The following is a 68,592-nucleotide window of genomic DNA, read 5'->3' as shown; positions in this document are numbered from 1 at the left end:
TACGTTCTGTCTCCCTTTCTGATATTTCCCACACATTTCTTCTCCCTTCCCTTATATTCCCTTTCACTATTATTTATATTCCCCAAATGAATGAGAACATATAATGTTTGTCCTTCTCCGACTGACTTACTTCACTCAGCATAATACCCTCCAGTTCCATCCACATTGAAGCAAATGGTGGGTATTTGTCATTTCTAATAGCTGAGTAATATTCCATTGTATACATAAACCACATCTTCTTTATCCATTCATCTTTCGTTGGACACCGAGGCTCCTTCCACAGTTTGGCTATCGTGGCCATTGCTGCTATAAACATCGGGGTGCAGGTGTCCCGGCGTTTCACTGCCATCTGTATCTTTGGGGTAAATCCCCAATAGTGCAATTGCTGGGTCGTAGGGCAGGTCTATTTTTAACTCTTTGAGGAACCTCCACACAGTTTTCCAGAGTGGCTGCACCAGTTCACATTCCCACCAACAGTGTAAGAGGGTTCCCTTTTCTCCGCATCCTCTCCAACATTTGTTGTTTCCTGCCTTGTTAATTTGCCCCATTCTCACCGGTGTGAGGTGGTATCTCATTGTGGTTTTGATTGGTATTTCCCTGATGGCAAGTGATGCAGAGCATTTTCTCATGTGCATGTTGGCCATGTCTATGTCTTCCTCTGTGAGATTTCTCTTCATGTCTTTTGCCCATTTCATGACTGGATTGTTTGTTTCTTTGGTGTTGAGTTTAATAAGTTCTTTATAGATCTTGGAAACTAGCCCTTTATCTGATATGTCATTTGCAAATATCTTCTCCCATTATGTCGGTTGTCTTTTAGTTTTGTTGACTGTATCCTTTGCTGTGCAAAAGCTTCTTATCTTGATGAAGTCCCAATAGTTCATTTTTGCTTTTGTTTCTTTTGCCTTCGTGGATGTATCTTGCAAGAAGTTACTGTGGCCGAGTTCAAAAAGGGTGTTGCCTGTGTTCTTCTCTAGGATTTTGATGGAATCTTGTCTGACATTTAGATCTTTCATCCATTTTGAGTTTATCTTTGTGTATGGTGAAAGAGAGTGGTCTAGTTTCATTCTTCTGCATGTGGATGTCCAATTTTCCCAGCACCATTTATTGAAGAGACTGTCTTTCTTCCAATGGATAGTCTTTCCTCCTTTATCGAATATTAGTTGACCATAAAGTTCAGGGTCCACTTCTGGGTTCTCTATTCTGTTCCACTGATCTATGTTCAACACGGGTCTTGATCCCATAACCGAGATCACAATCAGAGCCAAAACCGAGAATTGGATGCTTAGCAAGCATACTGAGTCATCCAGGCATCCCTATTTTATTTATTTTTTTAGATAAGGTCTAGCCCCCCCCCCCCAAAAAAAAGAACTTTAATTTGTTAATCTAGAAAATGTAGGTACCTCATCACCTCTCATACTAAGGTATTTGTTTCCTTTTTTTTTTTCCTTAAAGATTTTATTTATTTATTCATGAAAGACAGAGAGAGAGAGAGGCAGAGACATATGTAGAGGGAGAAGCAGGCTCCATGCAGAAAGCCTGATGTGAGACTTGATCCCGGGACTCCGGGATCAGGACCTGAGCCAAAGGCAGGCACTCAACTGCTGAACCAGCCAGGTGTCCCGGTATTTGTGTTTCTGGGAAAGCAAATCAGTGTCCATTGTGTGGGGAATATGGAACCAAAGAGGTGAAAGAGTGGCGCAGCGGTTTGGCGCCTGCCTTTGGCCCAGGGCACGATCCTGGAGACCCGGGATCGAATCCCACGTCGGGCTCCCGGTGCATGGAGCCTGCTTCTCCCTCTGCCTGTGTCTCTGCCTCTCTCTCTCTCTCTGTGACTATCATAAATAAATAAAAATTTAAAAAACAAACAAATAAATAAATAATGTCCTTTTGGCAACAATGCACCCCTTTCATAAATTCCCTCTTCCCTTCCAGGGCAGTTAGTTTTTAAGTAATCTTGGGCATACTCAAGTATGCCTGTGTGGCATACTCAATTGGGCATCTGAGTCTTGGTTTCGGCTCAGGCCTGCTCTCAGGGTCCTGGGATTAAGCCCCCAATTGGGCTCCACTCTCAGCGAGGAGTCTACTTGTCCACCTCCCTCTCTCTCTTTCTTAAATAAATAAAATCACTAAAGTAAGCTCTATGCCCAGCATGGGGCTGAAATGTACAACTCCAAGATCAAGAGCTGCATACTCTACCAACGGAGATAGTGAGGTGCCTTTCGGGCAATTAATTTTTTGGTGTTTCACTCAACAAGTTGTCCATGATCTCTAATCTGTTCTACATAGATACTACTAATTTTTTTCTCTAATTCAAATCATTCTTTCATCCTTAAAATTAGACAATTTCACTTTTATCTATTCCAGACTTAAACCACCTAAATTTTGATCCCATACCTTGATGGTTACCACCTAAGGAGCTCTGGGTTTGATGGGAAAATTTGCTAGGTCTTAGGAGCAAAAGTGCTTTCTGCTATCTGCATATTCATGCCATAGGTATTTAGAACCTACCAGATAATCTATTGAGCATTATATAGATGGCACCCCATCACACAAGGTGTTCCTATAAACTACATTCCAAGGACTACTGTGAAGCAGGTCTTATACAAAATTTTTCCTACGCAAAATTAAACAGTAATTCAGAGTCATATTCATAATATTAAACACCAAATTACAGTATCTTGTCTTAAAATAAGTATAGAATACCATAGCACCTGGGATCTGAATTGTATTAGAAAGGAAATCTGTAATACACAAAACCACAAGTTTATCTGAGGTGCCTGGGTGGCTTAGTCAGTTAAGTGTCTGACCCTTTATTTCAACTCAGGTTATGATCTCAGGGTCATGAGATTGAGCCCCACATCAGGCTCTGCACTCGTGTGGAATCTACTTGATATTTTCTCCCTTTCCCTCTCCCCATTCATTCCCCTACTTATGCTCCTTCTCTCTCTTTAAAATAAAATAATAAAATAAAATAAAAAAATAAATAAAATAAAATAAAATAAAAAAATAAAATATCCAAACAGCTTTAATAATAGTACATTGCTTTCTTAAGATATGACAAGGTTCTGGGAGGAAGTAACTTAAAATGATGACTCTTGGGACACCTGGATGGCTCAGCGATTAAGCATCTGCCTTCAGCTTAGGGTGTGATCCCCAGTTCAGGGATCAAGTCCCATAATCAGGCTTCCTGGGGAAGAGCCTGCTTCTCTTTCTGCCTATGTCTCTGCCTCCCTCTCTCTGTCTTATGAATAAATAAATCTTTAACAACAACAACAACAACAAAAAAGAGGACTCTTGAGGTGCCCAGGTGGCTTGGTTGGTTAAGTGCCTGCCTTTACCCTAGTCATGATCTCAGGGTCCTGGGATGGAGCCCTGCATCCAGCTCCCTGCTCAGCAGGAAATCTGCTTCTCCTTCTCCCTCTGCTGTCCCCCTACTTGTGCTCTCTCTCTCTCCTTCTCGTTGTCAAATAAATAAAATCTTTAAAAATAAGTAAGTAAATAAAATGATGACTCTTCAGAAAAGTTATCCAGAATTTTTAACATGTACTTAAATTTGTCTATAGCAAACAGAATTCAAAATATTCTGCTAATTTGGGTATGCTTTTAAGTGTCCCAAAATTATAATGATGATGATTTAAAGAAGTGGAATGGTATAATCTAAAGTCACACGTCAGTTTTGCTAAGTACAAAGCTGTGGGAACTGCACGAGACACAACATTTAGGAATAAATTACTGGTAATCCTTTTCAGGCATAGAGTTTTCTGAGTCTGAAAACTTTTAAAGAATTGAAATATATTAACTATGTAAAAATGTTTTTATGAAAATATTAAATGAAAAAAATAGGGACACCTGGGTGGCTCAGCAGTTGAGTGTATGCCTTCAGCTCAGGGGGTGATCTTGGGGCCTGGGGATTGAGTCCTGCATCGTCCTCCCTGCAGGAAGCCTACTTCTCCCTCTTCCTATGTCTCTGCCTCTCTTTCTGTGTCTCTCATGAATAAATAAATAAAATCTTAAAAAAAAAAAAAAGAAAGAGGAAAAAATAGATCACGCAGTACATGTTCAAATATAATAGCTATTTAAATTTGTGAAACAACTCTATCCATGTATTTGGCCATCCATCTACAGATTAGAAAGCAGACAGCAGAGATGAGAATTGTGGCTATACAGCACAGCGTTCAGTTTTAAAGTGAACTTTATGCCAAAACAATTTCACAATTTCCAATCACAACCACCTAAGTAAAAAAAAGAAAACTGATTCAGGGAAAAATTATCAATAGATCTAAAGCCACTGTTGGAGAATATTCCACAATAAGATAATCACTAAGTCTCAAAGATATATACAGGTTACTTCTGGGGTTACAAAAGGGAAAGGCAGAGGCAATCTGGTAAACCCTACCTTAACTAAGTGATCCAATTTAACATCACCTATGATGGGACAAGTCACATCAATGGCTCCTGATGCTGTGCCTTCTCTGTAGCATTCCCTGTCAAAAACATTTAATCTGAATCTAATCGCGAAAACAAGATAAATCCAAATTGTCATGGGAGGTGGGTGGGGGTGGGGGTGACTGGGTGGCAGGCACTGAGGTGGGCACTTGACGGGATGAGCACTGGGTGTTATTCTGTATGTTGACAAATTGAACACCAATAAAAAATAAATTTATTTAAAAAAATAAATCCAAATTGACAGACATCAGCAAAATGATTTCTCAAAATACAATATGTAGGGAGATTAAGGAAACATGAAAAATAATTACAAGGCAAGCTCCTTGAATGGATTTTAGCAGGAAAAAGTCCAGGTATAGGAGACATTGCTGAGAAAATTGTAGAAATCTGAAAAAAGACTCTAATCATTCCAAACAGTACTGTATTAATACTAATTTCCTGAATTTGGGACGCCTGGGTGGCTCGGTGGTTTATTTATTTATTTATTTATTTATTTTTAAAGATTTTATTTATTCATTCATAGACACAGAGAGAGAGAGGCAGAGACACAGGCAGAGGGAGAGGGAAAAGCAGGCTCCATGCAGGGAGCCTGACATGGGACTCGATTCCAGGTCTCCAGGATCACACCCCAGGCTGCAGGCGGCGCCAAACTGCTGCGCCACTGGGGCTGCCCTTTTTTTATTTTTTAAAGATTGATTTATCTATTTATGATGTACACAGAGAGAAAGAGGGGCAGAGACACAGGCAGAGGGAGAAGTAGGCTCCATGACGGGAGCCCAACGTGGGACTCGATCCCAGGACCCCAGGATCTCGCCCTGGGCCAAAGGCAGGTGCCAAACCGCTGAGCCATCCAGGGACCCCCTGGCTTGGTGGTTTAGCGCCTGCCTTCGGGCCTAGAGCGTGATCCTGGAATCCTAGGATCAAGTCCCACATTGGGCTCCCTGCATGGAGCCTGCTTCTCTCTGCCTGTGTCTCTGCCTCTCTCTCTCTATGTCTCTCATGAATAAATAAATAAAATCTTTAAAAAAAAAATATTTTTCCTGAATTTTATAACTGCATTGTGGTCATGTAAAATAACAATCTTGTTTTAGAGGATTAAAATGATGTACTTATGGGACTAAACTGAATTATGGGATTAATCTGGATGTTTGCAAATAACCCTCAAATGATTCATTAGAGAAAGAGAAAATATATAGAGCGGTAAAAACAACATGGCAAAATGTTACCAACAGGTAAGTTTAGGTCAAGAATAAATGGGTCTTCATTCTTTTATCTTAAAACTGATTTGGTAAAAAAAAAAAAAAAAAGTTTTGGGACTAATTTTTTAATTTAATTTTAATTTTTTAAAATAAGATTTTATTTATTTATTCATGAGATACACAGAGAGAGGCAGAGACATAGGCAGAGGGAGAAGCAGGCTCCTGCAAGGAGCCTGATGTGGGACTCAATCCTGGGTCCTAGGATCATGCCCTGAGCCAAAGGCAGACTCTCAATTGCTGAGCCACCCAAGCCATCCATGGACTAAAAACTTTTTAAAGGAGTTAGGGCAAAAAGTCCATCTTTGTTTTAAAAGTTCTATACATGAAAAAAAAAAAAGTTATTATACATGATCCAAGGGCACCTGGCTGGCTCAATCAGAAGAGCATGTAACAGGAGCCTGGGTGGCTCCTGTAACAGCTGAGCCTGGGTGGCTCAGCAGTAAAGTGTCTGCCTTGGGCTCAGGATGTGATCCTGGAGTCCCGGGATTGAGTCCCACATTGGGCTCCCTGCATGGAGCCTGCTTCTCCCTCTGCCTATGACTCCGCCTCTCTCTCTGTCTCTCATGAATAAACAAATAAAATCTTTTTTTTTTAATGTAAACAAATAAAATCTTCAAAAATAAATAGAAATAAAAAACGACTCTTTGGGGACGCCTGGGTGGCTCAGCAGTTGAGCATCTATCTACCTTTGGCTCAGGACGTGATCCCAGAGTTCTGGGATCAAGTCCCACATCAGGCTCCTATATGGAGCCTGATTCTCCTCCCTATGCCTGTGTCTCTGCCTCTCTCTCAGTGTCTCTCATAAATAAATAAAATCTTAAAAGTAAAATAAAAAATAAAATAATAAGATAAACAAACTTTATTTTTATAGACGTAATATGTCATAAGACACAAATGAGATATAGTTTGGTGTTACAAGAAATAAGAGGCAAAATGTACGCTGACTATATGTAGTGAACACCAGATGGACTTACTTTCCAGAAAAATTACTGCAAACCCTCAGAATTATTACTCTATAGTATAGCTGGACAGGTAAGATCAATTATTTAATAATTGTATTCAATAACCATTTACAGGGATGCCTCAGCGATTGAGTGTCTGCCTTCAGCTCAGGGCATGATCCCGGGGTCCTGGGACGCAGTCCAGCATCAAGCTCCCTGTGGGGAGCGTGCTTCTCCCTATGCCCATGTCTCTGCCTCTCTATATCTCTCATGAATAAACAAAGAAAATCTTAAAAAAAAAAAATATTGAACACTATGTGTCAGTGGTCTTGTGTTTAATATGCAGAAAGGGTAAGACACAATCCTTGGCTTAAGAATTCATCCTACAAGAGTCTATTTTCAACTCTACTTCAATTTAAAAAAAAGTTTTTATATGTCCTTATAAAATCCTTATTTGTAAATTTAGTGACTCAGAGTGTAGGCAACCTCAGTCTGCACTTACATTGAGTATCAGAAATGTTTCCATAATAATCACAACCTAATTATTAAGCTTTACAACAAAGGTTTTTAAAAAATCAGTATTTTATTCACTTATAAGGACCATATACAGAAACTGCACTACTATGAAAACCTACATTTTTATTTCTGCTGAGAAGTACAGTATCACTTTAAATTGAGCAAGAAGTCCTATTATATAAAGTAAGCAGGACAGTTAATATATGGGGTTACCCTTGTGTTTCTTTCCTCTTGGGATTAAGAAGAGATTAAGCAGACTGAGAAGCTGTCTGCTAATTGCCATAATTGTAACTAAAGTTTATAGAAAGTAAATGACCTAAAAATGAAGGCTTTTTCCAATGCAAATTAACTGAAGCAATTGGGATTCTGTAACTCTGGGCCTCACAATCACATCTGAATCTATATTTCTGCACTAGAATTTACAGAAATTTTTAACGTATTACAACCCTTCAAATTAAAACAGGTTTCAAAATTATTTACTCAACAGAGACCTGCATAGCTGAGAAATGTTTCAAGTTATGTATAGGGATCTTAATTCACTACCTGAAAGAATGATTTCATTTTTAACAAATATAAACTTGAGTTTATTTTCAAGAAACAAAACACCCATTTTGTCTACATAAAATCTCTCAATGGTCCTAAATCCAAAGAGTTAAAATGGGAAATTCTATGGTCAATCAACTCATAAAACTGTGTTGAGAGTTTTTTTTTTTTTTTTTTTTTACTATTTAGTAATACAAAAACCTAAATTACCAACTAATTATGAAGATAATATGAGATAAATAAATAGAGGTACTGTTAAACTTCTGAGCATGTAAAGCTAAGTGGAAGCAGGGAAAGGACATAAGTGGTAGAAGACAAGAATATGCCTGTACAAAGACCTTTCCCTACTCAGCTTATGGAATCGGCCTCCTCAGTCTCCTGTGAGCACAGGTGAGCTGAGACAGGTTCTCTGATAAAACTACCTTCTTCTTAGAATCACTGTTTCAATGGTAACTTTTTTTTTTTTTTTTACTAAAAGAACTAATCAAAACACACGTAAGAAATTAGATTTTTATCAATACACAAAAAAGTTTACTTAAAATCAGCTCAGTTACATATTTAAAAAAAGTTTCAGAACCTCTCCCCCCCAACTCCCATAAACTAAAATAGGTTCATGTGCAACCTACAGTCCAACCTAGGAGCATCTCTAGGTGATGGTCCGGGTTCTAGCTGACACACTTCTCTTGTCACTGAGAGACACTCACAAACAAAACACATCTCTTGCCTGCATGAGTAGGAAGGATTCACATAAAAGAGCTTCATAAAATATCGATGAAGGACAACTGGTGACATCAGAAGAGTTCCAGCACTTCAATCGAATATAATTCTCTATTATTCTTTTCTTGATTTAGTTTCTGCAGTTCACGAAAACTTACTTCAATCTTGTTGAGCTCGGAACAAATGCATATCTAAAGGAAAAAGTTTCAGAGTGACTTTTACCGTGACTCCTATAAGAACAAATCTTTCATGATTACTTATAGTTATTCCAAGATAAAAATTTTAAGGCTTAATTATAATTTAAGTGATACTTGGGTACAAAAGAGACTCGTATATATCAAATAATCACACACCTGGGATTTCACAAATTTGTAAAGACTTAATAGTAGCCTTTTTGCTTCTGGTATCATTACCACAACAGTAAAATTAGCATCCAGAAGTAGACATATCCAATCCATAATCTGAAGAGAAACAGGAAAAGGAGTTAAGATTTTAGATTTAATTTTGGGTTAATTCATTTTACAAAGTCCACAATTATATCAAACAGCTATAAGAGAAATTAGTCACCTTTATAAAAATCTAAACATTTAAGTTTAGAAATGGAGTAATTTCTAATCAATATAAAAATACTCTTCTTGGGCAGCCCCAGTGGTGCAGCGGTTTGGCGCCGCCTGCAGCCCAGGGCGTGATCCTGGGGACCCTGGATCGAGTCCCACGTCAGGCTCTCTGTATGATGCCTGCTTCTCCCTCTGCCTGTGTCTCTGCCTCTCTCTGTGTCTCTCATGAATGAATAAATAAAATCTTAAAAAAAACAAAACAAAACTCTTCTTGGGTACCTGGGTGGCTCAGTGGTTGAGTATCTGCCTTTGGCTCAGGTCGTGATCTCGGGGTCCTGGGATCGAGTCCCACATCAGGTTCCTTGCAAGGAGCCTGCTTCTCCCTATGCCTATGTCTCTGCCTCTCTCTGTGTGTCTCTCATGAATAAATAAATATAATCTTAAAAAAAAAAAAACCCAAATACTCTTTGATTTATACTTGTTATTTTACAAGCATAACTGAATTTTTTTCATAGCATTAACAAGTAAAAAGAAAGCCAGAGTGATATTTATTACAAAGAAGAGTGAGTACTGGTCTCTTCTTTTAAAAGTTTTTTAAATTGCGGCACCTGGTTCGTTCAGTTGGTGAATCATGGGCCTCTTGATCTTGGGGTTGTGGGTTAGAGCCCCATGTTGGGTGTAGAGATTACTTAAAAAATAAATTTTTTTTTAAAGATTTTACTTATTTATCCATGAAAGACAGAGAGAGAGAGAGAGAGGCGGAGACACAGGCAGAGGGAGAAGCAGGCTCCCTGCATGGAGTCCAACATGGGACTTGATCCCAAGTCTTCAGGATCAGGTCCTGGGCTGAAAGCGGTGCTAAACCGCTGAGCCACCCGGTCTGCCCTTAAAAATAAAATCTTGGAAAAAATAAAAAATAAAAATTAAATAAATAAATAAATAAATAAATAAAATGAAAAATAAAATAAATAAAATAAAATAACAAAATAAAATTAAAATAAAATAAAAAATAAAGTAAAAGTAAATAAAAAATAAAATAAAATAAAATAAAATAAAATAAATAAAATAAAATAAATAAAATAAAATAAAATAAAATAAAATAAAATAAAATAAAATAAATCTTGGGCAGCTCGGGTGGCTCAGCGGTTTAGTGCCGCCTTCAGCCCAGGGTGTGATCCTGGAGACCTGGGATCGAGTCCCACATTGGGCTCCCTGCATGGAGCCTGTTTCTCCCTCTGCTTGTGTCCCTGCCTCTCTCTCTCTGATGAATAAATAAATAAAATCTTTAAAAAAAATAAAAATAAAAATAAAATCTTAAAAAAAAATCATTGGCAGTTACAGAAAAAGCAACCCACTCATCTCCTACTCTGAAACAGCACTATGCCCCAAGAATAGGGTGTTGTGTATATATATATTTTTTAAGATTTTATGTATCCATTTAAAAAAGAGAGCACACATAAGCAAGGGAGAGTAGCAGGGAGAGGAAAAAGCTAACTTCCTGTTGAGAAGGGAGCCTGACGTGGTGCTTGATGTCAGGACCCCACATTCTGACCTCTGAGCCGAAGATAGATGCCCAACCAACTGAGCCACCCAGGTGCCCCAGGGTGTGTGTATTAAAGATGAACTACCATGAACTAAAATACACTTTAATACTCTACATTTATTAAAGTAATCTACACAATTCTACATCTTCAGATGATGCAGTTAACATGCAAGTATCAGTTATAAAAAAGCATTAAAGAAACTAGTTATCCATCTAGGTGGAGAGGGGAAGGCTGATTTCTATCAAACTCCTTACAGCAAAATAAATTTTCTATGTATCAAGAAATTAAAGATGGAAAAAGAAACCATGAACATAGCAGGGAAAGAAAGGGTGGTTATTTTCATATTCTCAGAGTGGGAATGGCCTTAATCATGACATAACCATAAAGAAGCAAAACAGAAAAAGCTTAATAATTTTAAGAATTAAAAAATTTAAATAAAATTAAAAATTAAAAACCTTATCTATGGCAAAGATAACACTGAAAAAAGTAGAAGGTGATAGGAAAGAAGTACTTATAGTATACTCCACAAAAAAAAAAAAAGGCTAATTTCCTAAAACACAATTCTCATAAGCCAAAATGAAAAAGAAAATGTAATCGAAAAATGAACAAAGAACTTAACATGGCAGTTTACAAAAGGGAATATAAATAGGCAAGAAAAGATGCTTTCAATCCTTCAGAAAGGTACTGGAATTTTTAAAACTAAAAATGTAGAGTGCACCTGGGTGGCTCAGTCAGAAAAGCACAGGACTCTTGATCTCTGGGTTGTGTGTTCAAGCCCCACGCTGGGTGTAGAAAATACTTAATAAGAAGGAAAAAGTGTGTGTGGGTGATTATTTTTAAAAAAAATTTTTAAACTAAAAAATGTATGTACCCTTTATCCAGTAATTTCACTTGTGGGAATTTACCCCACAGGTGTTTTCTCATAATTTCACAAAAGTATCTATATAAAGATGATCACTGAAGGTTTGCTTATAATAGTAAAAACACTGTGAACAACTTAAATGCCAAATGGGACTGATAAATTATAACTCTCCATAAAATGAATAGCATTCATGGTTAAAAGTAATTAGGTAGGGGGGTACCTGGCTGGCTGAGAAGGAAGAGACTGTTAACTCTTGATCTCAGAGTTTTGAGTTGGAGCCTAATGTTGGGTGTAAAGACTACTTAAGGGCAGCCCAGGTGGCTCAGCGGTTTAGCGCCACCTTCAGTCCAGGGTGTGATCCTGGAGACCTGGAATCGAGTCCTGCATCGGGCTCCCTGCATGGAGCCTGCTTCTCCCTCTCCCTCTGCCTGTGTCTCTGCCTTTCTCTCTGTGTCTCTCATGAATAAATAAATAAAATCTTAAAAAAATAAAAAAAGACTACTTAAAAAAATTAAATTAAAAAAAAGGACTGAGGCAGATATATGTTAATTCCTTCAGAAGATGTTCCAAAACACAATACAGAATGAGAAAAGCAAACTGCAAATGGCATGCATACTATGATCTAATTTGTGTTAGAAAGACAAGAGGAAGATATGTTAGGGTAAAGAAAGAAAATTTCCAGACCAAAAAAAAAAAAAAAAAAAAACACTTTTTCTTTTAAAGGTTTTATTTAAAAAGTAAAATAAAATAAAGGTTTTATTTTTAAGGAATCTCTATACCTAAGGTGGGGCTTGAACTCATAACTCCAAGATCTGAGAGTTGCATGCTCTACAGAATGAGCCATACATGAGTCCCAAAAGAAACTCTTAACACTGGTTATCCCTTAGAGGGACTATGGGAGTGGAGATGCAACCTTTAGTATTATTGGAATATTTTAGTACAAAAATTAACTACTTAACAAAATTTTAAGTAGTCAAACTAAGTGCTTCAAGCACTTAATTAGAATAACATTCTTAGAACACAATGAATTCTTTAAAAAAATTTAAGTAATCTGTACACCCAATGTGGGGCTCTAACTCACAACCCCAAGATCAAGAGTCACATGTTCTCCTGACTGAGCCAAGCAGCCAGGTGATTCTAAACACAATAAACTTTTTAATGTTCTAAACTGGTTCTCAAATAAATATTATTTAAAGAATATCAGGAATTTCTCTGAAAACATTTTTTTCGTTAATCTTCTTTTAAGATTAGGACACTTATTATCACCTTCTCCCAAAGAGGCTAAGAAAATCCTTGAAAAGGGTCACAATAAAGAATCAATAATTTTTAAAAAGATTTTATTTATTTATTCATTTATTTATAGAACGTGCACATATGCGTGCATCAGCGGAGGAAGAGGGAGAGAGAATCTCAAGCTGACCCCATAATCAGCATAAAGCCCCATGGGGGTCTCACAACCCTGAGATCATGACTCAGACAGAAATCAAAAGTTGGATGCTTAACCAATTGAGCCACCCAGGAGGCCCAAAGAATCAGGAGTTTAAGATGTATTTAAGTTCTCTAAGTACAGAATTATGGCTCTAAATCTATCTTACTCCAGTGAGGGAGGAGGTTCCTATGAACTAGAAGACAAAGAGAAATCAGTCACTGAATTCAAGTTCTGACATTATATATAACCTTATTATTATTTTTTTTTACAGATTTTTCCCAGTACCAAATTCAATTAAGGATTATCTCACCCCTTTGTTTATTGCAGCATTATTCACAATAGCCAAATTATAAAATCACTCGAAGTGTCCATCGACAGAGAAAGGAATAGAGGCTGTACATAATATACAGTAGAAGACTACTCAGCCATCAAAAAGAATGAAATCTTGCTATTTGCAGTAACACGGTTGCATCTAGAGGATATTATGTTAAGCAAATTAAGTCAGAGAAAGAGAAATACCATGATTTCACTCATATGTGTAATTTATAAAACAAATGAACAAAGAAAAAAGAGACAAACCAAAAAAAAAACCAAAAACCTCTTAACTAGAGAAAACAAAACTGTTGATTTCCAGAGAGCAGGTGGATGGAAGGATAGGGTAAATAAGTGAAGAGGATTAAGAGTTCATTAATCATGATGAACCCTGGGTGATGTATGGAAGTGTTTGAATCACAATACTGTACACCTGAAACTACTATAATACTGTATATTAGCTATACTCGAATCAAAATAAAAAGTAAAAAATTAAATTAGAAAAAAAACTAGCTTACCTGGTTCAGGGTTGGAGGGTGTAGCCCAGGAAGAGTCATGGTAGCATTTTCACTACACTTCAGATAAAGGAAATACAAATACTGGAGAAATAGCTGGGTAGGAAGAAAAAGGACAATTTATCACCTTGATAGAAAAATGTTCTCTCTGTATAAAGCTAACAAAGAGACTAAAGAATTTTAAGAAGCTACCGATTTTTTTTTTAAATTCATGATAGTCATAGAGAGAGGAGAGAGAGGCAGAGACACAGGCAGAGGGAGAAGCAGGCTCCATGCCGGGAGCCCGACACGGGACTCGATCCCGAGATTCCGGGATCGTGCCCTGGGCCAAAGGCAGGCGTGCTAAACCACTGAGCCACCCAGGGATCCGAAGCTACCAAATTTAATTATACATCAGGCAAATATACTAGAATCTGGGGACACAAAAAATGAGTAAAACGCAGTCTTTGCCATCAATGAAGAGTTCATTTGGTTTGGGAGGGGTGGCTGGGGAGCTTAATCTGTTTGCAAATAATAAGTAGAAGAGAGAAAATCCATCTCACAGCTATTTTTAATTTCTATTTTAAAAACAAAAGCACGGGCAGCATGGGTGGCTCAGCGGTTTAGCACAGCCTTCAGCCTGGGGTGTGATCCTGGAGACCCAGGATCGAGTCCCACGTCGGGCTCCCTGCATGGAGCCTGCCTCTCTCTCTATCATAAATAAATAAATAAATAAATAAATAAATAAATAAATAAATAAATAAATAAATAAATCAATCTTTAAAAAATAATAAAAACAAAAACACACACCAAAAACATACATACATATATACATTAATTCACTTATTTACTAAAAAAAAAATCTCTACACCCAACATGGGACTGGAACTCACAAGCCTGAGATCAAATGTCACATGCTCTACCAACTGAGCCAGCCAGGCACTTTTTTTTTTTTTTTTAAGATTTTATTCATTTATTCATGAGAGACGCAGAAGGAGAAGCAGGCTCCCCAAAGAGCAGGGTCCTGATGAGGGACTTGATCCCTGAAATTGGGGACTAAGACCTGAGCCAAAGGCAGATGCCCAACTGACTGGGCCACCCAGGTGCCCCAGGCATTTTTTTTTTTTAAAGATTTTATTTATTTATTTGAGAGAAAGCATGTACACTGAGAGGGAGAAGCAGATTCCCTGCTGAGCAGGGAGCCCAATGCAGGGCTCGATCCCAGGACCCTGAGATCATGACCTGAGCCGAAGGCAGACACTTAACCAACTGAGCCAGGCATTTGTTTTTTAACTTAGATTAACCTGGCTTTCAGACTTGGCATCAGGAACATGCTAAGATCTGCCAAACAGAAGTCACTTGAATCCTAGGCACAATTTTTCAGCATAGGGACTGGGAAACAGTCCCTCTTACCGACCTGAAAGAACCTGATAACCTTTCAAATGCCCTAAAGCTGGTTAGGGTTAAGCAGTAAAATTTGAACTAGAAATAGGGGACACCTGGGTGGTTCAGTCAAGTGTCTGCCTTCAGCTCAGGTCATGATCCTGGAATCCTAGGATCAAGCCCCACTCAGGTTCCTGCTCAGCTGGGGGTCTGCTTCTTCCTCTGACCTTCCCTATCTTGTGCTTTCTCTCTAATAACTAAATAAAATCTTAAGAAATAAACCAGAAATAAAATTCTATAGGATGTCTAAGAATACTTACAGTGACATGTTGTGCTGGGATGTCTTTCAAGTGAGGCAGAAGAAACATTTCACTGTAAGCTGAATGAAGAATTGCATTTCTACTTATGACTAAAGGAAAACTTGTTTCAATAAAGTCTTTTCTACTGAAATTATGAGTAACTCCCTTCCCCAATGATATATTTTCTAAATTTATAGAAAGTTATACTTTTCTCAAAGAACTCTATCACTGAACTTCCTCATAATCACTAGAGGTCACCTGAAAACTTCACTCTTATAAGTGGTATTTATCAAGAATACTATTTTTTAGAATTGAGAGAGCTTCTGCCTTCACAAAGCTTCTTAAATCAGGTGTCATTAAGTTGTTTGCATATAGAATTGACTGTACTCCATTTTCTAGCAGAAACTGAAAAGAAAACTGGAAAATAGAAAAGAAAGCTTCTGAGATGATCCAATTATGCCTTAGTTACTGCTCAGCACTTGACTGTATGGAAAGAGACAATGTAGGGGAAACTGTTTCAAAGGATACAGCAGAGCTGCTCTCTTTGGTATCACAGGGCACGAAGTGGTCTCTTCTGCTGTGTCCTGAGGCTTTTTGTTTAACTCCCGATCACAGTTATCACAGTTTTCTTCTTCAGGATTGAAGCCATTGTGAAGAATTTCCGTTTGCTCTTCCATTTTCTCCTCTTGCACAGAATCAATATAGTCAGAAACTGATTCCATATTGATTTCTGCTTCTTGAAGACTGTCATCACTAATGCTATCATCACGTTAATTGGAAGAGAAATGAATTCTTATCACTGCATGAACTCACTGGAAAAATGTTCATTTTATAAGCATCAAAGTTTCAGAAATTGAGTAATGTAAAATATTAAAAATGCAGAAAAAGGACCATCAGCTTCTAACTTACCTTAAGAAAATTTTTAAGCAAGCACAGGTGACTGATTCAGGAATGTCAGGGAACTGTTGTAGACAGAGCTGTAACATCTGTACATCTGTCTTTTCTAAGGCAACTTCCATTAAGCCAGGGCACAAGCTAAGAGAAACAACCATGAATCATTTTTGTATATTAAGAAAAATCTCAAAAAAAAAAAAAAAAGAAAAATCTCAACTGCAAATAATGTATAAGCTTTTACAGAATATGAATATTAGAATTGTAAAAAAGTCAAAAGAGTTATGCATAGAGAGTTTGGTATACAAAAACATTTACCTGTAAGAAAGCACATGTGTTCGGATAAGCTGCATCAGAGCGTTCCGGGGATAAAATGATGGTTCTACTTTATGTCTTCCCAGAAGTTCTAATACTATGTCCCCAATAATAGTATGAAAATCAGGGGTCTGCTTACTAGCCAAAAATTTACATAGTTCTTCTACAATGCGTTTTTCTGAATCTTTCTGAAAGGGCAGAAATAACAAGAGTTCAGTTTGGTACAATAATAAATGTCACTCTGAACTTAGCAGTTCCTTGCTCAACATTTTCTTCAATTGTCAACAGTATTTATGCATTCCTATGAAACTAGAGTTGATACTACAATTTGCTGCACAAAGATAAACTACAAAACATAAAACACAACAAAAAACAAGGCCAAGGTTTAGAAATCAAATTAAGAGGGTAAGTTACAAATATATTCAATGCAAAGGTGAAAGAGATAGTGATGAGGCCACCATCATTACAGTAACCTCCCAAAATGCTTAGTAAGAGACAACGAGCCAAAGTACTGGATGTCTCTGACAACCTTAACACACTAAACAAATGTTAGCTAGAGATATAAAGGTAGCTCATCATAATTAGAATGAAAACTAGATGAGATTTCTTTCAACCACTTGAGTTGATTTTTCTTATTTCTAGTATTGTATTTACCTTTATAGTTGACAAAAGTTGTTTGGATGGTGGAGGCTGTACACTCACTTCAATTTTTCTTCTCCTTAACTGCAATTAAATAAATTGATTAAGATCTTAAAACAATGCAAAAGATCCAAAATACACTTAGAAGAATACAAAATGTCCTAAACAGACTAGAATAGTACACATGCTCTAATCAAACACTTTTAAAAACATTTAAGTTTGTTACAATGAAAAGTGGGTTTATTTCAACTAACTTAAATACCTTTAAGACTTCTAAGGTTTTTGTTTTTTTAAACACAAAACAAAATCTCTATGTTCAGGAAGGTATTATTACTAATTGTGAACTGTCCATTTTCACACCTGTGTCTTACACACACCTATAAAAACTGGACTACCTGTGTAGTCCAGGTGTCAGTAACCTGATAAAAGATGTCAGGTTACTGGGTTCAAGATTCAAGTTGCCCTGTCATTAAGATCAAAGCTACAGGGCTCCCTGGGTGGCTCAGCAGTTTGGTGCCTGCCTTTGGCCCAGGGCATGATCCTGGAGTCCTGGGATCAAGTCCCATATCGGGCTCCCTGCATGGAGCCCGCGTCTCCCTCTGCCTATGTTTCTGCCCCCCCCCCCCCACCCATGTCTCTCATGAATAAATAAATAAAATTAAAAAAAAAAAAGAAAGAAGGATCAAAGCTACAGGGATGCCTGAGTGGCTCAGTCCATTGAGTGCCTGCCTTAAACTCAAGCCATGATCTTGGGATCCTGGGATGAAGCTCATGTCAGGCTCCCCGCCCCTCTCCCTCTACCCCTCCCACCAGTCACATGTACACACGCTCTCTCAAATAAATAAAATCTAAAATATAATCAAAGCTATAAGAGTTGTACAGATATGAATCATTAAGATACCTTTTCCTTTCCTTTTTTTTTTTTTTTGATATCTGCATTAACATTTCTATCTCAACCACCAAACTTACAATTCTCTTCGACTGCTCTGAGTTCTGGGATCCAAATCCATACCCCCGAGATGTTTCCCAGTTTACAAAATGAGGCACAGTCTGAGTGCCTAAGAAAACACAAAGTATACAATTTCTTGAATTTTTTGACCTACTGTATTTAGCCAACCAAAGAACAACAAAAACAACCATTTGTGCATAATTCAAGAGAAGCTTTCAAGACCACAGAATTCTCCTGATAAACCCAGATCAATATGTCACAATACAGTATAAGAGGGCACTCTGAGGGACGCCTGGGTGGCTCAGCAGTTAAGTGCCTGTCTTTGGCCCAGGGCGTGATCCTGGAGTTCTGGGATCGAGTCCCACATCGGGCTCCCTGTATGGAGCCTGCCTCTCTCTCTCTGTGTCTCTCATAAATAAATAAGTCTCAAAAAAAAAAAAAAAAAAAGAGGACACTTTGAGGTCTTATTTGCTTAAGCATCGTCCTTTGGCTCAGGTCAAGATCCCAGGGACCTGGAATCCAGCCCTATATCAGGCTCCCTGCTCAGTGGAAAATCTGGTTTTTCCTTTCTTTCTCCCTCCGCCTCCCCCCTTCTCGTGCTCACTTTCTAATAAATAAAATCTTAAAACAAAAACAAACCACAACCAATACAGTGTATGGCTGTGACCAGCAATGCTAAGCCAACATCTGAGACCACTAGTAAACCCAGGAGGGTAAAAGTATTAATGAGTTTGTCTGGGGGACTCTCCCATTGCCCCTGAAGTCAGAACCCTGATGTTCAAAACAGTGTAGCTCTTCAGCCTGCAGCAATACCTACAATGTAACTGTTCCCAAGGTAGATACCTGGGTCAAGGAAACATCAAAGAACAGCAGCAAATTTCAACATCAAAATTAAGCTCTGTAAACTGATGGTTGTAGAAATCTATGTCAAACTGGAACTTAATAAAATGGTTTATATTAATAAAAAATCAGAAGGTTCTGGGGCACATGGCTGTCTCAGTAGGTAGAGCTTGTGACTCTTGATCTCAGGGTCATGAGTTCAAACTCTACAATGGACACAGAAGTTACTTGAAAAAAACAAACAGGGGTGCCTAGGTGGCTCAGTCAGTTGAGCATCTGCCTTCAGCTCAAGTCACAATCCCAGGGTTCCCTGCTCAGCAAAGAACCTGTCTCTCCTTCTTCATTTACCACCTCCCACTCACACTCTTTCACTGTAATAAATAAAATCTTAACAAACAAACAAAGTTCCTACCTGGATCTTGACTATGCTTGAGTTTTCCAAGAGCACCTGCTAATGAAGATACTTCACACTTGTATGGAATCACAGTAAGAAATTTTCCATGTAGCATAAATAAATTTTCCCCATAATACCAGAGCTATAAAAAATGTTATAAAAAATAAGCAGTTTTTTTCTCTTCTAAGATCTGAGTTTCATTTATAAAAATAACTTGTAACCCCCTCCAAAAAATAAATAACTTGTAGTATGAGCAATCTTAATATAACAAAAAACAAGACAAAGTTAAGTTTCCAGAATAATCTTACATGTACAGCTTATTAAGTGAGTAGGTTTACAAAACTCTTATTTTTGCTCACATCTAAATGAAGCATAATTAAAAAAAAAAACAACACAATTTATTTATTCATGAGAGACAGAGAAAGAGAGAGAGAGAAAAGCAGGCTCCATGCAGGGAGTGTGATGTGGGACTCAATCCCGGATCCTGGGATCACATCCTGAGCCAAAGGCAGACGCTTAACTGCTGAGCCACCCAGGCATCCCAGGAATGAAGCATAATTATTTTTTTAAATTTTATTTACTTATGATAGTCATATATATAGAGAGAGGCAGAGACATAGGCAGAGGGAGAAGCAGGCTCCATGCACCAGGAGCCCGATGTGGGATTTGATCCCGGGTCTCGAGGATCGCGCCCTGGGCCAAAGGCAGGAGCCAAACCGCTGCGCCACCCAGGGATCCCTGAAGCATAATTTAAAGAATACTCTTTACTTCTAAAAATCTGACCAATATATGGCATTTCATTATTTAAAATTAATATTGCCACTGTCACACATCTATTAACGTAATAATTACCAAGGCTACTGTAACAGGGCGCTCTGTTAAAAATGTGGTAGATGAAAAAAGCAGAATTTAACATTCTATCTTATCATTCAAATTTAAAAAATAATAAAATATAAGATGGATATATGAACAAAAAGCTTTAAAGAACATGGAAATCAAACAAGTTTGTTAGAGTGGTAGAACTGTGAGTGGTTAATTTTGTTATTATTTGTTTAAATACAAGTAAGAATATTCTATGCTGTGGAATCTAGTCTCCTTCTTTAATCCCAATGATCTATAACACTGTATTATCTTGACTACATTTTATTTGTATACAAATATGCATTCACTAAAGAACCAATCCTTACTGAGCACCTTTGACAGACACTGAAGATAAAATGTATAACAAAATAGACAAGGACTCCTGCCTCAAGAAGTTTAGTCTTAAATTTTAACTCTTCAATAATTCTTATGCAAGGGGCACTAGGGGGCTCAGTTAAACATCTGACCCAATTTCAGCTCAGATCATGATCTAAGGGTGGTGAGATTGAGCCCTTTTCTCTTTCTCCTCTCCCTCTGTCCCTCTCCTCCTACTCATGCCAGCCCTCCCTCTTTTTTAGCTCTCTCAAACAAATCTTAAAAATTATTCTTATGTAACTCCATTATGTTTACCATATAATCTAAAAGATTAATTTATTAGGAAAAGTAATAGCCCTGGCTTATGGTTCAAAATACAGAAGTAGAGAAGACACCTGCCTTCGGCTCAGGGTGTGATCGTGTGGTACCAGGATCGAGTCCCGCATCGGGCTCCTTGCATGGAGCCTGCTTCTCCTCCCTCTGCCTGTGTCTCTGCCTCTCTCTCTCTGTGTCTCTCATGAATAAATAAATAAAATCTTTAAAACACACAAACAAAATACAAAGATAGAGGCTCCTGGCAGGCTTCGTAGAGCATATGACTCTTAGTCTTGAATTCAAGCCCCACATTGGATGTAGAGAATAGTTTAAAAAAAATAATAAAAAATAAAGATATTTAAAAAGAAATACAAAAGTAAAAACATCAAACCAAGGAGTAGCTATGTTTTATTTATTATTCTTCCTTGATCTAAAATTACCTATAGTGTTTTCAAGGTGACAAACTTAATAAAAATTTAAATACCAAATTAAATATCTCATAGGTAAAGAATATTTTTCAATTTTTTTAATCAAAAACTGCCAAATCATTGAAATCTGGAGTCTCTCCCCTTATACTACATTTATCATGCATAAGATTATCTAAATTTGAAAATCTCCAAAGACAGAAACTTACTTGACCACTGGTCCCCTGTGGTAGCTCTTTGGAAGTCTGTAGTGTTTGAAATTTTGTGTTCCATATGGAGACGCATTCTGTAAAATAAGACATGCAAATTCAGATGTCATGCCACATATAAACATGAGGCTGACTGTGGTGGTGAAGGAAATGGGGAGATTAGGAAGAGTCCTAAGTACATACTTAAGTCTTGCTTTATTAGTATAAAACTGAGTAATGAAGACAGTGATTGGGTGCCTGGGTGGCTCAGTCAGTTAAGCATCTGCCTTTGGCTCAGGTCATGATCCCAGCTCCTAGGTTCAAGTCCCACGTCAGGTTCCCTGTTCACTGAAGAGTCTGCTTCTCCCTCTTCCTCTCCCTCTGCCCCTATCCCCTCACTCATGTTCTCTGTCTCAAATAAATAAATAATCTTAAAAAAAAAAAAAAAGACTGTGATTGCCACAGAACCTCAAGGAAATGAGATCTTATAACAAGAAATGGGTATGTGTGGGAATAGGGGCATATAGGATATCTTATATACTTTCCCCTCAATTTTGTTGTGAACCTTAAACTGCTCTAAAAGAATAAAGTGTTAATAATAGTAATAATAATAAATTAGTAATAAATGTTGATATGGAGAGGGCTCTATGATCTCTCAGGTAAGTGAACAAATAAGGTGCCCAACAGTATGAATGGTATACTACCATTCACATAAAAAAAGGAAAGAAAAATAAGTAGTAATACTTGTTTGTATACATGTGAAAACACTCTATAAAGAGACACTGAAAGCTCTAACAGTACTTACTGGGTTTTGGGGGTTAGAGTAGGAAGCAGAAACAGGGATGATGGTGGGGGGACAGAGGGGCAGCACAGCATAGTAAAAAGTGCCAGGACTTAAGAACAGTAAGGTATGTGGCCTAAGAAAAAGAATCATTCTATTTAGTTTAGTTATCTGATTTGTAAAATATAACTATTAAAGTTATTAAAGAGAGTATTAAAGTGATAATTACTTTCTCCCCCTAGTGGTGGTGTTGGAAGATTGATACAAACAATAAGCTAATAATATACATAAAATGCCTGGCACAGGATAGCTATGCTTTAACTAGTAGCTCCTATCTTAATAAGAGGGGAGAAACACAGGAAAAAAGTACACAAATAAGGATGGGTAAATTAAGTGTATAGTCAGTAGGGAGCCTGGACGGAATAAATTAAAGGATTCTTGCTCCGAAATTAGAGATTGGAGATGGTGGATGGAGTCTAGGCCACAGAGAGACCTGAACACTAGGCAGATTTCTTAGTTCTGTAGCATGGCCTGAAGATCCCAATCTTGTACTGGCTAGCAACAAATGTATTCTTCATGACAGACAAGTCTGTGTGTGTGGAGGGGTATTTGGGGGTGAGGTGAGATGAAAATGAGAATTATGCTCTGAAATCAGAGATGAAAAAGCATACTACTGGTCCCTGAAGTTTAAGCTGTCCAAGTCTAGTGGATTTCCATTCTTGTAATCTAGTCACTAAGCGATTTCCATTTCTTATAGTCTAGTCATCAGGCTATGAATTCAATTCTCTACTGCTAGGCTTACCAATGATCAAATGTCTATAGTTGACACAGATACTTGCAGTTTTTATTCCTTTAAGACATTAGTCATGAATAAGGTAGTGATACAAGGAAATGTCTCAAAAAGATGGGGCACCTGGCTGGCTCAGTCCGTACGACATGTGACTCTTGATCTCGAGACTGTGTGTTTGAGTGTTCAGTACAGAGAAACTAAAGTTAATAAAGTTAAAAAAGATTAACTAATGTAAGATGAAATCAAAGACCTATTCAAGAAGAGTTAGGAAGCTATAAAAACAATTTCAGTATAATGCTAAAGAAAATGAATGGGTGATAATAAAAAAGAAAATGAAGACTAAAAGGTACACTTTGAAGGGAAAATCCATAGAACATCTTAATTGAAAAAAAAAATTGATCAGATTTCAAGTCACCCTTGGAAGCTGGCAGTGGTGGTCCAAGGACTGCTATATGATCTTGATCCAGGACAGTGAGTGCAACACCATTTCGAACATTACCAGACACCACAGTCTTCAGCAACAGTGATCTAACCACTCTCTGATTTTTTTCTGGGTCATTCGGATGTATTGGTATCAAGCTTTTATATATACACCCATCAGAGCCTGTTGGAAACAAGTATTTCTTCTTCATTATCAGTTAAAAGACAGTTCTATATCTGTTAAAATTAAAGATACTAGAGGCTGTTTATAAGTTTTACCAATATGATACAGGATACAATCAGAAAAATAAACAAATTTAATAATCATATCACTCTATGCTTTCCCTTAAACTGTACCACAGGGGATCCCTGGGTGGCTCAGCGGTTTAGCGCCTGCCTTTGGCCCAGGGCGTGATCCTGGAGTCCTGGGATCAAGTCCCACGTTGGGCTCCCAGCATGGAGCCTGCTTCATGGAGCCTGCTTCTCTGCCTCTCTCTCTCTGTCTATCATGAATAAATAAATAAATAAATCTTAAAAAAAAAAAAAAAACTGTACCACAAACCTAAAACTGAGGGATAAATATTATTAATAAAACTCTCTGAGGCAGGCAGCCCAGGTGGCTCAGCGGTTTAGCGCTGCCTTCGGCCCAGGGTCTGATCCTGGAGACCCCGGATCAAGTCCCATGTCAGGCTCCCAGCATGGAGCCTGCTTCCCCCTCTGCCTGTGTTTCTGCTTCTATGTCTCTCATGAATAAATAAAATCTAAAAAAACAAAAACAAAAACAAAAAAAAACCCTCTCTGAGGCGCTTGAGTGGCTCAATTGGCTAAACATCTGCTTCAGCTCAGGTCATGATCGTGGGGTCCTGGAATGAAGCCCCACTTCGGGCTCCCTGCTTGGTGGGGAGTCTGCTTCTCCCTCTCCCTCTGCTCCTGCTAATAGTCATAAAAAAAACCAAACCTCTCATAAGAAATGTCACAATAGCTAAATACTTGTAATAACCTAAAATATGAGAGTAAATTCAGGAATGCAATCTATAGTCACTAAAAGGATATATCTCACATTCAAAATTAATCAGCATTCTGGCCTATATATGACATTTCTCTTGACTCCATCATCCGGAAAACCATATGAAATTGCTCTCTTTTGGTACCTCAATGGAATATTGGCAATTTTATTGTGGTTTTATTTTATTTTATTTTTTTAAAGATTTTATTTATTTATTCATAGACACAGAGAGAGAGAGAGAGGCAGAGACACAGGGAGAGGGGGAAGCAGACTCCATGCAGGGAGCCTGATGTGGGACTCAATCCCGAGTCTCCAGGATCACACCCAAGGCTGCAGGCGGCGCCAAACCGCTGCGCCACCAGGGCTGCCCTTATTGTGGTTTTAGATACATCATGAAGATTCTATGATCTTTTGGTTCAGGCTTCCTTATTTCAATATTCATTCAATAAGCTAAAACATAACTCATAAACTTTCATCTAACAATAAGTATATCTGGGGCATCTGGTTGGCACAGTTGGTAGAGCATACAACTCTTAATCTCAGGGTCATGAGTTCAATCCCCATGTTGGGCATGAAGGCTACTTAAACCAAACCAAACCAAACCAAACCAAACCAAACCAAACCAAACCAGTACGTGTATCTTATACACTAATCTATAAGAAAACCAGTCCATCTTAAAGAAAGCCATTAAGTGGATTTCAAAGACCTTCTAGAGATGCCTGGGTGGTTGTTGGTTAAGTGTCTGCCTTCGATCAGGTCATGATCCCAGGGTCCTGGCATCAAGCCATGAGTCAGGCTCCTGCTCAGTAGGGAGTCTGCTTCTGCTTCTCTCTCTCTTCCTTGCCTGTGCTCTTTCTCTCAAATAAATAAAATTTTTTAAAAGAAGAAAAAACTGGGGATCCCTGGTGGCGCAGCGGTTTGGCGCCTGCCTTTGGCCCAGGGCATGATCCTGGAGACCCGGGATCGAATCCCACATCGGGCTCCCGGTGCATGGAGCCTGCTTCTCCCTCTGCCTGTATCTCTGCCTCTCTCTCTCTCTCTCTGTAACTATCATAAATAAATAAAAAAATTAAAAAAAAAAAAAAAGAAGAAAAAACTTTAATATGATAAATGATGGGAACTTTTCAATAACCATTGTAAACATTTGTAAAAATCATCACAAAAACTTTTTAAAGATTTTATTTATAAAAAAAAAAAAAGATTTTATTTATTTGAGGGTTATCTGGGTGGCTCAGCGGTTGAGCATCTGCCTTTGGCCCGGGGTGTAATCCTGGAGTCCTGGGATCAAGTCCCATATCGGGCTCCCTGTATGGAGCCTGTTTCTCTCTCTGCCTGTCTCTGCCCCCCCTCTCTGTGCCTCTCATGAATAAATAAAATCTTACAAAAAAAAAAAAAAAAAGATTTTATTTATTTGAGAGAGAGAACACGAGTGTGAACAGAGGGAGAGGGAGCCCAATGTGGGGCTCAATGATCTGAGCCAAAGGCAGACAGACACTTAACCAACTGAGCCACCCAGATACCCCCCACAGAAGATTTTTTTAATTTGGGTGGAGGGGATAATTCAGTGATAGGCATTAAGGAGGCCACCTGATGTAATAACATTGGGTGTTATATGCAACTGATGAACCACTAAATTCTACCTCTGAAACTTTTTTTTTTTTTGAAAGATTTTATTTATTTATTCATGAGAGACACACAGAGAGAGAGGCAGGCTCCACATAGGGAGCCTGACGTAGGACTTGATCCCAGGATTCCAGGATCACGCCCTGGGCCGAAGGCAGGCGCCAAACCACTGAGCCACCTAGGAATTCCCAAAAAGACTTTTTAATTGGGATCCCTGGGTGGCGCAGCGGTTTGGCGCCTGCCTTTGGCCCGGGGCGCGATCCTGGAGACCCGGGATCGAATCCCACATCGGGCTCCTGGTGCACGGAGCCTGCTTCTCCCTCTGCCTGTGTCTCTGCCTCTCTCTCTCTATCATAAATAAATAAAAATTAAAAAAAATTTAAAAAAAAAGACTTTTTAATTGTGATAATATGAAAATAATGTTCTTGCTTTTTCCTTAATTCTCTCAAAACAACTTTAAGAAGAGCCATAAAAGATAGGAGGAAGAAGGTATCCACAACGGCTTTCTTTATCCTAGTTAGATAACATTGTAAGATTAGGGTTTTACTTTAGACCATTAGATAAACTCCAAGGCATCAACAAATCTATAAAATGCTGGTTGGCATAGGCCATGAATGCCTTGTTAGTTTCCTTTAGCCCACTTGCCTCCAACAATGTTCAAAGAGGGTACCCTAAAGCTTAAGGCTAGAAAAGAGGACTAAAGGGGCCACTCAATACCAACCTTAGGTATTTTATACTAATTGCAATATCTAAGAGCCTGGACTTATGATAATAAAAATAAAAGATAATTTCCCCCTTTTTATTGGTATTATATTATTATTTATTGCCTATGATAAACCTTAAGACATAAAAAAAGTTACCTGCAGAGAACCAGTGACTTAATGCATGACCAGATAGGGCAAACTGCATAAAGTAAAGGCAGACATGCTTTTATGGAAGCATGTGAAGGGAAGTGCTATAATAGAAAACTGCAAAAAACTAAGATTTTTTTTTTTAAATCTAAGATTCTAACTCAGAAAACCCACTATCCTGTGATAACCCTTTTACTACAATCTCAAAAACGTTACATAAAAACACTTACTTAACGACATCAAAGAGATGACTTTCCGATCCACAGATGCAGTGAACCTCTGTATGACAGATTTTTCTTCATGCCCAAGTAAGAGTGTGTATTTGCTTAAGGTACATGAGTTAAACATTTGTACATAAGCAAAGTAATTCCTGTGCTGTACAAAAAAAGGTTATTTTATTTAAAAATATTGCCATTTCAAGCAACTATATTTAAAGCCAGTTGTTGCTCTCTTCTAATTGTTTCAACGGGTGCTTTAAAAATATCTCTTATCCAATTAAAGTAAAAATGTTCTAAACAATATATCTTTGTAACTAGCAGGTTTTTTAGTACTTAAAAAAATACACAATAAAATAAAATCTTCTGAGAGAAATACTAAATCCCAATTTAGTTTAAACAGTAATGTATGTGAATTTGAAATGTCACAAAATAGGCCAGGAATTAAAGATACCACTTACTTTTTCTGTAATAAAGATTAAAACAGGATGCCTAAATACCATGAAAAATTTTGTCCACCTAAAAAAATAGAAAGAAAAATTATAAAATGCCAAATCACTGGCTGAGAGAAACCTATCAATCTTAATCTAAGAGAGTGTCTTTTATTAAATAATTTTTAGAGTCAAAGAGCCATCAGAGAACTTAATTCAGTGTTTTAAAATATACATCACAGAGAATTAGGAGGCATTTCTTTGTCAAAAGCATTTCTGGATTAAACACAAATTGCTTAACTTCCCAGAGGTTTAAAGACAATGTGAATTGTAAAGTTCCAAAAGGGTGGGCATGTCTCAGTATGCAATGACTTCCCCCTCCCTCTTTAAGTCACTTTTGAAACTAGTGCTCTAAAGAAAACATTACAATCTCACCTGCCTTCTTTAAGTGACAGAGGGATATGAGGCAGAAGAAGGTAAAGGGCTTGTAACCAAGGCTATATAGTCAGATTCTGGCAAAGTGGCCATTAAAACTCAGATCCTGGGATCCCTGGGTGGCGCAGCGGTTTAGCGCCTGCCTTTGGCCCAGGGCGCGATCCTGGAGACCCGGGATCGAATCCCACGTCAGGCTCCTGGTGCATGGGGCCTGCTTCTCCCTCTGCATATGTCTCTGCCTCTCTCTCTCTCTCTCTGTGTGTGTGACTATCATAAATAAATAAATTAAATAAATCTTTAAAAAAATAAAAAATAAAACTCAGATCCTCTACCTATATCCACCTTTCCTAAATATTTACTCCAAACAGTTGCTCACACATTAGAGACATTCTACAGGGCTAAGGAACACCTGGTCATTGTCCACATTGTTCATTAAGTACAAGCCTTCCCTTTGACTTTTAGAAATTTAGTTTGCATCGAGTGGCCAGGAGGGGCAGCAAGTTAACTCAACAGGACATGTGACAAAATAATGAGGACCGGAGAAGTGTGAGATCATGAAATTTCCTTCTATCATTTGAGTGAGTCATTTCCCCAGTTTTATTCCAGAATCTGGGAAAGCAGGGAGCTCAAAGCACTATCATGATTTCACTAACAACAAACTCTACTTCTCAGGAGTAAGCGTTCTGATCTTGGCAGTCAGGGCAATATAACAGAAACAGAGATTTTGGTCTCATGGCATTACCCACTTTATCTTCAAATAGCTGATTATCCAGTTTTCTGTCATTAAAACAGGACTCACATGACCCTACAGTTTTCCCAATCACTGATCACTAAGAGGCTTTTGGAGGATGTTAATTTGGCCAATGGCATATAAATGGCTTTTAATTAAGGCTTTATTATATTTATAGCCAAAATACTTTTGAACAAGGCAAAGAATGTCCTAAAAAACATGCACAGTACATTTGTATTATGGAAAAAATTCACTCACAAGTATTGGAACTTACTTTATCACTTCTTCATCAGAGATAACAGTTTCAATTTTCTGCTGGGGCTCTGCAAGCAAGGCCTCTAAACCTCGAACAGCACCTTCCTTAAATAGCACTAAGGGTTCTGTCCCTTGTATTGAATGTATCCTATATACCTCAGCTGACAACTAGAAGAACATAAGAATGCATTAGTTTTTATTCTAAAATAATTCATATCTAAGAGAATAAGAACATTTATAGAAAGCTTATTTTTAAGAACTGATTTGTTTTTGTTTTCATTCTGCTTTATATGTTCCAAAGTCAAATACACAACATAAAATACATACAGAAGCCTTTTGCTCCTTTTCTGTCTATCCTATTCCTTGCTCTCCTCTTAAGTTATCATTTTTTAAAGATTTTATTTATTTTTTTAGAAGATTTTATTTATTTAGAGAGACAGAATGGGAAAATAAGGGAAGGGGAAGAGGGAGATAGAGAGAGAGAGAGTCTCAAGCAGGCTCTGTGTTGAGTGGAGAGCCCAATGTAGGACTTGATCCCACAACGAGTTCATGACCTGAGCCAAAATCAAGAGTCAGACGATTAACCAACTGAGCCATCCAGGTGCCCCCCTTAAGTCATGATTTTTATGAATTTTTGGTTTATCCTTCCATTTTGTGTACTGAAGGTTACGTACAATCTGGCTCTCCAAAATCGGAAGGTAGGGAAAGATATAAATGAAGACACCAATGTAGTTTTAAGCAGTTCAGTGCTTAGACTGATGCCATAATCACAACTACAGCCAGTGACTCTAAGAAAAGAAGTTAACCCCACTGTAAAATAAAGGATCACATTATTGCATTATTGCAAGGTAAATGAAGAGACTGGAAGGAACACCTGGGTGGCTCAGCAGTTGACCGTCTGCCTTTGGCTCAGGGCGTGATCCTGAGGTCCTGGGATGGAGTCCCACAACTGGCTTCCCATAGGGAGCCTGCTTCTCCCTCTGCCTATGTCCTGCCTCTCTCTGTGTGTCTCTCATGAATAAATAAATAAAACCTTTAAAAAAAAAAAAAGAAGGGCAGCCTGGGTGGCTCAGCAGTTTAGCGCCTGCCTTTGGCCCAGGGCGTGATCCTGGAGTCCTGGGATCGAGTCCCACATCAGGCTTCCTGCATGGAGTCTGCTTCGCCCTCTGCCTGTGTCTCTGCCTCTCTCTCTCTGCATCTCTTGTGAGTAAATAAATAAAATCTTTTTAAAAAAGAAGAAGAAGAAAAGATTGGGGTCAGGTGACAGTACAGTTAGCTAGCTAGAAGTTTCAAGAGTCCAAGTCATAACTGCCATTATATCTCAATCAGTTCTAAAGTTTGCCAATTATACTTAGAGTTAGACATTTAGAACTGGAAGCAACTTTCAAGGTTATCCTAGTTTGAGACCCTCAATTTATAAGTTAAAAAAAGTTAATTAACAAACTTTAGGTCAGGGGGACCTGGGTGGCTGAAGACCTTGATTTGGGCTTATGTCACGATCTCAAGGTTGTAAGAACAAACCCTGCATCTGACTCCTGGCTCACAGGGGAATCTGCTTGAGATTCTCTCTCACCTTCTCCTTCACACCACCCCACTTCGCCACTCACAAGCACACTCTCTCAAATAAATAAATAAATCTTTAAAAAACACACACAGGGACACCTTGGTGGCTCAGTGGTTGAGCATCTGTCTTTGGCTCAGGGAGTGATCCCATCCCAGGATCAGGTCCCACATCGGGCTCCTGCAGGGAGCCTGCTTCTCCCCTTCTCCCTCTGTCTATGGCTCTGCCTCTGTGTCTTTCATGAAATAAATAAATAAAATCTTAAAAGAAAAAACCCACACACACTTTAGGTCACTAGAAGAAAAGGCACAGTTACTCTAACTTCTTTTTTACTGTATTCTGTGCACTCCTAAAAGACATAATGCAGGGGCGCCTGGGTGGCTCAGTTGGTTAAGCATCTGCCTTCGGCTCAGGTCATGAGGCATCAGAACCTGGGACTGAGAACCACATCAGGTTCCCTGCTCAGTGGGCAGTCTGTTTCTCCCTCTCCATCTGATCCTCCTTCATGCTTGTGCTCACCTGCTCTGTCTTAAATAAATAAAATCTTAAAAAAAAAAAAAAAAAACCCACATAATGCATAAAATTAGCAGGTTCTGGTCCACCTATTTTAAGAAAGGGCACAGTGAAGTTCTCACAAAGGACACACCATAAACATCTAAGCTCATGGAAATCACTGCAAATTTATCATTCAGGAATTATTTAAATCCTTTTCCTTTTTTTTTTTTTAAGATTTTATTTATTCATTCATGAGAGACACAGAGAGAGAGAGAGGCAGAGACACAGGCAGAGGGAGAAGTAGGCTCCATGCAGGGAGCCCAACATGGGACTCGATCCCAGGTCTCCAGGATCACGCCCTGGGCTGAAGACGGCGCTAAACCACTGAGCCACCCGGGCTGCCCAATCCTTTTCCTTTTTAAAAAAGATTTTATTTATTCATGAGAGACACAGAGAGAGAGAGGCAGAGACATAAGCAGAGGGAGAAGCAGGCTCCATACAAGGAGCCCGAAGCAGGACTCGATCCCAGGTCTCCAGGATCATGCCCTGGGCCGAAGGCAGGTGCCCAATGGCTGAACCACCCAGGCATCCCGAATTATTTAAATCCTTAATCTCGAGGATCCCTGGGTGGATCAGTGGTTTGGCGCCTGCCTTTGGCCCAGGGCACAATCCTGGAGTCCTGGGACTAAGTCCCGCATCGGGCTCCGAGCATGGAGCATGCTTCTCCCTCTGCCTGTGTCTCTGCCTCTCTCTCTCTCTCTCTCTGTGTGTGTCTAACATGAATAAATAAATAAATAAATAAATCTTAAAAAAAAAAATCCTTAATCTCAGGTAATTAAAGTTTTTATTTGCTAACATATTAACTCATGAACTAAGATGTGTTCCAAGACACACTTTAAGAAAACTACAATGAAAAGCTGATATAACTTTTATGCTTACTTTCACAGATGTATTAAGATAAATGAAATACTACATTATAAACTATTCTATCTCACCAATAAGCTAATAAATACATTAGAAAATCCAAAGACTTACTGTAGCTTTAAATACTTTATCCAGGTTTACATCTTCATTACTCCATATTCTCAAAACCTTAAATGAAAACACAGAAGTTAAAAAAGCATTCCACCTTCCACTTATACCTAAAATAGTTAATCAACATTTGATTTGTTGTGTATATTATTATATAAAAAGTTTTAAAACTCACCTTATTATCATGTACAACAATATACTCTCCGGTTTGAAAGTTGCACACAGCTGGACATGTTATAACTTGACCTTGTTTCACTGACCAGCTTCCCAAGGGTTTCTGATCAGAAACCTAGTGAAATCAAAATAACATACAACATTTGAAAATTCAATTTCAGACATCACAAGCAATTAAATTTACAATCAAGACAAAAGAAATCATTTAAATAATAACATTTAATAAGTTTCCTCAACTACAAAAGTAAGTATGGGTTGCCTGGGTGGCTCAGTGGTTGAATGTCTGCCTTCGGCTCAGGGTGTGATCCCCGTCTGGAGACTGAGTCCCACATCGGGCTCCCTGTGAGGAACCTGCTTCTCCCTGTCTATGTCTCTGCTTCTCTCTGTGTCTCTCAGGAATAAATAAGTAAAATCTTAAAAAAAAAAAAAAAAAGTAGTCACTAAAAGACAAACACTGTATGATTCCACTTAAGAAAGAAAATATTCTCCAAGCATATTTAAAAAAGAAAGAAAGAAAGAAAGAAAGAAAGAAAGAAAGAAAGAAAGAAAGAAAATAGAATGGTGGTTGTCAGGGACTTGGGGAATAGGGAATTATTGTTTAATGGTATAGGATTTCAGTTTTCCAAGATGAAAGTAGTTTGGGAGATGGAGGGTGGTAATGGCTGCACAACATAAACATACTTAATACCCTATATGGTACACTCAAAAAAATGGTTAACATAGTAGTTTTATGTTGTATCTTACTACAATTAAAAATATAAAAAACGGGGGGCTCCTGGGTGGCTCGATCAGTTAAGCAGCTGCCTTGGGCTGGGGTCACGATCTCGGGGTCCTGTGAGGCTCCTAGCTGGCTCCCTGCTCAGGGGGGAGTCTGCTTGTCCTTCTTCCTTTGTCCCTCCTCTCTGATCATGTACTCTCACTCTCTCTAATAAATAAATACTTAAAGATATAAAAAATGTAGGGATGCCTGGGTGGTTCAGTCGGTTAAGTGTCTGCCTTTGGCTCAGGTACTGATCCTGCAGTCCTGGGATGGAGCCTGCCTCCAGTTCTCTGCTCAGCGGTTAGCCTGCTTCTCCCTCTCCCTCTGCTGCTCCCCCCGCTTGCGCTCTCTTGCTCTGTCAAATAAATAATCTTAAAACAAAAAAAAACAATTAAAAGTAAGTACACATTAAAAACTTTTAAAAAGTGGGCAGCCCGGGTGGCTCAGCGGTTTAGCACTGTCTTCAGCCCAGGCGTGATACTGGAGACCTGGGATCAAGTCCCATGTCGGGCTCCCTGCATGGAGCCTGCTTCTCCCTCTGCCTGTGTCTCTGCCTCTCTCTCTGTCTCTGTGTCTCTCATGAATAAATAAATAAAATCTTTTAATAAATAAATAAATAAATAGATAAATAAATAATAAAAACTTTTAAAAAGTAAAATGAAAATATAAGTTACTAAAAGAAAAAAGGTAAATACTTTTTAAGTAAATAGTACAGTTAAAAAATGGGATTCCGCTATGCCTTTGATCATGCCAATTCCAATCAGCCACTGTACTGTTATGCAAGAATCGCAAACTTTTTAAAAAGATTTTTTATCTATTCATTTGACACAAAGAACAAGCACATGCAGAAGGAGCCACAGGCAGAAAGAGAAGCAGGGTCCCTGGTCATCAGGGAGTCCCATGTAGGACTCAATCCCAGGACCCTGGCATCATGACCTGAGCCGAAGGCAGACGCCCAACTGACTGAGCCACCTAGATGCTCCGGAATTGCAAAATTTCAATTCCACTTGACAGTCGAGGTACAAACCAACAGCGTCATCAGAAGAGTCAAGACCAGCAGACACTATAAGGAATGCTGGCAACCCGTTCCCAAAACTTCCAAGTAGCTAGCTAGCTTCTTAAAGACACAGGAAACTATGTTCAGCAGTTCAGATAAAAAATAATTACTTTCTAGGAGACCAGTGAAAGCAAAACTGTTTAAAAGGAGCTTTGAGAAAAAGAGTTCGGATAAAAAGTGGGCGGGACACGTACAGAGCCTGCCCAGGACTCATCCCAAGGATCTACCGCCTGTGGTTGGCAATAGCTCAATCGGAATCAAGATTCCAATCAAGCCATCAAATCAAGCAAAACAACTCGCAAAACTTTTTTTTTTTTGCCCCAAGGAGAGGGAAGAATTATACGGGATGGACACAAAGCTAAACCACTCTTCCCACGCTGCCAGTCACTCTCCCCCGCGCAATCTCCGTTGAACGCCCCCGCGGGCAGCCAGAGTAACGAGGCAGCCCGGGAGGGGACCTGAAGGCCATCACCCGGAGATGCGGAGATGCGCAGCGAAAGCACAGCTTTCCTCTCTGAGGCTAGCCCACGTGCACTGAGACGCTCCGCCGCCTGCAAGTCGGGTCTATGCCTCTCCCTCCAGGAAAACCACCAAGTCCTATTCTAGACCTCATTTAGCTTCTGGAGAGGCCGAGTCTGCTCCCCAATAAGCCGCTCGATGACCTCTTTCCTGAAGCCGTGAGAAACCTGCGGCTCTGGCTCAGTGCTCGGAACCGGGAGAGACCTCAGCGCGGGCTCTCCGATCATATCGCCCTCACCTTATAGAGGATGACGGTCCTGCCGCCGTCCGTCACTAGAAACTGGTCAGGTCTGTCGCTCTGCTCCACGCCTAGGAGTCCGTGAGGCCCGGCACCCAACGGTACCGCGGACAACGTGAAACCCTCCTCCAAGGCTGCCATTTTGGGCAAACCTGCGGACTGCCGCGCATCCCTCCCGGCAGGCTTTGCGCTTTCTCTCGCGAGAACTAGGAGCCCGACCGGACGGACGCTGGCCAAATAAGAAACCTGTTTGCTGAGCCGGCGACCTCTGGCGGGCGCGGTGGAGCGCAGGGCTGTGGGCGCCACCGGGTGGGCGGAGCCGGGACTTGGCTTCTAGACCCCGCCTCCCGGCCACGCCCCCTCGGAGTCCCGGATGTACTCCTCCCGAGGAAGGACGGGCGGGGCTGGGGTAGCTTGCTCACCTGTCAAGGTACAGATGCTACAGCTTCCGCGCTTTCTTCAGCCAAGGATTGGCGAGACTGAAGGGTGGGCGGGGCAAGTCGCCAAACATAAATACGCTTGTTTTTGTGTTGTTTTATTCTGTTTTGTTACTCTAACTGGACTCTCTGGGAATTCTTACCACGGCCTCGAGAAACAGTGGGCGAAAGAAATGTACCGCTATAGATAAACTCTTTTTTTTTTTTTTTTAGATAAACTCTGGATAAAGCGCTGTTCCGAATGCCTCATCGCCCTGCTGCTCAGAACCTTGCACAACGTCTAGTATCCGCGGCCCTTCGCGTCTCCCAGCTTGTCCGTCTCCCTTTGTTCTCCGAGGCTGCAGGCGAGGCTCTGCAGCTAATGGGAGCGGGTCCCGTACAGGAAGGTGAAGCCAGGGGTCCCCTCCCGCAGCTTTTAGCAAGACATCATTTCTGGGAGAGATTTCTGATTTGACTAGTAACGTAAAAGCTAAAAAAGGTAAATAGTTCATGGTCTTCAGGAGAAACCGTTTTAAACTGGCAAAATTGCTAAACCTGTCCCGTGTGCTACATCATCAAAATTTAAAGTAAGCATCCACAACAAGTCGGATCGTCTTGTGTTTGGAGATTCCCCATGGCGACACCATGGTAACTCTGGGAAAAAAGAATATTTCGCTATGAGAAGAAATGAAATACTATAAATTCTTTTTTTTTTTTTTCTCCTTTTAAGGAGACTCTATGCCCAGCATGGAGCCCAGTGCAGGGCTTGACCTCATGACCTTGAGATCTGGGTTGGAGAGTGAGACACTTTTTTTTTTTTTTTAAGATTTATTTATTGATTTATTCATTCAGAGAGAGTGAGAGAGAGGCCGAGGGAGAAGCAGGCCCCATGCTGGAAGCCCGATGTGGGACTCGATCCCGGGTCTCCAGGATCACACCCCAGGCTGCAGGCAGCGCTAAACCGCTGTGCCACCAGGGCTGCCCAAGAGTGAGACGCTTAAACCAACTAAGCCACCGAGGTGTCCCAAATATTATAAGTTCTTTCAATTTATTTATTTATTTGAGACACAGATCGAGAGAGAGAGAGAGGCAGAGACACAGGCAGAGGGAGAAGCAGGCCCCATGCAGGGAGCCTGACATAGGACTGGATCCCGGGTCTCCAGGATCAGGCCCTGGGCTGAAAGCTGTGCTAAACCGCGAAGCCACCCGGGCTGCCCTATAAGTTCTTAATAGGGCTAACAGGCCTTTTATTTTTCAAAGTTGCCAAGGAATTGAACTCTGGATTTGTGTTTCCTTTGTTAGGAAAGAAACACTGAGACAGTCCATCTTGACCTCAGTGAAACTGTCCTTTTCCTCCCAGGACATTTAATCAGCCTTTCTACTGAAAGTTGTTTGGTACATGCTGCCCAGTTTGATCCTAGGCTCAACATTTCCTCCTCCTCCAGGAAGTCTTCCCCCAACTCTCTGGAACTGGATTAAATGATCCAGTACACCAATGTTATTGTAACATGCGTTATCCAGGACTGGGATGGCCTAGTTAATCATATATCTGCCCCATTGTGTTTTATTTCTTTGAAGGAACTCTGGGTTTATACTAGCATCTGGCATAATGCCTATCCCATAAACATTTGTGGAACTAATGAATAAACAGCGAAAGCCTATTCATAATTTTGAATTTGTGCTTTCCCCTTTCCTTCAGCTTAAATACTATTTTCTCAGGGATTTTTAAATTTCTTTTTATCTATTTACTTATTATTTTTTTCTAAATTTTATTTATTCATTCATGACAGAGAGAGAGAGAGAGACAGAGACACAGGCAGAGGGAGAAGCAGGCTCCATGCAGGGAACCCTATGAGGGACTTGATCCTGGGACTCCAGGATCATGCCCTGAGCTGAAGGCAGGCACTTAACCACCGAGCCACCCAGGTGTCCCATAAGCATTGTTTGAAATGCAAGCTCTACGCCCAATGTAAGGCTCAGACTCATGACCTCGAGATCAAGAATCACATGCTCTTCTGAGTCAGCCACACACCCCTACAGTAAGCTTTTTAATTTTCCTTAATCTTTTTTTTTAATATTTTATTTATTTATTCATGATAGACATAGAGAGAGAGAGAGAGAGAGGCAGAGACACAGGCAGAGGGAGAAGGAGGCTCCATGCAGGGAGCCCGACGCGGGACTCAATCCTGGGTCTCCAGGATCACACCCCGGGCCGAACATGGCGCTAAACCACTGGGCCACCCAGGTTTGCCCATTTTATTTTATTTTATTTTATTTTATTTTATTTTATTTTATTTTATTTTTTTTATCATAGGAACCATTTTATTTTGTTTTATTTTTAAAGATTTTATTAGGATTCCTGGGTGGTGCAGCAGTTTAGCGCCTGCCTTTGGCTCAGGGTGCAATCCTGGAGTCCCGGGATCGAGTCCCACATCGGGCTCCCTGCATGGAGACTGCTTCTCCCTCTGCCTGTGTCTCTGCCTCTCTCTGTGTGTCTCTCATTAATAAATAAATAAATAAAATCTTTATTTTTTATTTATTTATGATAGTCACAGAGAGAGAGAGAGAGAGGCAGAGACACAGGCAGAGGGAGAAGCAGGCTCCATGCACCGGGAGCCCGACGTGGGATTCGATCCCGGCTCTCCAGGATCACGCCTTGAGCCGAACACAGAGCCTCAACCGCTGAGCCACCCAGGCGTCCCCAGTGTATGACTCTTGATTTTTGTCTTGGGTCATGATCTCAGTGTTGTAGGATCAGCCTGCCACGGTCCACACTCAGCGAGGAGTCTGCTTGAGAGTTTCTCTCCCTCTTTCTCTACCTGTCCCACCCCCGTAAAATAAATCTTACACAAAAAGAAAAATAAGTGGATTCTTACATCTGCTTTGCATTCAATCCAGTATGGTATCACATGTCCTATAGCTTCTAGGCAGCCCCAGAGAGCACCAAAAAAGGAAAATAATATCTAATAGTTTGTCTTCCTGGAGTCTCTGAAAGGGTCTTAAGACTCCCAGTGGCTTGAAACCTACTATGCCTGTAGAAAACAAGGTTACCTGTCTTGGAGGTCAAAACTCCATGGCTCAGAAAACAGGATGGAGCATTTTTAGTTCTAGAATCTGAGTTAGGTGTGAAACCCTTGAGAGGGTCAGAGTAGGAAGAAAAAGTAGAAGGGCTCCCATCTCAGAAGTGAAGGCTGAGCCCCCAGCCCTCCTTACACCCAGGAGACTTCAGGACCAGGAAAAGAATAGCTCCACTAAGAATGCAACTGAAATTCTTGTAGATGCTAAGAAGTGGAATGACTTCTGTTATTTTTAGTCCTAAAGAAGATTATGGGACTAGAGATAGATTTTTTTAAGATTTATTTTTCATTTATGAATGAGAGAAAGAGAGAGAGGCAGAGGCATGGTTAGAGGGAGGAGCAGGCTCCATGCAGGGAGCCTGACACGGGACTCGATCCCAGGTATCTAGGATCACCCAGGCCGAAGGCGGCGCTAAACCACTGAGCCACCCGGGCTGCCCTAGAGATAGATTTTTTAAAAGATATTTTATTTAGGGCAGCCCCGGTGGCTCAGCGGTTTGGCACCTGCCTTCAGCCCAGGGCGTGATCCTGGAGTCCCAGGATCGAGTCCCATGTCGGGCTCCCTGCATGGAGCCTGCTTCTCCCTCTGCTTGTGTCTCTGCCTCTCTCTCTCTCTCTGTCTCTCTTTGTGTGTCTGTCATGAATAAATAAATAAAATCTTTAAAAAAAAAAGATATTTTATTTAAATTCAATTTGCCAACATATAGTAAAACAACCAGTGCTCATCCCATCAGGCCCCTCCTTCATGCCCGTCACCCAGTTACCCTATCCCCCCAGCTTCCTCCCCTTCTGCAACCCTTTGTTTCCTAGAGTTAGAAGTTTCTCATGGTTTGTCTTCCTCTCTAATTTTTCCCCAGTTTACCTCCGTTCTCTTATGGGACTAGGGATAGATTAACATTTTTCTTTTAATTTTTTCTTGTGATAGATGTTATGGACTGAACTAACCCCCAACCCCATCCAAATTAATATATCAAAGATCTAGTCTCGGGGCAGCTCAGGTGGCTCAGTGGTTTGGCACCACCTTCAGCCCAGGGCGTTAAAAAAAAAAAAATCTAGCCTCTTGTTCCTTACAATGTGATTGTATTTGGAGACAGGGCCTCAAAGAGGTCATTAAGGTAGAATTAAGTCATTAGGGTGGGCCCTGATCCAATATTATTGGTTTTATTATAAGAAGAGGAGATTTAAAAGAAGTAGGAGAAGAAGAAGGAGGGGGACGAGGGGGAGGAGATTAGGACACAGCCCACAAAGAGGAGGTCACGTGAAGACATGGAGAGAAGATGACCATCATCTACAAGCTAAGGAGAAAGGCCAGATGACACCTTGATCTCAGATTTCTAGGATCCAGAATTGTGAGAAAATAAAGTTCTGCTGTTTAAATCATCCACTCTGTGGTACTTTGTTATGGCAGCCCTAGTAAACGAATACAATAGATTATGCATTCATAGAATTCCAAACATAAAAAGTGTATATAGTGTAAAAAGTCTCCCATCCTTAACTCCAGGTATCCTGTTCTCCTTCCCAGAGATGATCAATGTTAACAATTCTTATGTACCATCTCAGGTAGATTTTCTGCATATACAAGTCATATATGTGAACATGTTTTCTCCTACCACTTTTTTTTTAAGATTTTATTTATTCATGAGAGACACAGAGACAGAGAGGCAGAGACACAGGCAGAGGGAGAAGCAGGCTCCACGCAGGGAGCCCGACACAGGACTCGATCCCAGGTCCCCAGGATCACGCCCTGGGCTGAAGGCTAAACCGCTGAGCCATCTGGGCTGCCCTCTCCTCCCACTTTTACAAAAACTATGGTATAGTGTGTCCAGTGCTGTGCCCTTTGCTTTTTTCACCAAAATAATATGTCGTGAAGCTCACTCCCTATCAATGCATAAAAAATTTCTCATTCTTTTTACTCTTGTGTAATTGGTAATAGTTTTATTTTTATAGTTTTGGGATTTCATGAAATATGCAGCCATCCATAGAGCAGATATTGATAACATTCTATTTCTTAGGCTGGGTGGTGGGTTCAAGAATGTGTGCTTTGTTACACACATATTATACTTCATAGCTTACATTGTTATAAGTAGCAAGGAATAAAAAAGTTCAGATGGAGGAAATGAAAAGGGAGTGGGGAGGCAGATGTTATGAATTTGTAGGTGAAATTTTATTAAGGATGAGACTATAGAAAGCCTTCATGAGAGGATATCTTTTGATATGACATGAAGGAGGAGAAGGAGCTAATCATGGAGTTAGCTAAGAATTTTTCAACAGCAAGTGCAAATGTCCTGTGGCACAAACAAGGAGCTTCTTTAGAAAGCTATTGTAATTACTGTAGTTGTCCATGTGACAGATGAAGAGGATATCATCATGGGGATCCCTGGGTGGCTCAGTGGTTTAGTGCCTGCCTTCGGCCCAGGGTGTAATCATGGAGTTCCAGGATCGAGTCCCACATCGGGCTTCCTGCATGGATGGAATAAATAAAATCTTTTTTTTTTTTTTTTTTAAAAGAAGAGGGTACCATCATTGGAGAGGCCTTCCTGTCTACCTTGTCTAAGACAAGTCTTGTCCATTATTCTCTTAAAAATTTGTTTCCAAAAAAAAAAAAATCTGTTTCCTTTTACCATGATTTATACATTTTGTAAAATCTGTTTGCTCATTCAATTAGGCTCACCAACTACATCATAAACTTCTTGAGGGTAGTGGTCACTGTCCGTCATATTCACCTATGCATCCTCATTTCCTAGCACTTAGTAAGCACTCAGTAAAAATGTGCCATTTGAGTGAATGAGCAACCACTTTATATCTTTGTATTCCTGGAACATCAATTGTGTTTGACCTGTATACATACATAAGGAGTTCCATATAAGGATGCCTGATTGGCTCAGTCAGTGGCACATGTGACTCTCGATCTCAGAAGTCATGAGTTTGAGCCCCACATTGGGCATTGAGTTTACTTTAAAGGGATGCATTCATAGCTCAGTCAGCTAAGCACTCAGCTCTTGATTTCAGCTCAAGTAATGATCTCAGAGTCCTGTAATCAAGCCCTGCATCAGGCTCCCTGCTCAGTGGGGAGTCTGCTTCTCTCCTTCTCCCTCTGCCCCTTCTCTCATTCTCTTTCCTTCTCTCTTGCTCTTTCTAAAATAAATCTTTGGGAAAAAATTGTTTTTAATTAATTTTTTAAAAAGAGTTTGGGGTGTACAGGTTGCTCAGTTGTTTAAACATCTGACTCTTGAATTTGGCTCAGATGCTGATCTCAGGGTCTGAGATTGAACCCAGTATCTGGGCATGGAGCCCGCTTAAGATTCTCTCTCTCCCTCTCCCTCTGCTCCTTCCCCTGTTTTCTAAAAAATAAATAAATAAAAATTTAAAAAATAGTTTAGGGGTGCCTGGGTGGCTCAGTCAGTTAAGTGTCTGACTCTTGATCTCGGCTCAGGTTGTAATTTTAAGAGTTGTGAATTTAAGCCCCACGTTGGGCTCCAGGCTGGGCATGGAGCCTACTTAAAAAAAAAAAAAAGAGTTTAATATATGTTTGTTGAATAGAATACACTTACATGGCAAACCATTATAATAAATGGGTTGTGAGCTCAATCCATTAGGATAAAGTAAGACTTACTGGTTGAGAAAGCTGAAATTACACTTGCATATTCGTCTGTAAATTTGAGTCTAAGTTTGGTAAACTATTAAAGGAGATTGCAATCCTTTCTGGAAGGACACCAGCTGTAACAAGGGAACTAGGAGTCTTCAGCAACCTGGCTTAAGATAAGAGCAGGTCAAAATGTTCCACTTCCAAGATGCATCAATCAAGGTCAGTGAACAAGAACAGGGCCTGGATATCCATCACCAGTTAGAGACACCAGTTAGGGCCAGTCTTCAAAGGCAGCTGTGACCCTGTACATTTCACTGTGAGCTGTGGATGTTCCGTCTGAATTGTTTGTCATGTTTATGCTGCTTGGCTGCCTAGCTGTGAAGACTGGGGGAAGATATCGCCTCTCACATTCAATTCCTAGAATAGAATTAGGTGATAAATATACAATGAACATCTAATTATATAACAAGTAGAAAGGGATGCCTGCCCATATTCAAAAGGGAGAATGTTACCCATTATGGATTTTTCATGGAAGGTTGACAGTTGGTGGTATGCACATTGCATGAGTGGGATATAGTAAGAGCTTTGCCAAAGGAACATTTCTAGAAGAACCATTCTGAAAAGAGGATAGATGGTGTGTGTATATATATATATATATATATATTCCACCAAATCTCCATATTATATGGATGCTGGGGTGGTTCTCATATATGGTCTAAGATATGTTTTCCGGTGTTAGACTCTCAAGTACCTCAAGGCAAATATTGAGAATGCCACAATGAATTGAACAATATTATTGAAACTCAAGCAGACACCCCTGAAGATGTTTCCCACAGTAAATATCAGAGATACAGGGAGGATCTAAGTTCTTTTGTTGTAATTTAGGGTATACATTTCAATCCAGTGCTAGTGCCTTCCCAATGAGTGCCCAAACTCAATAGGGGTATTTGGAATTTGATGTCAAGCAAACACTTGTGATTTAATTTAACAGGATGGGGAAGGGGGAGAAAAATCTTGGACTCAGGAGTTTTTTTAATTTAAATTTTATTTTAGGGGGGATCCCTGGGTGGCTCAGTGGTTTGGCACCTGCCTTTGGCCCAGGGCACGATCCTGGAGTCCCAGGATCAAGTCCCGCATCAGGCTCCCGGCATGGAGCCTGCTTCTCCCTCTGCCTGTGTCTCTACCTCTCTCTTTCTCTCTATGTCTATCATGAATAAATAAATAAATCTTTAAAAATAAATAAATAAATTTTATTTTAAAGGAATCTCTCTACCCAGTGTGGGGCTTGAACTAACAACCTAGATCAAGAGTCTCATACTCCATGGACTGAGCCAGCCAGGCACTCTTTGGGCTGAAGAGTTTTAGACAGGTGGGCAGAGTACAGTGACACAGAACCTAACAATCTTCAGGAAGAGTTTGGGCAATATGTTTCCTTAAGGGCCCTAGTTAAAGTCAGAGCAGTAACTAGAGCTGTGGGAAAGTGAATGCTGGCAGGTGAACAAATAAACCACCTGGGAGGGGTCAGGTCACCGGAAGTGGTTTCCAGCCCCTGGGCTGAGGATTAGATATAGCCAGAAATCACTGATACTTCCTCTCCCTTGTTTGCTGGATGCAAACTGTTCCCATGCGTTTATTTATCTCACGAATATTGACGAGTGCCTAGGAGCTGTGAATCCAGCAGAGAATGAGACAGTTGAGGCTTCTACTCCCAGAGAGCTCTCAACCCCATGGGAAGCTGGGGAGACAATCTGCTCAAGAAAAATCTCTCTGAAGAGGGGACCTTCTCACTGAGATTTGGTGAACCACAGGGGTTGGGTGAAGGGGATGACAGATGGTGAGGAGGCTGAGAAAGGCAGCAACCTTGATCTTGTAGGACTCTAAGTCAGGGTGAGGAGTTGGCCATGTTCAAAATGCAAAAAGAAGTGATTGAAGGGTTTTAAGCTAAGGTCTGATTTCTGTGTTGAAAAGATCACCCTTGCTCCTGAGGGGAGAATGAGTTCTAAGTGAATAAAAGGAGAAACAGAAAGAGCAATTTTTTGAAAGATTTTATTTATTTATTCATGAGAGACACACACAGAGAGAGAGTGAGAGCAAGAGAGAGAGAGAGAGAGAAAGGCACTGACACAGGCAGAGGGAGAAGCAGGCTTCATGCAGGGAGCCTGACCTGGGACTCAATTCCAGGTCTCCAGGATCACGCCCTGGGCTGAAGGCAGCGCTACACCGCTGAGCCACCCGGGCTGCCCAGAAAGACCCAATTTTGAAGCTCTTAGCATTCATCTGGGTGCAATAATAGATGGTGGCTTGTAGTCAGTGGTACTAATGGAAACAGAAAAAGTGGACCTATTTAGGATGCGTTGTGGGGGGTAAAGTCAATAGGAGGGTAGATGGATGGGGTGTGGCAGTGAGGGGAGAGAGGAATCAAGGGACAAGTCCTACACTGTTGCCAACCAGGTGGATTGAGGTGTTCTCTACCGACACAAGAGGTCAGTGCAGGGAGGGGAGATTTGTAGGGAGTTTTTTTTTTTTTTTTAAGATTTTATTTATTTATTCATAGACACACACAGAGAGAGGCAGAGACACAGGGAGAGGGAGAAGCAGGCTCCATGCAGGGAGCCCAATGTGGGACTTGATCCCCGGTCTCCAGGATCACACCGCAGGCTGCAGGCGGCGCCAAACCGCTGTGCCACAGGGGCTGCCCCTGTAGGGAGTGTTTTGGAAAGGCCAGAGCCAGAGTTCTATTTTGGCCGTGCCAAATAGTAGCCCACATGAACCTGGAGTTCCTGGCAGAGGTTCAGGTTGAAATTCCAGACTTGAGCACCATGGACATGTGAACTGCACCTAAAGCAGTAGGACCAGAGTAGGTACCAAGTGCTGGTTGATCTTATCTTCTAAACCTCAATCAACTTGTCTCCTTCTTCACTACTATCCCCTCAGGTCCAATCTCCTGCTCTTACCTGGACCTCTGAAATTGCTTCCTTATCTCCCTGATTCTTGACTTGCTCCCTTTTGATCTGTAGCCTGTGTGATCGGTTCAAAATTTAATCGGATTATGCCACTCCCACCTTAACCCCCTTTTGTAACGTGCTCTCAGGAAGAATCAAATCCTCACCTGACCCTCAAGTAGGATTACCAAAGAAAATACAGCATTCCTAGTTAAATTAGAATTTTAGATAACAAATAATTTTTAGTATAAATATCATCGCTTACCTTAAATTAAATTCAAGCTGGCATATTTTTATTTGCTAAATCTGGCAAACCTACCCACTGCAAGATTTGGTCCCTAGCTGACTGAGCCAGGGTGCCCCAATTCCAACAAAATTAAATTCATTATCTCCAAAAAGTGTCTTCCTGAATACATCTAACTCATATCTATAAATGTTATTAAAAATATACACACACAGGGCAGCCCTGGTGGCTCAGCGGTTTAGCGCCGCCTGCAGCCCAGGATGTGATCCTGGAGACCCGGGATAGAGTCCCACGTCAGGCTCCCTGCATGAAGCCTGCTTCTCCCTCTGCCTGTGTCTCTGCCTCTCTCTCTCTCTCTCTCTCTCTCCTCTCTGTGTATTCTCATGAATAAATAAATAAAATCTTTTAAAAAATATACACACACACAGAAGTAATCCCCCAAATCTGGAAAAAGTTAATTTGGGAGTTGGTTGTTTTGAACTCAGACCATATTTCCTCATCTGTGTAGGAAAACCAGATTCTCTCTTAGTCCAGGAAATCTACTCAGTGCAACCGAAGGACTATCAATATCTCTTATATGTTAGCATTGGAAATGCCAGAGGCTATGGTTCAAAAGGAGACATTTTAGAGTTTCAGCATGGGATGTCAGAAAGACATCTTTATCTCCTGAAACCTAGATAAGGGGAAGTGGCATTAGCCATCTTCGTGGGGGCAGGTAAGGGAGATGAATTTCCGGCTAGGTGTTGGGGACCCAATGGCAGGCATTATGGTGGCTAGGTCCAGGGTTGAGGAACCATTGTGCGCATACAGATCATTAATAATTCAGATGTTGGAGCTGTGACCACCTTTTAGAGGAAAGTAAAATAACAAATGCCTCAGAATAGAATAGAAGAGAATATCACATGAAATCTTAGGTTCTAGTGCTTCCTCTGAAAAGACAGACTCTCAGATTGTCTTCTCAGGAGACTTTGAGATAGTCTACTTTTTAATCCATCATTGTTTGGTTTTCATTTAAAGAATCAAGAAAAGCGGGCAGCCCCAGTGGCGCAGCGGTTTGGCGCCGCCTGCAGCCCAGGGCGTGATCCTGGAGACCCTGGATCGAGTCCCCACGTCGGGCTCTCTGTATGATGCCTGCTTCTCCCTCTGCCTGTGTCTCTGCCTCTCTCTGTCTCTATGAATAAATAAATAAAATCTTTAAAAAAAAAAAAAAGAATCAAGAAAGGTTCTGTGGGGAGAGGAAGAGAGGAACTCACCAAAAACACTTAAAATAATTAATTCATATTTGGATCCAGATTTTAAGAGGCTTGTGCTTAAGATATGTATGGTTCTTGGAGTACACTTGGTTTAATTTTACTTAAATCACTGAAGAGTTTCAGCTGAGGCAGTGGTATTGCTTAGCAAATCCAATTAACAAAATGTTGGTTTTTCTAGTTAAACTTCTGTGTATTAATCAGATCTGTCTCAAAAGCTATTCATCAGGTTGGGGAGGGTGTCTTATGTGAAAAAGCTTTTTCATTTAGATGTAAATTAGACCTAGCATATTAGGAAAAAAGAAGTTTTTGACATTTTTATAGTCTGACAATACCATGTCACATTGCTCAAAAGAATCTGAGTCTACACACTATCGATCCACCAGATAATATGAATTAGCCAGGTTTTTAAAAAATGACCCAAGCACCCTATTTTAATTATCTTTACATGAGTAAAACATAATTATTTTACAACCTGCATGCAAAAGAACAGAGAAGGTTTTGCAAATCTAACTTCGTCTATGTGGTTCTTTTCTTTTTTTCTTTTTTAAAGATCTTATTTATATATTCACGAGAGATACAGAGAGAGAGAGAGAGAGGCAGAGACATAGGCAGAGGGAGAAGCAGGCTCCATGCAGGGAGCCCAATATGGGACTCGATTCCAGTTCTCCAGGATCACACCCTGGGCTGAAGGCAGCCCTAAACCACTGAGCCACCCGGTCTGCCCTGTGTGGTTCTTTTCAAGCAGAAATATATTTCATGTTACTCTTGAAACATCATAATTTCTATTTGGGATATTATTATTACAGTTTTTAAAATATTTTATTTATTTATTTGATGAGAGAGTGAGAGAGCACAAGCAGGGGGAGGGGCAGAAGCAGAGGGAGAAGCAGACTTCCCGCTGAGCAAGGAGCCCAATGCATCGTGGGCTGGATCCCAGTACTCCAAGATCATGACCTGAGCCATAAGCTGATGCTTAACTGACTGAGCCACCCAGGTGCCCCTAGAAAGGACATTTTAATGTACTTTAAACTGCTTTTAGTTACCCACTGTGTCTGAAAGGAAGAGACTCACTCAAAATAAACTCAGAATAAAAGCTTTATGTAATCATGGGGTTCAAGGGACTGGCCATGCTCTGGGTTTTTCTCATGAATTACCTGCTGTTTCTCATGGAGATTCTGTTTCAATTTACCTGTACCCTCTCTCCCTTTTTCTTCTTTAAGACATTATTTATTTGACAGAGAGAGAGAGAGAAGAGTGTGGAGCAGAGGCAGAGGGAGAAGCAGACTCCCTGTTGAGCAGGGAGCCCCATGTGGGGCTCAATCCCAGGACTCGGATCATGACCTGAGCTAAAGGCAGATACTTAATCAACTGAGCCACCAGGTGCTCTCTTTCTCTTTTTCATTTTTTTCTCTTTCTTTCTCTTTTTTCCCCCCAAGATTTTATTTATTCATTCATGAGAGAGAGAGACAGAGACAGAGACAGAGACACAGGCAGAGACACCGGCTCCATGCAGGGAGCTTGACGTGGGACTCGATCCCCAGTCTCCAGGTTCACACCCTGGGCTGACGGTGGCACTAAACCTCTGAGCCACCTGGGCTCTTTTTCTAATGTTTCAGCAGCAGCAGCTCCACCACCAGTTGGCAATCTTATTTTTATATACTTGCCATTGAGATACGATATAAGCCATCTGTTATTACTGGTATTGTTACACTTGAATGAATGAGGGCTCAGAAACATGAAGTGAGTTGCCAAACATCACACAGCATTAGAGAACATTTGTTTCTATTGTTATCAGCTTATCAGATTTTTCTACTATACTATAAGCCTTTAAAATGTCTGATACAGGGCAGCCCGGGTGGCTCAGCGGTTTAGCGCCACCTGTGGTCCAGGGCATGATCCTGGAGACCCGGGATCGAGTCCCACATTGGGCTCCCTGCATGGAGCCTGCCTCTCCCTCTGCCTGTGTCTCTGCTTCTCTCTCTGTGTGTCTCTTATGAATAAATAAATAAAATCTTAAAAAAATAAAATGTCCGATACATGCTATTAACATAAATGGAGCTTGAAAACATCATGCTAAGTGATATAAGCCAGATACAAAAGGACAAATATTGTATGATTCCATTTATATGAAGTGACCAGAGTATGCAAATTCATAGGGACTGGAAAGTAGACTAGAAGCTACCAGGGGCTAGAGGGAGCAACGGACAGGGATTACTCCTTGATGGATAAAGTTTCTGTTTGGGATGATGAAAAAGTTCTGGAAATGGACAATGGCGATGGTTGCATCAAGTATATTGTGAAAATACTGCCACTGAATTGTATACTTAAAAATAGTTAAAATGTTAAATTTTAGGTTACGTGTATTTTGCCACAGCTTAAAAATAGCCGAAAAATTTTTGAGAGCAGTGGTATGTTATAGTGGGAAAAAAATGATATGGCTCTTTGCCTTAGTGAAATCTTTCCTTTGTTTTTAAAAGTAAAAAATTTTTGGGGAGGCAGAGCCAGAGGCAGTGTCTGTGAAGGGGCAATACAAGAGGGTCCTCTGGTGATGAAACAGTTCTGTAGCTTGAATATAGTGGTGATTACATGAAGCTGCACAACTGATAAAATTGCATGGAATTACACATACACTGGGGCATCTGGGTGGCTCAGTTGGTTAAGCGTCTGCCTTCAGCTCAGGTTTTGATCCCAGGGTCAAGGGATCCAGCCTTAGTTTGGCTCCTTGCTCAGCAGGGAGTCTACTTCTCCCTTTCCCTCTGCCCCTCCTCCCTGGCTTATGCTCTCTCTCAAATAAATAAAATAAAAATCTTAAAAATCTTTAAAAAAGAACTATGCACACAAACTAGTGCATGTAGAGCTGTAGAATCAGCTGTAGGATTGTATCAATTTCTTGGTTGTCATATTGTAGGATATTATACAAGCTGTTATTACTGGGAGAGGCCAAGTTAAGGGTGAACCAGGACATCCAAACACATTTCTTTGTAACTTCATGTGCCATCCATAATCATTTCAAAATAAAAAGTTAACACATACATATAATACCAACAACAAAAACAAAGACTGCAGTCAGATTGGGAACTACCTTGAGGGTAGATTTTTTGTAAGATTTCATGTAGTTGTTTGACAGAGAACAAGCAGGGGGAGGGGCAGGGGCAAAGGGAGAAGCAGACTCCCTTTGCTGAACAGAGAGCCAACATGGGGCTCAATCCCAGGACCCTGAGATCATGACACGAGCCAAAGGCTGACACTTAACCAACTGAGCCACCCAGGCGCCCCTTGAGGGTAGATTTTTATACTTTGTCCTTGTTATGTGTGAGGAATGACCATTCTCCTTGAAGAGAATTCTCTATTCTCCAGGAATGGCTCTCACATGGCTTCAGTAAGAAAGGATGATGCACAGACTGTTGCCATCCTTTTTTGGAGCACATATGCAATTTATCATCACATTCTTTCCAAGAAGTTACATGAAAAGATCCTGCTCTGTCCTTACCAAGGTTCTGTTAGAATAAGGAAATCACTGATTTGAACATAACGGTGAACTTGAGTTTTTACTTTCATTCTCTCTTGGTTAAGAACAAAAAACCCGAAAAATCTTGTTGGCATTTACATGGTGGTTTTCAGGAAATCCTTAAGTAAAGATGCATTCCATGTTATCACTGAAAGCATGAAAAAAAATGATTGAGAATTGATATTTGTTTATTCAATTAAACGCAGTTCCTTTTGTTTTTGTTTTTGCAGTGGCCAGTTGATGTTTCTGAGGCAGTAAGTTAGGGAGGGCAATGAACATCTAAATAAATGAAAGAATTTCTTTGTCTAAGTTTGCTCATCACATGAGCACCCAAAAAGAGAGTATTAATACATTAAACCAGCAAAGGACTTATATGGGAATTGGATGCTAGTAATTTCTTAACAAGTTGAGAATAGTAAACTTTTAAAACTGTAAATACTTGTTTAAAAAGACAAATGTTCTCACTCAGATGTCAGTGGAATTGTAAATTGGTGCAATTTTCTTTGGAGGAGATGTTGGCAGTAAATACTCCAAGTCATAAAAATATTCATATCCTTTGACCCAGTAATTCAATTTCTGGGAATTTACCCAAGACAAATAATTAAAAAGAAGACACAAACTATGTTATAAAGATGTTCCTAACAATACTCTATATCATAACAAAATCCAGAAAATAACTTCAGTGCCAAATAATAAAGGCATATTTAAGTAAACTATGGATTTCCAACCCGGGGGAATATTACATAGCTCTGAAAATTGATAAACATGCTATATATCAAATGTAAAGGTGCTTATAAAACAATTCAAGATCCTCAAAGCATTTTGAAGGTATGCATTTATGAATTATCTTCCACAGAAGAAAGAGCAAATTCCAAAGTACTTAATGAATATGGAGAAAACCCTCATGTCCTTGGGTCTATAGAACAGATTTTAGCAAAATGCAAGTAAGTAGAATAACTCTAAGATGAGTGTGGGGAAATTCAAGCTTGTAGAAATATTTCTCAATTTTTAAGTTATGTTCTGAGAAGAGGCACAGCACACATTAGGACTGAGGACCAGATTTTAATGATGGAGCATAGAGGGCAGCAAGCTATCTTTGGAATGCTCTGGATGTAATCACCAGTGTGCTTAAGATCACAAAATGATTCTCAAGGGTTGCTAACGAGTAGCAAACTGCCAGCATCTTGCATGTAGAATCCCTTAGGAGCAGGAAAGTTATTTTGGAAGATTAAGATTTTAAAAAAATCACAAAGGTTGAGATCGGGCTGCCCTCAAATACCCTCCAGTGACAGAGTGGCCAAATCTCCCTTCTATGAGCTAAAGGAAGGAAAATGATGAACTCCAGTCTTTTTGTCTGCCTTCAGTGCAGAGTTGGTAAACATAATTATCCCCTAAATTCCAGATGTTAATTCAGTTCAGTAATGTTGTTGTTTGTAACAGCCATATACAGTAGGATATGAAGCCATGTCCAGTTTCTTTGGCTACATCTTACCTTGAGGGACCAGAGCCAGAGCATTAGGGCAAAGTACCAGACTGTTTTGAATTTTCCCAGAGGCAGAAGTAATTAAACACTTGGATTTGAATGGGATATCCTACTAGGTTGCATGTTTTAGAAAGGAGGAATTTATAAGAGCATGGAATATTAGAGAGCTAATAAGTGGAGAAAGTCAATATAATGAACTTGAAACTAGAGCTTGCTTGGATCAACTAACATAGCATTAAACACACACACACACACACACACACACACACACACACACACACGTCTGCACACAGGTAATCGTTATTCCAAAGCCATTAAAGCTTCAGGTTTGAGAGGAACATTTTCATAGAGGGATATTTCAGAACAGGGCTTAGAGGAAGGATACATGATTTATCCTGAACTTGAGAGGCCAAGATACAGCTGGAGGTTGGAGGCAAAAAAATCCCAAGTGGAATATACTGAAGGGAATTTTAGAAAAGAATGTGGGTGTTTGGAAATCTAAGAGTGATACTCAAACAAGAAACGCTGTAATTAAAAGCAGTACTAGTAAACTGGTAAACTACAAACATCTATGTATTTACTATTAAGCATCCAAATACTTAACCTATAAAGTTTGGCCCCAGGAATAAACAGCCAGGCTGGCTGTACCTGAGCTTGCTGGCTCAAAGTCAGCCAGCAACTGTGTTTGTGAAGTTTGTGTGTTTGGAGGAGAGAATTAAAAGTTGGGTGGGGGTGGTACTGGCAAATTCAGAGCTATAAATGCAAGCATGTTTTAGTTCATTGGCTCAGTTGCATGATTTCAGGAAAGTTTTCAGTGTAGGAAGCTTCATTATGGTGCACTGTTGTATGAAGCTGTGGCCTGATGCAATCAGAGGTGAATGGACAGGACATGGATGTTGACATTAGCTTCAGGTTTGAAAGAGCACAGACTGGGAGAAATGTAGCAGAAGAACAAGGAGCTGTAAAGCATTTCTGTCCTCTACCCATCCCCAGGGGACCCTTTTGTGAATGACAGGAGCTTCTTCAGATGGAGGAACCACATCAGAATGACTGCAGCTCACCTTAGACTGGTCCACCCTACAAAGGAGAGAATCTAGTGTCCTTCTGGGGTGGTTTTTCTATGGCTTCCCTTGGGGAGATTTTTCTTGGTGGTCATTCAGACTACAGCCTCACATTTGATGAGGGGGAATCATACACTTGTTAATGGATAGGTAAGTCTGTGTCTCCCATCAGGTTATAGATTCACCTTGGATATTTTTTTGCTGGACAATTAGAGCTGGCATCCAGGCTTTTCCTATCAATGACCCAGGCCCTGAAGGCACCATAGGCCTATTAGCAGGCCAGCCTTCTTTGCATACGAGATCCCAAGAACTGGGTCTAAGTACCAGCCCTTAGCTTATTCCTTCTTCCTTGACAACTTCTTTCCCACCAACCCGCAAGTTCACAATTGCCAACATTCCCCTGAGAATGGCTGAGAAAGAGAGCGAGAAGGAAACTACACTTGGAAAGAAGATTGCTTTGTAGTTTATTTACAACAGAATGTAAGAAAAAGTAAGTTATTAACAATAATAAATAACTGGGGAAAAAAAAACACAAAACAGCCATAAAATGACACAGAAGGATGGCATGTGTGAGGATCAACTCTTGTTTGCTTTGCTTGTAGTCTATAACACTGTGCGTTCCAAAACTTGGTCCTTCGGCAGTGGCAGTGGTATTTTGACTCAACATATGCAACTAATCAAGATCCCAGCATGAAATGTAAACCCTAAAAGTGACACTTGAAGCTACATTTAAGTGGCCTAGGCAGAACAATGGCTCAAAGAATCTCTTCTTGGTGATACATAAAAACTGAAGGGAGACTTGCAATTCAACAGATATACTCCCAATTTTAAGCAAAAACATGGAGAGGCTTATCCTAAAGCACTTGTTAACAATAAAATAATTAATAACGGCATCTGAAAAGTTCTTAGCATATTCACATTCTCTTATTGAAGTAACTCCTAAAAAGCTTGAACACTTCTATTTCAAATGCAAACAGATTGTTTTGAAGGGAGAACACAGAAGAACCTGGGACATGTTGCCTCTGCATGCCAACACTGTGCTCTTGATTACACTTCAGTTTCAGCAAGAATGAATAGTTTTAAATGGCCTATTTATGATCAATTGCAGTCACTAAACAGACCTTTTGTTTTGTTTTGTTTTGTTTCAAGAATTCTGGCTCAGATGGCAGGTTGTCTGTCACCTAGCCTACAGAGTCAGATGTTCTGAAAGGGACTAAAACTATTCAGACAATTGTTCTCGATTGGATTATCTGAGTACACATTATATGTGACTAAATTATACTCTGGCCCTTGTGAAAAGTAAAATTCCTATTGACCTAAGCCAGCCAGTGGCTTTGTTGTTTCTGAGCCATGAAGGGATGCTAAATTAAGTAAAACTGAAAAATCCACATACATACATTAGCCTTGAAATCTTCACGGAAAAATGACTTCCTGAGAAGTGTCAGAATCTTTTCTCTTAGGTCACTGTTTATTACAGTGTCTTGAAAGAAAACCACATATTTCTTTTGGAGGTCTCGTGTTTTTTTAAGTGTCTGTTCACAACTGCGCTCTTTAGAGATTTATTTTCACAATCCAAAACATGGTTAATAAATACTCCCAAATTAAAACCATTTCCCCACACACAGGTGCAAACCCAAAGCAGAAGGGTTTGTAAATCAGTTCACCAATGAACTTCTATTGTTTGGGTTACTATGGTGGTAACGGAAAAATGTCACAGACTCCTTTGTTGTTATGCTTTTCTTTTGCTTTGTTTTATTTCAGCCCAACAGTAGGAAAATGAAATGGTCTTCAGAGCTCACCTCAGATAAAGTTTATGCACTAAAAACACTGAGACCTTCTTATCCTGGGAAAGCACAGCCAAAGCAACGATGCTGTATTACAGTCAACGAAAAGCACAGGAGCATTTTGTAATTTGAAATCCACCCAAGGTAATGACATTTATGGTCATTTTGATGGTCTCCACTAACATCAGAGATGAAGATGGGGTGAACATATGTGTTATTCTATGGATTATTTATTTTAATTTGGCTACCAGAGACTTAAAACTGGTGGTGCCTGATTCACTATGCTATATTTATATATATACAGGTATAATACAATTTGGTGACCAAGGTTGAAGGTTTCCACATTGCAGACAGAGGCACTGAGTTAAGATTCTATTTTTCCCCAAACATGCTTAATAAATTCAAGTTTGAGCTTTTTTTTTCTTCTAAGTTTCCATCATGCAACCTTTGAATTTCCATCCTTATAGGAATTATTAATGTTCTATATACACATTCATCGCAAGCTTGTATCCCGCAAAAAACAAACTCATGTATGGAGAATATGAAATGACACTTGAAAATTAAGACAGATAAAATATTGAAGTCATTTATGCCTTGTGATGACTGGATTAAATATTCAAAGCAGTTAAAGGAATATTTGCACCCCCCCACCCTGTTTAAATGCACACAACCACATGTAGACAGGGAAAACTGAACATACTTTAAGAGCACACACATTTGTTGGCTAAGAATCACGCTATCATCGGCAGCTTTGAAAATGATGTCTGTGGTATTGAACTGGCTACAAGAGAAAAAAAAAAAGCCACAGAAGGAAATCAGAAATTAGCTTTCTGAAGCATACAGCATCGTTGACCTTGATAGCAAAAGCTACTTTACAAAAAGGAAAAATGGCAATGGCGTTAATGGGAGAACTAGGTGCCAGACGTGTTTACAACCTGCACAAAATAAATCTGTTCTATGCAAAAATCATGATCCCACCCCATCCTGATTTCAGCCGGCAAATGGTAAGCAAATACATGTACTATGTCAGTGTCTTCTGAAAGTAGAATTTTGTGTTCTAAAGCCAAACATTCTCATTAAGTACTACTGTGTGGAGAGGGGACGATTGAGAAGTCCATGGGGTTCGAGAAGATTAAGATTTCCCACAAGCAGAAATCATGCTACTATACCATGCAAAGATCTCTTACTACGATGCTGTCGTTCTTAGGGAAGAGATGCACTGTTGATCTAAACTATTTGCAACCGGTTTCCTTTGAGTTCTGGGTTTATTTATTAAGCGAAATGGCAACTTGTAGATAAAGAAATGATCTTGACAGTCTGACGTAGGACTTAGAATACTCGGTGCTGGATTCGTGGGACCAGCGCCTGCACCATGGGAAAGTTTATCTATTTGAAAGACACTATGTAGCGTGCTGAGCAGGCAGGGTCCACTGGCTGAGAGGCTGTGTGGGAAGGAGGACATGCTCCTTGGTTTATGTTGTTTCCTTTGGAATCTGTGTTTTGGGAAGGTCCCTTTCCTGAGGTTGGAGGTTATGGTCAGGAAGGCTAGCTGGGGCCTCGGAGGTGCCCAACTGCCTTGTTGTCTTCCTCTCTTGGAGGACAAAAGTAAATGCTAGATTCTGCTTGCCCTTCCTTCTGCATTTAAAGGCAGTGAGGCGCGATGGTGGCAGATTTTTCTCTTTAGATCAAAGGAGAGTTCACTTTCTGCCACTTGGGTTGAACGATCTTGCTTCCCGTCAACCTGGATTCTAATCTTGCATTACCACTACTTGCAGAAAAGCAAGCTAGACAGAGGGACATCTTTTCCTGCTCCTCCTTTTTACTCTACAAATAGAGTCAGCAATTTTGCTCATTCTTTCCTCTCACTCGACAGTCTTTGCTCCTCTTCTGCGACATTCCCAATATTTGGATTTCAAGTAAGGGCAAGAGAGACAACAGTCATTTTAAGGTCCGGTGCTGGGCAATCTGTTCCAGGGAAATCTGGATATTATTAAAAGTAATACCAGGAGGGGGGATGGGAGACAGTTCTCTCTTTCAGGGTTCCCGAACCAGACATTCTGACAGGGTTAAAGTCCTGTTAGCTTAGTCTACCCTTGAACTTCTTTGAATGGGCAAATAGTCAATGAGTTCTACTCAATTCATTGCAAATGCCAAGAATCTTAATGGATGATAGAAGTTGACAATTCAAGGTTTGTTGGTACCGGTAGAGGAACATGATGTTTGCCTCACCTGGGCCTCTTGCTTCCTAAACCAAATCATCTCCAGATCAGCCAGTCATGGTCACATTCATCCAGGCAATTCTGAATGATTTCTGAGGCCACAAGGGCACAGAGGGGAAAGTTATTAAAAGACGGAAACAAGTGGAATCTTTATTAAATTCTGTGAAAGGTATAAATAAGTTATCATTAATTGCACTTGGAGCCTCAATAGGTTGATAATTAAAATTTTCAAAAAATTTAAAGAGTTAATTAGGCCCCAAATCCTGAGTCAGACTATAACCAAAATAGGAATCTCAGTTAACTACTAGTCTTCAAGTACTGGTGATGAGCAGTTTGAAATTTAACAATTACGTATATGACGCCTGAGAGTATTTTTGAGAATTTCAGGTTTGATGAGAGGAGATTGACTTTGCTATTTTACCACACCTTCTAACACAGTGGCACGAAGTTTTCATTGATTTACTCTTTAAGTCCACACCGACCTCATCAAATGTTCAACAACAAGGCTTCTTCCTCCCTGGTTTCTGGCTGTGGCTACAGAAGATTCCTTCTGTCCTCTGCCAGTCTTACAGTTTACATCTAGTATGATGCTGTGTGGCATACTTAGGGAATCCTATTATATGTGAAGTTACTTAACCACATGCACACTCAGATCGAAGGAACATGTTCGAGGGACAAAGCAGTCTTTTTCTATATCAGAAGATTCTTTAAAAAAAAACAAAAACAAAAACAAAAACCCAAATGAAAATATAAAACCCCATGATATTCATATGAAATTACTCTAATTTGGGCCGACATGGCTTATCTGAAGAGTGTATGCCAGGTAAATTCAGGGTGGCTTTTTTCTCAGGGTCTGGAAGCGTGAGAGTTTCTGGGGCTGATTTTTTCCGGGGTCGATCTTTGGGAACAGACAGAAATTCTGGTGCATCTGTGGAGAGAGGCGTGGATGGAGCACTAGAAGGGGCACTGCGGACTGAGGAAGGCAGAAGGGGGATACTGGAGATAGAAATTGCAGGTGGAAAAACGCCAATTTTCCTGTTGGTGGCTTCCTGAGTGGCTCGTTCAAATTCTCGGACTTCATCCATTGTCATGTCTTCAAAGAAAAAAAAATAGAAAGAGAAATGACCCGTTATTTAGAAGAGATGCAAATGGATTTCTCTATGCCTGATTTTAAGGAAACTACAGGAATCTTATCATAAAGAGGCCTGTCCAGATGACAAACCCAAATTATCACTGAAAATGTTAAACCCCAAATTGTTTCTTTTTACTAAGGCAAACCTCTGAAAAAATATTCCTTTATGAATATCCATCCAAGATTTTCCAAAGCACTCTTCAGTGAGTAGTTTAAGTATTCTGAATAAGAAAGGATCAAGAGAGTACAGAAATAGACCAGGGAAGTATATGGTGTACGTGTGTATGCATGTGTGTATGTGTGTACGCTGTTGGTATGCTGTGGTATATGGAGCTATTATTAGACGTAGTCATCTTTTCTATAAAGGGAAGGTAGTTGAAGCAATCAATGACCCAGAAATGATACATATTATTACCTACTTTAGGGCATGCAAGCACAAGTACACCTTTATAGGGTAAATAGACACGTCATCAGAATTTCTTCTTATTCAGTATTTACTTTTTGCATTCTGGGGGTTACTGGTCTCCTGACTGTATACCCATCCTGAGATTGTTTAAATGCTGTGCTTTAATTAATTTAGCTTAAAAAAACAAATAAGATAATGACAACAACCATAAACCCTGCTAATTATCCTAAAGCAAGCCAAGAAAAATAAAACCATTTTTTCCCAAGGAAATATAAAAGAAAAAAAAAAACATTAATTGGCAATTCATGAAATAAATTCAGTGATGCCTCATTAAGAGGAATTATCAGGTGATGTAGATTTCCTAAATACCTAAAAGGTTTTTATTAAGTGAAAAAGTAAAAAATATGTATATTTTTAAAATGTAAAAATTTCCCTAACTTCTCTATCTATCTATCTATTTATTTTATCTATTTATTTTTAAAAGAGATTTTATTTTTGAGTAATGTCTACACCCAATGTGGGACCTGAACTCACAACCCCAAGAGTCTCATGTTCTTTCAACTGAACCAGTGGGGCACCCGCCCCCAATATATTGGATGTATTATATATTGCTACCATTTAGACATAATGTATTGAAAATACATCATTGTGCTACAACACTGTGATGATTTCTCAATCAGGACGTATTTGTTTTTTTTAATAGTTTGAAAACTCTTCTCTCATTCTCAGAAACTCTATTACTATTGTTATGGTTCCTATTAATTACTCTCTGGCTAACCTTGGTATCCTTTCTCATATTTATTTACTGGTAACAGAAAACCAGGAACTTGGCTTATTAGAAAAAGCACTGAGTGAAAGCCTAAGGGTTTGTCTTTGAGTAAAAGGGGAAATCTGCTGCCCATGGATTTTCTACATGTACTTTTGCTTCCCACAGACCTATTTTTCATTCTTGCCCTCTCCCATGAATCTAGTGCTGGAATCTTCCTTAGATGATATTGCATAAACTAACACGAAGCAATATATCCACTTTGGAAATATTAACTATGGAATGAATATTCATAACATGGTATTAATCATTAGGATGTATATGTAATATGTATAAAGTCACATTATGCCATGAGCAAACCAGAAATATTTTTCTTTTTTCCAAAATTTTTAAAATTTAAATTCAATTTAGTTAACAAATAGTGTATCATTAGTTTCAGGGGTAGAATTTAGTGATTCATCAGTTGCATATAACACCCAGTGTTCATTCATTACATCAGGTGCCCTTCTTACTGCCTACCGCCCAAGTACCCCACTCCTACTCCCTCCACATCCCCCCATGTCTTCCTTCCAGCAACCCCCCGTTTCTTCCCTAGAGTTAAGTCTCTTATGGTTTGCCTCCCTCTCTGTTTTTATCTTATTTTATATTTCCTTCCCTTCCCCTATGTTCATTTGTCAGAAATATTTTTCAAAAACCAAAATCCTTAAGAGGATTTCTTGGGAGCAATTGTTAAAATATTATGAAAGGTAAGAATTGTTTCAAAGAAAATAAAATATCATGATTGTATTGATATGAAATTTAGAATATAACAAGGAAAATTGTACCTATAAATTTACCATTTTAAAGAATACTAAGACTATTAAACAAGCTAAGAAAGGAGATTAGGTTTTTAAAAAAGAAGTATGCTCTTCAAAGTAAAATTGAGACTCAGGAAAATTTTAGTGAATCGGGTATATTCTGTTATAATAAATAAACATCCTCAAAAAATTAGACTTTTTAAACAAGTGGCAGAGTATAAAGCTCTACTCCATATACCCAGCAGGGGGCAGAAATCATCCAAAATACAGAATTTCGATTTTACATTCCCAGAGTCTCTTAGAAGTTCCCGTCTTTGAAGGCATTGAAACTGCTCAATGGAGGAGACTTACTTTCTTATCGCCATGTTCATGGATGTTAATTTTGCATAATTCCAATCTAATGTGTCCCTACTCAGCTTGAGGATTTACATTTTATCGAGCACCCATGCAGTTTTTATTTGTGATGGACAGCAGCCTCCTGATTTCAACTGTTTTTCATTACCATAGCGAAGAAAGACAATGGAAAAATAAATGATCCTCAATTTGATAGAATTCCAAAGACTAAGGGAAATGTCGTAAGCACTCAAAATAACCACTTTGTGTAACTTCTGAGGAGATAGGCATCTCTTACACTGAAGTCATGGGACCGACAGTGAATTGCAGCCAGAGAATGCATGGGGCTTTCCCATGGGAGAACCATTCTAGGTACCACTGTCTAGGTACCACAGTAAACTGATGTTCTAACAGTAATAATGGCAGTAAAATGGAAAGAGAACTTTAGAGCCTTAAGCTATAAACCATAGAGCTTAGAATGAGAAAAGCCGGGTGCTTAGAATCCTTTGGAATGTGGTATCTCCCCCTTGCTTCTGGCTTCCTTTGTCTGATCACACTTCTAGCAAGCAGCTTTCAGAGGGCTGCCGGGGAGGGATGGGGGGGAACTAGAGTCTAACATTCCAAAAGAAAAGGGAATTGAAAATGATGGACTTTCAAGGACAATTTCCTTAATGAGCATTTCTAAATGTTAGCACAGGGTTTGAAGGAAAAGGAGAGTCCTGTTGGATGGGCCTGTGTATAGTGAGGAACACCACAGTTAACCTGACCCAACAACAGCTTTGCGCAAATTCAATCACTGCATGCACTGTGGAGAGGAAGAGTCAGGGCCATTTGAGCCTCAAGGGTAACCACATGCACAGGAGCCTTGCAGGGCACACTTCTCATACATGCTCTAAAAACTGAACAAAAACATCCAAAGGGCAACCAAAAGATCTTCTTCACAATTCTAAAGCACCCATGTACAACAATAGCGGTTGCTCAATTTTCTTTACCTATGTTATCAATTTCTTAAAACTCTAATAATATGTGCTGTTCTGGGGCATGGGCTTGCAGATATGCGGGCTCAAGCTGATACCCAAAGAGATCACAGCTCTGGCCAAAGACACACACAAATAACGACTTAATGATCACATTTTCTCCGTTGCCTTATCTCCTCTTCGTTAGCATGAATGATTGAGAGATAACTCTATTTAAAATACTGGCATGCACAATACAGTTAGCTCTCAATTTCTGATGTGCCACTAAATAACCTGTGGCTCTCTGCATCTCAAGTCCCAGGCTAGATGTGCTATATGGCCCAGCACATTCCCAGTTCACCACACCTTCACTGCTCAGCAACTGTGTGTGCACAGACTGAGGCCCCATCTGGAGATTAACCTAAGGAAAAGGAACGGATTGGCTACAATAACTAGAAAGAACCACAGAAAGCATTTCAAAGCAAATGTAAAGAAATCTAAAACACCAGATGAGACACAAGCTGTCCCTTGAAGGAATAACTTGAGTGTTAACTATATTTTTAAAAGTTACTGTCATGATATTCTAGTTTTCATATGACACTTGTTTTGACCCTTCTCTTCTTTCATGGTATAGGCCATTCACCAGCCACAAATGTTTCCACTCTCCATGTTCTTGGGTTTTTATGAGTGAGGAACAACCCCCAAATCCAGCGGCTTTTTTAAGAATGGAAAAATCTAGAAAGGAGAGATGACACTGTCCAGTTTAGACCTAGCTCAGGTTCTACACCAATAGTCTCTGGGTGACGAGACATGCTTTTTGTGGAAAGCTGAGAACTGAATGTTTGCAGTATTTCAAAGATCAGTTTATGTGTACATTCAGTAAAGGGTGGTCAACATGTTTTAAAAATTCTACATACACTTGTTTGGGCATGGCTCTCTATGTCATCCACAGTAGAGGAATGCTGATTGCAAACTTTTATGTTGGTTTGTTCATGCATGTTTTTCTCGTATTCCCGAACATCATCCATTGTCATATCTGAAAAAAGGTCAAGACGTTGGCAACTACTGTTATTAAATGCAGACTTTCAACGGGGAGACTTTAGGGAAAGATGGTAGCAGAAGCCAAAGAGAGGTTTAAAAAGCAGGGAATTCACTAACTTTATGAAGAGTACGTCATAAAGTTAGCTAGACCAGCCAAAGGGGGAGTGAGTGCAAGGAAGTTAAGTGGAAATAGTCTTAGAACAGAGAAGAGTGGAAATTATTTAGGGGGTGAATCTTGTAAAGTCAGCTAGATGGGTAGAAAGTATTAGCACGTGGGCACTGCCATAGCCTGAGATCTCCTAAAGCATTCTTAGAAGATCCCTTTGGGGACAGGGTCAGGTTTGTTTGTTTTAATACTTACCTCCCATATACCTTTCAAATAGATTTGGAGATTCTTTAAATCAATGCATTCGACAATAGAAAGGACACTTTCATTGCTAGTACAGGAGACACGACATAGAAGGCAGATAAATGATGTTTACTGGTACAAGGGATACTTGGTTGCAATGCTCCCACAGAGATGTATTTCTGCACAGAATTCATGGTGTCAGAGAGTGCGGGTCTATATCAAACTTCAAGTCTAGTCTAACAGCTTGGAGATGGCTGGCACTACTTCCACCCACACTGATCTATAAATAAAATGGCACATGACATTATGATTTTGGGCCTGAATCTGTAGTTTTTCAGCATTTTAGGATAATGATCTCTTAATCCAGTGGTTCCCAATGGGGGACACTTTTGTGACAGTTTTTGGTTGTCACAACTGGGGTGGGGGTGCTACTGGCATCTAGTAGGTAGAGGCCAGCTAGGCCACAGAATAACCTACCCAAATGCACAGCACCTTCCCCTTCTCAACAGGGAAGTATCCAGTCTAAAAGGTCAATGGTGCCAAGGTTGGGAAACCCTGTCTAAATCCAACTGATAAAAAACTTAAAGAACCCATCTATCTTCAGTATTCAAAATGCATTAAAATAACAATTATTCTCACTTTAAATACGTCTGCTGTGTTATCCTCCACTCCCCACCCGCTCTTTGGTTATTATACAACATTCTATCAGCAACTTTCCCAGACAGGCATTCCTTTGTTGTTCTCAAGGCAGAATTTAACTTCATGCCTCTCTACAACGAAAGTATGCTTGAATAATTGGTTATTCGACCACCCTGATCACGAATTAGCTTGGTGGGGATTTAGAGCCGGTAGTCACAGCTGGAAATTTCTCCTTAAGTATTTCCTGCATCATGTGGTTTGGTGTCTTTTTATATCAATCCATATATGTCATGTGAGATTCTCTTCATTTCCACAGGGCACACGTGCCAGAACTTTATGATTCAGTTCAGTGTGGTCTGGGGCCAAGATGTGGAGGGCGGCTCTAAATCCAGACCCGGGCTATTTTATTTAGCTGCTGATCCCCCAACATCCCACCCCCAAAACCGTAGATCAAAAATGTTGTCCATAAGCAATGTAAGTATCAAGGATGCTAAGCAGCAGTGTGGCCAAGCAAAGAGCATGCTTTTCATCCAGGTAACTAGAAAGCAACAAACACATGCTGCTTTGTAATTAGAACAAATGTATCATAGTTAACAATAAGAGCATATTCATTCAATGCAATCACTTTAATTCCAGTGGCTGGTTATCAAAATTTCTTAAACACAAATACACCTGGAATGAGTACTGAGCTCATTTTTAAGCCAGAAGTTTAGGATTCAGAGAAATTCCTCTATACATAATGTTCATTAGACACTTTCTCCCCCTCCACACCCTTTCCCCAACTGGCATGACAGTAATTTGGAAAACAAAAACAAAGCATTTAGTTTCTTTGTTCTAGTGAATCCCAACAGAAAACGTTCTTTATTTTTAATTAGCTCAATGTTAAGAGAAGGGCTTAAAGTGTGTGACCGTGTGCTTTCAAAGATGTCTCAATTTTGTAGATGTGAAGAAGGATTTAACAACAAAGATATTCATTACTGCCTTGTTCATAACAGTGCAAAATGGGAAAGAACCCAGGGGACTGACAGTACTATGCTACCATTAAAAATTATGTAGAAGAATATTTATTAACACTATAGAGAAATGTTCTTTGGTATATTGTTAAAAATAGGAGGTAAAACAACTGTATGCATTGTATGAAATCATCTTTGATGATTATATACATGTTAAAAAAACTAAAAGGATACACTTCAAAATCTTAATTGTTTTGAGGAATTGGAATTATAGATCATTTTCATTTTCTTCCTTTTGTTTGTATTTTCTACATCAAATATGCTGTACTTATGAAAGAATGAAAAAATGACATTATTTAAAATCTATTATTTGGGGTCAAATACCATCAGTTTGGAATTGGTAAGGAGAAAATAGTTTTCTACAATTTCTGCTCATTCCAGAAGCATGATCTTTTTTGTTGTTGTTGTTAAAATGAGTTATGAAACAAAGTTTCAGAAAATTGCAACTAAAATAAAAAAAAATTCAAAAATAGAATATATCAAAATGAACATTTCTAGTAAAGTGGTTCTTAAAAAGATGGTAGTAATTGGGTCCCTTACTGAGGAAGGAAAATAAGTTGGTCCGAATCCTGAGTTCTCCCCACGTATCGTACATGCTTATGGAAATGATGTAAATATTTTCAATATTTCTTAGTAATTCATGGAAAGCCTAATCAAATGAAAATATTTCTGTTTAGGTTATCAGGTAAAACACATTATGTCCTGCTTTTGCAAAGTATATTACCTCAAAATCTATACAGGAATCAATTTTTTTAGTAAATTCAATTGCACTGTCCAATGACAGATTATACTTTCAGAGATGATTCATCTTCATTATGGATTGATTTTCAATGACCAGACAATGACTTCTAACAGTTTAGATTCAGACCTCTTTGCTTCCAGCGAACAACTACTTAGGTGTATCAAAGAAACTCTTAAAGGAAACTCATGTCCATTATTTTGCAAATAAACTAATAATCACCCCTTAGTATATAGATTTGAAAGATCATAATTTACTTTTTTTTTTTTAAAGAAGGTTTCTCAAATAAAAGCTTTTAAACAAGTAACACTGGGCTAATTCTCTGATTTAAGAGAACACTGTAAGTATGATATTTCTGCTGGCAAGAAAGGTACATCATAGTATCTTTGACTCTAGGTTGCTGGAGACTATCTGTATCTATAGATCTAGGACTATATCTGACATGATCAGCACTGGGAAGTATCCTGGGGGTATGAATATCTTCTTCGTTACACTTCAGTAGTACAGATTTCTTTTCTTTGCCCTCTTATGAGCTGATTTCTTTCCTTCTCTTTCTTACTCTCCTTCAGATGAGGGGAGAGCTGATCCTATTTCTCCTGTTCCAGCCAAGTGAAGGTCACACTGAATGTGGCCTGCGTAGAACTGCCTCTGCCAGATGACTCGGCTGAGGTCCGAACCTCCACCTCTACTGTGAAACCGGCTTTGTCAAAGAAGCTCTGGACACCAGGGGATTTGTTAATTGAGGCATCTGCTTTGGTTTCCTCAACCATGAACTAAAGACTTTCTTTCTTTCTTTCTTTCTTTCTTTCTTTCTTTCTTTCTTTCTTTCTTTCTTTCTTTCTTTCTTTCTTTCTTATAGAGAGAGAGAGAGAGAGAGAGGCAGAGACATAGGCAGAGGGAGAAGCAGGCTCCATGCATCAGGAGCCCGATGTGGGATTTGATCCCGGGTCTCCAGGATCGCGCCCCGGGCCAAAGGCAGGCGCCAAACCGCTGTGCCACCCAGGGATCCCATAAAGACTTTCATTTAAGAACAAAATATACCTCTACTCTGTGAGTCTTGGTCTGCTTCAATCATTTTCTGCTTTTTATTTTTATTTTATTTTTTTTAAATAATTTATTTATTCATGAGAGACAGAGAGAGAGGCAGAGACACAGACAGAGGGAGAAGCAGGCTCCATGCAGGGAGCCCGATGTGGGACTCGATCCCAGGACTCTGGGATCACGCCCTGAGTTAGAGGCAGATGGTCAACTGCTGAGCCACCCAGGCATCCCCATTTTCTGCTTTTTAAAAAAAATAATAAAAGGGTTTCAGTGATTATTTATTGAATCAATCAAGTGATGCATGAATTATGTTCCAGAGAAATAATTCAAATAGTGCTGATTTATATTGAGAAAAGAGTTTAATTCCTCTTACCCTCTCCCAACTAATCTTGTTCTTTCTGGATGTAACCACTGAGTTAAGCGTTTGAGGTTCAGACTGCCAGATTTTTTTCTATGAATTCACATGTATATTACTGCACACAGATATAATCTCATCTATTTTTACATTTATGGAATCATACTGTAGTATACCATACCATATATACTACACATATTGTCCTTTTTATTTTTTAAGTTAAAAAAATTTTTTTAAGTTTATTTAAGTAATCTCTACACCCAACACAGCACTTGAATTCACGACCCTGAGATCAAGAGCTACATGCTTTTCTGATGGGAGCCGGCTGGGCGCCCCTAGAACTACCTTATTCTTTTTAACTATTGAAAATAATAGTCACAGTATGTGTTTATCATAATTTATTTGATCATATTCCTGTTAATAAACATTTATACTGAGACTAATTTCTAGCTTTTATAAATAACAATACACTGAATAGCTTTGCACCTATATTCATGAGTACCTGTCTATTCCGTAAGAATAAATTTCTATAAGTGGAATTGCTGGATCATAGATTATTTGTACTTAGCATTTTTATAGAAACTGTTTATTTGTACTCCACCTTATCCCAAACTGGATATTATCATTATCTTAAATTTTTTGCTATCAGATAAACAAATGTCATATATTGTTTTCATTGTATTTCATGTGACTAGTACCAAGGTTATTGGCCATTTATGTTTCTTCTATGGTTTACCTATTCACGTTCTTTACGTTTTTTTCCATTGAGTTGCTGGATTTTTTAATTTATAGGATCTCTGTATACATTATAGACATTAGTTCTCTGTTGGCTACCTATGTTACAAAGATCTTGTCCTCAAGTCTTGCAACTTTGCTTATGGTGGCAGTTTTCTTTCAATCACTTCAGTTTTTAAAGAAGGCAGGTTGACTTCACAGTTTGTGGAGGCAAGAGCATATATTTGAAAGGACAGGAGTCAGTAGAACATACAGAGAAACTATAGATGCCATGGAACACAATGTTTACAAGCAAGAGTTTTCATAGTTGCAGCAGATAAAACTTAAAAAAAAGAGTTATATACTTTAATTCAATGACCTGTCCAATGCCACCTGTTTATTTCTTTCTACAAACATTTTCTCTTCACTTCTAGTATCCTCTGCCTAAAATAAGTAATTTTTTTCTTACACTAAGTCAAAATGGAAGTCTTGAACAAGTGGTTGGGTTTGGGGTGGGGGTAAGCTCCAGTAACCATGAATGAGATTTGATACTTTGGTTCTAACAAAAATGGAAGTCATCCTTTAAGATTCGCCTTTTTTTTTTTTTAAACCTCTTTACAATTATTATGAATTCAATACATGCTTGTTATAAATAGCTTAGGGGTGGCTCCACTTTTTTTTTTTTTAAGATTTTATTTATTCATGAAAGACAGAGAGAGAGAGAGAGAGAGAGAGAGAGAGAGAGAGAGGCAGAGACACAGGCAGAGGGAGAAACAGGCTCCATGCAGGGAATCTGATGTGGGACTTGAGCCTGGGTCTTCAGGATCACAACCTGGGTTAAAGGCAGCACTAAAGCGCTGGGGGTGGCTCCACTTTTTGTAGTGAAAGTAGCCAATCCTCAAATCTTGGTGAGTACTCTTTCCGTGTAATCCCGACCAATAAGATCTAGAATTGCAATGTAAAGTTATGATTTTTCTTCATTGTTCTTAATTTGGGGAGGTAGAGGAGAGTCACAGATTTCTTTTGAAAATCTTATGAGAAGCTAAGCTATTCGCGTTTCAGGAATCTGGAGACCTTTGGAAAATGCTGACTTGGTGAATTCAACCAGCTAATGCTGGTCTCTAAGTAGGCTTCTTTCCCCACCTTGAGCTTGCTTCATTCATTATGAGGCCAGCTCTAGAGACTCCAGAATAATTTTAAGTCACTTTTATGAGGGACTTTCATCTATATAAACCAGAACTACCCCTCTATTCTTTTTTGGAAGGGTCTGGATTTCAACGACATTCATGAGGTTCCACTCAATCACAGCCTCCCTCTGGCAATTCTCTTTGTTCCTCTCTCAAAATACTGTCAGATTTGTGAAACAAAACTATGCTTTTGTGAAGCTGGGCTGCCTATTTTTATCCACCCCCCTATTACCCCATCTTCTGAAATGTGTTGTTTCTTCTCTGATTAGTGTTCCAGTCATGCAGGAGAGACCTAAGGCTCATGGATAAAGACCAATCAAGGCTTTGAAAAAAACCCTCCACTCCTCCAACAATGGACATGGTTATACTTTACAAGGAACATGAGCAGAATAAAATTTGTTTACGGAATTAGTTATGTGACAGCCATATGCTCAAACTAAGAAATGATACAAATTAATCCTTGGGTAAGCGAAGATCAACCACCATCTACAATATCCTTCCCCCCCACCCCCCACCTTCTTAATTAAACACTGGAGGTGGTTAGCTTAATTAGGGAGAAAGACATCCAAGGAGTGCCACAGCCTATGGGGTATAGTTTCTATAAGGTACAAACACAGAGCCAGGAGGTCAATGGGACTAGAATTCAGCCCTAAACTGAGAGCACCTGCTGAATCTGCCCAGAGGGATGTCTTTCTAATTCTCACAAGGCATCAGAGCTTTCCAGTTGGCCCAGAAGACATCTCC

General features: G+C 39.6%; 2 protein-coding genes and 1 long non-coding RNA gene across 4 annotated transcripts in view; 1 reads left to right on the top strand and 2 right to left on the bottom strand.

Moving 5' to 3' along the window:
* Positions 1-8,208: 8,208 nt before the first annotated feature.
* Positions 8,209-35,022, bottom strand: NOL11 (nucleolar protein 11). 2 transcript variants are annotated; one of them, XM_077853736.1, is made up of 18 exons: positions 34,808-35,018; positions 32,235-32,348; positions 32,063-32,119; positions 28,991-29,139; positions 27,582-27,639; positions 27,136-27,280; positions 23,421-23,609; positions 21,456-21,532; positions 19,349-19,472; positions 18,117-18,205; positions 17,163-17,231; positions 16,512-16,696; positions 16,212-16,337; positions 15,831-16,061; positions 15,324-15,402; positions 13,645-13,737; positions 8,776-8,883; positions 8,209-8,613 (listed from the first exon to the last, which is right to left on the bottom strand). In XM_077853736.1, the coding sequence occupies exons 1-18, from the start codon at positions 34,946-34,948 to the stop codon at positions 8,497-8,499; spliced, it is 2,151 nt and encodes a 716-aa protein (XP_077709862.1). In that variant the 5' UTR covers positions 34,949-35,018; the 3' UTR covers positions 8,209-8,496. The 2 variants fall into 2 exon arrangements, with proteins under 2 accessions (XP_077709862.1, XP_077709863.1); XM_077853737.1 differs by lacking the exons at positions 18,117-18,205; positions 19,349-19,472 and having other exon boundaries at positions 34,808-35,022.
* LOC144286810 (uncharacterized) lies at positions 34,490-36,891 on the top strand. The gene is made up of 2 exons (XR_013354762.1): positions 34,490-35,237; positions 35,458-36,891. It is a non-coding gene; the product is annotated as an uncharacterized LOC144286810 (long non-coding RNA).
* Positions 36,892-57,332: 20,441 nt separating this feature from the next.
* Positions 57,333-68,592, bottom strand: part of PITPNC1 (phosphatidylinositol transfer protein cytoplasmic 1) — a 255,931-nt gene continuing 244,671 nt past the window's right edge. Inside the window, exons 10-11 of the mRNA XM_077853735.1 lie at positions 61,688-61,806; positions 57,333-57,473 (exon numbers count right to left, since the gene is read on the bottom strand). Of these exons, the coding sequence (XP_077709861.1) occupies positions 57,468-57,473; positions 61,688-61,806 (125 nt within the window). The 3' untranslated portion in view covers positions 57,333-57,467. The remainder of the gene's footprint in view (positions 57,474-61,687; positions 61,807-68,592) is intronic.

Source organism: Canis aureus, chromosome 16, assembly GCF_053574225.1.
Source record: "Canis aureus isolate CA01 chromosome 16, VMU_Caureus_v.1.0, whole genome shotgun sequence".
NCBI classification, from domain to species: Eukaryota; Metazoa; Chordata; class Mammalia; order Carnivora; family Canidae; genus Canis; species Canis aureus.
The sequence above is the reverse complement of the archived record's forward strand: the minus strand, read 5'-3'. Positions and strand labels throughout refer to the sequence as shown.

Coding starts and splice junctions, on each gene's coding strand:
- NOL11 (XM_077853736.1), bottom strand. CDS start 34,948: ATGGCAGCCTTGGAGGAGGGTTTCACGTTGTCCGCGGTACCGTTGGGT. Junction 27,640..28,990: donor TCTGATGAAGAAGTGATAAA/GTAAGTTCCAAT, acceptor CTATTTTTTTAG/GTGGACAAAATTTTTCATGG. Junction 19,473..21,455: donor CACAGGGGACCAGTGGTCAA/GTAAGTTTCTGT, acceptor CATTTTTTATAG/CTCTGGTATTATGGGGAAAA.